Genomic DNA, 72,089 nt, shown 5'->3' with positions numbered 1-72,089 from the left:
CTCGGAGTCTTGTATCGTTCGTCTTTCAAACGTGATTAAAACTGAGAAATAAAAATGCTATATCATCACTAACATTTCACTAACATCTCAATTCAATCTTTGGTTATCAAAACTGATCCTAAAACGTCAACCGGCGGCGTAGTGATTGAAAATCGAGAACCGACTCGGTATTGAATTCATTATGAACTTCTTATCAACTTTCAATCCCTCCATATCATTCATACTTCACATATCAGCAGCTATAATCACATGTTAACAAATCAAAAACATGCTGAAATACTTATAAGTTCACTTCTTAATCCATATTCGACCCGGTTTCGAAATTTAAACGGTATAACACGTCAAGAACATGATCTTATACCAAAGTATTGATCTCTGCAATATATTGATCTTCAAAACATGCCTAAAGGATTAAATACTTACATCAAATCGAAGTACTCGTTACAAGGATTCCAGAACATTTTTCGAAATCGAAATCGGACGATCGGATCAAAAGTTACGGCGATTTGAACAAATCAAATTCAAAGGAAAAAAAGAAGGAACGAGCTCCTCTGTTCTCACTTCAACTTTTCTGAAGAATTCTGGTTATACACGTGCCTATGCTGATAAATCTGATTAAATCGGATAGATATTGAATAAATTGCAATTTAGTCCCTCAAGTCTTCAGTAATTGAAATTCAGTCCTCGGCCTTCGTTTTAATTCAATTTCAATCCAAAATAATTTAAGAATATTAGAATTAAAATCGAAACTCTAAATATTCTCAAATTAAATATACTTGGATTAAAATAAATAAATTCGGATTAATTAAATAATCCTGGCCTTTTGCACTTTAACCTTTGCAACTTCGATATTTGCAAACCAGTCTCTGATCGGGTTGTATCTTCAAAATTAATCTTCGTTAATTCCCGAAACATGAAATTTAATCTTAAATCCCTTAAATATTCAAATCGAATATTTATTCTTTTAATTTAAGAATTCTCGGAATTAATTCTCAAAACCCGTAAATTCTCAAATTAAATATTTTCGGCTTGGAAATTAAATCTATAATTTCCATAACTTCTCAAATCAATATTAGCCCATAATATGGAATTTAATTCTTAAATTCCATAATTAATAATTTAATATTTTCGGGCCTTACACATTGGCTACCATCCGGGTAAGGCTAATGTAGTGGTCGATGCTTTGAGTCGGAAGACAACAGTAGTATCTTGTTTATCAGTGCAGTTGCCACTTCAAAGGGAGATTCAGAGGTTTGAGTTAGAAGTCTACTCGGGCGAGCATGCACCGAGTTTAGCGGCATTGACAGTGCAGCCGACTCTTCGAGATTGGATCAGAGATGGACAACCTGTTGATGAGCAGTTACAGCGTATCAGGCAGAGGGACGTGGCCAAGGGCAGTCTTTTTTATAATGTAGTAGATGATATTGTTCAGTACCGAGGTCGGATGTGGGTACCGAACATCGATCAGTTGAAGACGGATATCTTGACAGAGGCTCACGCATCTCCGTACTCCATTCATCCCGGAAGTACGAATATGTACAGAGACTTGCAGTCATTGTATTGGTGGCTTGGAATGAAGAGAGACATTGGACGATTCGTGTCAGAGTGTTTGACTTCTCAGCAAGTCAAAGCAGAACATCAGCGTCCAGCAGGTTTGAGCCTGGATTATGAGCCTCTACAGTTGACGCCAGAGCTAGCATTCGAGGAGATGCCAATTCGGATTTTGGCTAGGGAGGAGCGGAGGCTTAGGACGAGGGTCATACCGATGGTCAAGGTCCAGTGGTTGAATCACTCTGAAGAGGAAGCTACTTGGGAGACCGAGGCCGACATGAGGACTCGCTACCCAGAGATGGTTGGGTAAGTACGTTAATTTCAAGGACAAAATTCATTTTAGGGGGGGGGGGGGGGGGGGAGAATTTTAGCACCCGGTATTTTTCATACGTAAATTCGCATGCATAATTAGGAAAATAATTAATTTAAAATTTAGAAATTTGGGTTAAATGATTTTACGTGGTATTATGTGACTTATATGCATGGTTTAAAGTTTATTTTAGCATTTAACCCGCAATTATGGAATTTTTAGATTTTTGAGAAAATGATTTATTTTATAACGTAGACGGGGCCGTGGACGAACGAGATGTTGGATTTTCATCCAAAATATTTTTATGAGATTTTATTGAATTTTAAAAATCCTTTAAATATTTATTTCGGGATTAAGGATTTAATATCAGACTAATCTTGGTCTTTATGAGTTATAAATTGTATTTTTATGGTATACTAATTTATTTAATTAATAAGTAATATGCTAATTAAGTAATTACCTAAAACTCTCTACCCTAACCCACGCCTCACCCATTCAGCCACCTTCATCATCCTTTCTTCATCCTTTCCATCAGTAGCCAACCACCATAGCATCTCCCCTGGAAGTTTTTGAGTTTTTTTGGAGATCCGTTCGTCCCGAAGTTCCGTACACGTGATATAGGCTTTATTTCTCGTTTAACTTCAACAAAGGCATGTCGAACTCTCTCTTTCAAAACCATATAAGCTATGTACACGTTTTTTATGTCAGATTCATCATATTTTTCACTGATATTTTCGTATTCATAAGAGATCTTGATGTTATGATTGAGCAGCTCATGTTTTTCATGTTTGAATGACATATTCTCACATTTTTCTTGGAATGGGACAAGAATGGATGCTGGTTCAAGGGTCATGGGGTGTAGTAGGGTCCTTAGACTCATGTTGGCTAGGTGCTTAAGGCTGCAAAGGGGCTGGGTTCGAGCTGGTTCTGATCTGGAACATGGGGTGCGCAAGTTAGGGTTTGAGGGAAGGAGGCTCGGTTCTTGCATGCAGGGCCAGGATCCAGCGGGGGCTTGGCATGGTTAGGACCACCCAGACGTGGGCTATGTTTGGGCGGTGATGCTCCGGCCAGGGGCGGGCAGCAGCTCTTGAAGGGCTGCTGCTCGCGGCCAAGAGGGAAAGGGAATGAGGGGATCGGGTTTGGGCTGTAGGGCGGGCTGGGCCAGGGCTGGAGGGTCCGGGTCGGGTTCGTAGGGTCATGGGTCATGTTAGTTGGTTCCGGGTCTGGGTTATGTTAGTCGGGCTTGGGTATTTTTATTTTTAAATGATTATTAGATTAAGTGGTATATTTGGGATAATTTAATTGTTTAATTAGTATTTGGGCTTTTAAATATTTTAATTAGGCCATAAAAATATTTATTTAAGTAAGTCCAATAATTTTCATGGGCTTGGGAGCCAATGAGAATTATTGGGTCAGTCTGTGAAGTTTTGGGCCTGTCAGTGATAAATATAGGGCTTAGTTAAGTTATTGGACTTAAATATTTTATTTGGGCCCAATTATGTTTAAGTAATTTATTTGGGTCAAATTATGATGTTTGGGCTTAAATTAAGCTATTGGTCCAGTCTTAGAATTTATGGACTTAACTCTATGGGATCAGTAGTCTGGACAAATTACATGAAAAAAAATCAATAAGTCCGGAATATATATTTAAATTATTTTATGCATGACATTTATTTTATGTACAAGTATTAATATTATGAAAATTATTTAAATATATATTTCGGACAAAATTTTAGTGCATGCATACATGAAATAATTTTATGATGAATGATATTTTTAATGTTGAGCATGAAAAATATTTTATGGAAATTGAAGTGATGTTGCAGCATAGAGGTGGTTTACCACCGAGCACAGAGGTAGTTTACTACCGTCATAGAGGTGGTTTACCATCGAGCACGGGGTAGTTTTACTACCAGAATAGTGGTGGATTTATCCACCTCCACGTACGATGATTTTTAGACTGATCAGTCGTTCATGATTACGAGCCACACTCATGGATATAACCTACACTGTTATTTATGATTATGACATCCACAAATTATGTTATGTATTATATGATATAGCACATGGATATTATTTTCTGATGAAAGTTATGACATAGAAAACTTTATTACGATGCATTATTTTAAGATCATGCATGCATGTTCATGAGAAATATATGTATTAGTATGATTATGTGCTTATGTGTGATTTTTAAACCTTGTTATTATGAGATAAAACATGTTAGGTCTCTAGGATCACTACGCTTATATGGTACTGGTGAGTATGATGATTTTGGTGACACGAGTGCTCCGACCGGCGGTGAGGGCCTATGAGCTTCCTTGCAGACGGCGCCCGTGACCAGTGCTATTTCAGTAATGTTATGCGATGTTATCCGTTTTTGAACAAGTTTTTCCGCATATTATTTATTTTTATGGTTGGTTGAAAATATTATTTTTATAATGCTCGCTTGGTAAAATATTTGATGATTTTTAGCACAACTCGATGATTTTGAGATTTATTTTAGTGTTTATTTATTTCAAGATATTATTGATACATAATTAAATTATTTAACAAGTTTTTATTTAAATAGTTATTTCAACTATTTATAAATATATGTATGGGCGTATATGTATTATTTTATTAGTTTATTTAAAAAAAATTCTAGTATTTAGTAGTTCGAGTCGTTTCAAGACTTCTTGAAAGACTGCGCACGAGGACCCAAAGAACTCGTGGGTCTACATGAGAGGAAAGAACGGTTACGCCGAATTTTGTCCTCTGCCTGACGACATCGAATAACAAGTCTCTCATAGGTCATGTCAACACCCATAGCTACTCGGTCATGGATTTCTGGATTAAGTCCCTAGAGAAACAGATTGTATTTCACATCAGTGCTGTCAGAGATCTGAGGACAATAGGGCAACAGTTCGAAGAAATTCTGATGGTCCTCGTCGATCAACATCGTGCCCTGTTTCAAACCCAGCAATTTCACTAGCTTTCGCCTGTCGGAGTGCGGGAGGAAAGTACAGCTTATGGAAAGCTGTGCGAAAGTCTGCCCAAGTAACAACTCCTCGCGCTACGATGATAGGTGCGGACGTAGATCTCCACCATTTCCTAGCACATCCTTCTACTAGAAATTTGAGAGTCTCCATCTTCTGTTCTTCAGTACAACGGAACTCTTGTAAACAACTCTCCATATGTTCTAGCCAGTTCTCTGCATCCTCTAGATTCTTGCCTCCAGCTAGTGGCTTAGGAGCCATCTGCATAAATCGATGCATACTGAAACACTTGTGATCATCACGGTGATACCTCTCACAATGCTGATGATATCCCCTATGATATCTCTGAGCATCATCATCACCCCATCGTGAAAGAGTGGGTGCCCGGTGACCCAACTTGTGACTAAGGGCTTTTATGACTCTATGTATAAACAATCTTTTGTTTAATATAATTTACACTTTTATAATGGCATTTACTTTATCTTTTATCATATTATTATGTTGTGACATACTATAAGATGTTTAGATGAAGACCTTGAATATACTATAGTGTATGTAAGATGTGGTGGCACATGGGGATGGCTATCATGAAACACATCTTATAGTCACTGTATATTCTAAACAGTTCCTAGTCGATTGAGCCGTCCGTTAATAAGGATAAGGATCGCTCAAGATTGAGACTAGCATTTGCGATGCCGAGTACCACGTTTCATTGGTATGGAACATAGAGATTTTCAAAGCATGCAAATGGATATTCATACGATGAATGATCGAACTACCCTATTCGGACGTTCCAAGTGGTTATCACTTATCGAGTGGATAAAGTCCGCGGTTTTGGTTGTACACCATTAGTCCTTACTACTTGAAACATCATTGAGACTCTATATACTAGTACTGTACTTTGACTCATTTACCGACTCTATTGGGGTCATCAGGTGTCGGGATTGGGTACAGTTACGACACATATAGGAGTCGATGCTTTGTTGTCAAGGATTCACCACATACTTGCTAGTGTGGATATCTTATGAAATCTGAGGAGATATTAGTGTGACGAATCTCTGGCCAGAGTACATGATGTGTTTTAAGAAATGGTTTCTTAGTAGCACATGCAATGTCATTATTTGATCTTCAGGATGCATTGCATAGTTATCGAATCTCGAACGACTCTCGATTTACCAATAGTTGTTGATTCGATCGGGATATATGGATGAAGGGACCGTATTGTACGCTAACCAAAATCTATTGGTTCTTGCAGGCACTATCAGTGATACCTAGGGAATCATGGGGCGATGTTGCTAGGCGCTCTTACCATGATTCGATGGGCAAGTCGGAAATTGTTGTTCCGAGTCACAAGGAGTTGTGAGCCCACGGCTAGCTGTATCCCTAAACCATTGAGGGTCACACAAGTAATGGATTTTTAATCCTCGTTGAGATAATTAAATTTAAAGAGTTAAATTTAGTGAATAAAGAAGTGGGACTTCTTATTTAAAAGTAGAGGGAGTAAGATTTCCTAAAATGACATAGTGATGGACATTTTTGGAAACCACTGAATTCGGATTCAGAAAATTTATCTTGACTTTAAAAGATGCAGAAATGGTTTCTGTGCACATTTGTGAAATTGGTTTATCAATCTGAGTCACGATGAATTTTATATTAATTTTTGAACATGCGGGCTTTGCTTGTCAGGCTTGAACTTATGACTAATGGGCTCTAAGCTGTTAGCAGCCCACATTATAAATAAGTTATTGCAGTACAGAAATTAAATAACATAGGTCATAATTTCGAAAACCTAGAGAGCCTCCTCTCTTGAGAATTCGGCCGCCCCCCTCCCCTACAGAGTTCGAAAATCCAGTCTGTGAATTTTTGAATTTGCAGACTGATTTAACAGATCATATCTGTTCTATCTCATCGTAGAAACTTCTGATAGACTTTCTAGTGCAGTCTATCAGAGGGATTAAACTTCTGTTCGTGGACCTGATTGAAGAATTGTTCGTCCATCAGTTCCTGGGATATACAACAAGAGCAGAGTTATCTGTTGGTGTCCATAATCTCGTTTCGAGATTCAAGGTAAAAATTTAATTGTTATTTAATTTTTACACGCACAATTTAATCGTAAAGTTTTGATACCCATGATATGGAATCGTTCCATATAAAATTTTAAAACTTCCGCTGCACCGGGTATCAATTCTGATTGATCTGAACACCGTTTTCCAACAGTGGTATCAGAGCCAGGTTGCTCAGATCAAGCGATTAAATTAATCGATTGTACAAAAAATTTTAAGCCTTGGTTTTTTAAAACAAAAGGATTTTAAAAATTTAAAATTAATGGGCAAACCCGGGGCAGCGAACGTCGCTGCCCAGGGCAGCGAACGTCGCTGCCCGCGTTCGTCCCGGGCGGCCCGGGAAAATTAATTTTTATTTTTAATTAAAATTTTAATATGTTAAAATTCTATTTTTGGTCCGATCGAAAATTGTTTTTGATTGGTCCACGAGGCGTCGGATCGAATTGTTCGAGTCCGAAAATTTTAAAATTGATTTTTGGATAAATTTGAATTTTTGGAAAATTTATAAATTTTATCCGTTAAATCAGATTTTATGAAATTAATTATTTTTGGTACAATTGATGATAACATATGATCTTATGGAAATATTGAGTAAAATATGATTTTATGTATAAAATTGGATTTTATATGTAAAATATGATTTTATTTGATAAAAAGGTAAAATATGATTTTGTATGTAAAATAAGATTTTATATATGGAATATGATTTTATCCTTTTTAATTTAATTGCCATTGCATGTTATCCAATAAATTAATTTTGAATTAAATATTATTGGATAAGGATGATCGATTACCATGACCAATTTTGTAGGTGTATGTTAGGGAATTTACATTTGTTTTTATTGTTGTTGGATTTATTAATGGGCCTGGTTTATGGCCCAATATGAATTGTCATATGTAATAAAAGTGGGCCTGGTTTATGGCCCGTTCCCATCCCTTAAAATGTATCCCCTACTTGTCATAGTTATTTATTGTAAATACATTATACTTAGTGGGAGATGAAGATTTGAAGACGAAGGTGGGCCCAGCAGACAATAAAGACTGGAGAAATGTAAATTGGAAGCACAATATAATAGGATTGCATTGCATACTTGCATATCACCTAGGATTGGACTTAGACTCATGATTGGCAACCACGGGTCGATTAGTAATGGAATCGATCATCCTAAAATATAATATATGATATTATCGTTGTATGCATGTTTAGACTAAATTGTATGAATCCCGCAAGCATACAAATTTTAAATGATGAGACAAATTTTCAAAATTAAAATCCCTCATTTTAAATATGATTTAAAATTGATATCAAGATAAATAAAGGAAATTTAAATATTGTTTAAATGTTCCTACCTTCCATCAACGATCAATGTATGAGATGCTACCCGCGGATATGGTCCGGCTCATATTATTGGGGAGGCCCGTTCGTCGGAAAGCTGTACATTGGATCGACACATGTTGTAATTTGGGTGGAACTCCCATGGGATTTGCTCATATTATTGGGGATCCACATGGCGACCGTCCATCACAACTTAATATTGATGGGTCATCTTGACGTGTCACAATAAACGGCGTCATATTATTGGGCCCTTATTGGACATGAGGTAAAAACGTGGAGGTTGCTTTGGAAGCAATTGGGCTCTACCTTTTGAAAATTATGGTTGGCTGATATTATTCGGGACCATAGTTTGTCAATTGGACTCCATGTTCCCACTAAGAAAAACAGTTTCCCGTTTTCACTAGAGGGTAGTGAAATCGTTAAAATAGTGGGAGTGAGATTCATAAAATAAATTTCGCCTATTTTATGTCTTAGTAAATTAATTAAACAATCACTGATTATTGTCTGTTTCTTTTCAGTATTTCATTAAGATGAATTCGCGCAATCCACTATTCTCTATTCTCGAACAAAATAAACTGACTGGCGCAAACTATACGGAATGGTTCCGTAAGTTGAAGATTGTCTTGACCTCGGAGAAGATGTTCTACGTGTTAGAAAAATCTCCTCCGAAGGAAGCACCAGCTGATATAAGTCCGGAAGAGTTGGCCAAACTTGATAAATGGTGGGACCATGATATCAAGGCCAAATGTTATATGCAAGCTTCGATGTCTGATGAACTCCAGAGGCGATTTGAGGATACCGTGAATGCTGCTGACATTCACGTACAACTCAAGGAACTTTTTGGGGCTCAATCGAGAGCTGAAAGGTTCGCTGCTGTAAAAGAGTTAATGACGTGTCGCATGCGTGAAGGGACTTTGCTCCGTGATCATGGGGTACGCGTGATTTGGCTCATTCAGAAGTTGGTAACGCTTGATTTGGTATTGGAGCATGAACTCAATGTGGACTTATTACTTCTCTCTCTTCCTTCATCGTTTGACGGTTTTGTGGTGAATTTCAATATGAACAAGATAGAGGCCTCCCTTGAAGAGATGGTCAATATGCTTGTAACTTATGAAGCCACTTTAAAGAAGGATAAACCGGTTCTCTTGGTGGGCTCCTCTTCTTCTGCTAAGAAGGGACCAAGTACAAAGGGTAAGAAACGTTCTGCCCCATCCAAGAAAACCGAACCCGAGAAGAAGAACAAAACAAAGGCTTCAAACATGGAAATGTCCAAGGATGTTTGCCATCACTGCAAGAAAACCGGTCATTGGAAACGTAACTGCAAGAAATATCTAGAGCAGTTGCGAACTGCGAAGGGTGATGACAAGAAGTCGCAAGCTTAGAATGGGTGAGACCAAGCTAAGGCTCGGAAATGGTTCTAGAGTTGAAGCCAAAGCTGTGGGAGATGTTTATTTAATTTTGCAGAACGATTTTAAGTTACTTTTGAGAGATGTTTTATTTGTTCCAGACATGATTAAAAACATTATTTCTGTTTCTATGCTTGATAGAGATGGTTTTTCTTGCAATTTTGTGAATGTGATTTGCAATATTTACAAGAATGAATGTTTGATTGGAAATGGACAACTTGAAAACGATCTATATAACTTAAAATTAAAAGACGTTCCAATAAATTATGTTGATAAACCGGTAACAACGAACAAAAGGAAAATCGATAGTCAAAACCCGGCAAACCTTTGGCATGCTAGGCTAGGTCATATTTCATCAAGGAGGATGAACAAGCTAGTGGGAGAGGGCATGTTTGATATGTCTGATATTAACTCTCTATCTACTTGTGAGTCCTGCCTGAAAGGAAAAATGACTAAATCTCCTTTCAAAGGAAAACCTGAGCGTAGTCAAAATCTATTGGATTTGATCCATATGGATGTTTGCGGACCATTTAGTATTGGTACAAAATTTGGTCACACCTACTTCATTACCTTTACTGATGATTATTCAAGATATGGGTATTTATATTTAATGTAATATAAGTCTGAAGCATTTGAAAATTTCAAAGAATTCAAGGCTGAAGTAGAAAACAAGCTAGGTAAAAGTATTAAAGCACTTCGATCGGATCGAGGTGGAGAATACTTGAGTACCGAGTTTTTGAGCTATCTAAAAGAGAATGGGATTCTCTCTCAGTGGACTCCTCCTATGACACCTCAGCTGAATGGTGTATCGGAGCGTCGTAATCGAACTTTGTTGGACATGGTTTGATCCATGATGAGCTTCACTGAGCTTCCACCTTCATTTTGGGGCTACGCGCTTGAAACGGCGGTGTTGTTGTTGAACAACGTCCACACCAAAGCAGTGGATAAAACACCATACGAGTTATGGAATGGAAAAACTCCTAAGTATTCGTACTTGAGGATTTGGGGATGTCCAGCTTACGTCAAACAGACAGTGGGAGATAAGTTGGATAGTCGATTCACCTTATGTTATTTTGTAGGGTATCCGAAGAATTCAATCGGATATTGTTTCTATCATCCTACTGAAACAAAAGTGTTTGTTTCAAGGAATGCCACCTTCTTGGAGAAGGAGTTCTTATTGGATAAGAAAGGCAAGATGATGGAACTCGAAGAAATTCGAGAAGAACCCAATATACAAAATAATGATCCTACACCTCAGGAACCATTGATTGACACGCCTATTACTAGAAGATCCGAGAGGACTTCTAGGCCTCCTATTAGATATGGTTTTCTTCTTGAAGGGGATCAAAGTGAACCCGACATTGGATGTGATCCAAGAAACTTCAAGGAAGCAATTTTTTATGCAGATTCGAATTTATGGCTTGAAGCTATGCAGTCGGAAATAGATTCGATGCATACAAACCAAGTTTGGACTTTAGTAGATCCTCCCGATGGAATTGTTCCAATAGGGTGTAAATGGATCTATAAGAGAAAACTTGGGCCTGATGGAAAGGTACTGACCTACAAGGCACGATTGGTGGCAAAAGGTTATACTCAAAGACAAGGAGTTGACTATGATGAAACTTTTTCACCAGTCGCAATGTTCAAGTCCATAAGAATTCTTATTGCCATAGCAGCATGGTATGACTATGAGATATGGCAAATAGATGTGAAGACTGCATTTCTTAATGGAAACATTAAGGAAGAGATCTATATGACACAGCCAGAGGGATACACATCCATGGAAAGCGAGCATAAGGTATGCAAGCTTCAGAGATCAATCTATGGTCTCAAACAAGCATCAAGAAGTTGGAACCAAAAATTTGATAAAACAATAAAGGATTTTGGTTTCATCAAGAACCCGGAGGAACCGTGCGTGTACAAGAAAGTAGTTAAGGATGCTGTGACGTTCTTAGTACTTTATGTTGATGACATCTTACTCATTGGGAATGATGTAGGGATGTTGCAGTCAACAAAGATATGGTTATCAGGTAGATTCTCGATGAAGGATTTAGGTGAGGCATCCTATATTCTAGGAATTCAGATCTATAGAGATAGATCTAAAAGAATGATAGGACTCACTCAATCAACCTACATAGACACTATATTGAAAAGGTTTTCAATGGATGAGTCCAAGAGAGGACATCTACCTATGTGTCATGGAGTCTCTCTATCCAAGTCTATGTGTCCCAAGACTGACGAAGAGATAGATAAAATGACACACATACCATATGCGTCAGCCATAGGGAGTATCATGTATGGGATGATATCCACCAGACCGGATGTGGCATTTGCTCTGAGTTTCACGAGCAGATATCAAGCCAATCCCGGTCAAATGCATTGGAAAGCCGTGAAGGATATTCTTAAGTACTTGAGAAGAACTAAGAATGTATTCATGGTTTATGGAGGAAGAGAACTGAAATTGGAAGGCTATACCGACTCTAGCTTCCAAAGTGACGTGGATGACTCGAAGTCAACCTCTGGATTTGTGTTCATGCTCAATGGCGGTGCTGTCTCTTGGAAGAGTTCCAAGAAGGACACCACAGCGGATTCCACCACTGAGGCAGAATACATTGCGGCATCAGCTGCTGCTAAAGAGGCCGTTTGGATGAGGAATTTCGTCCAAGAGTTGGGCGTTATTCCTGAAACTGTTGGTCCAGTCCCGGTGTACTGTGACAACACGGGTGCCGTTGCTCAGGCAAAGGAACCAAGGTCTCATCAAAGATCCAAAGACGTACTGAGGAAATACCACATCATCCGGGAGATCGTGGAAAGAGGAGACATCACTGTTGAGAGAGTGGCCTCTGCAGACAATATCGCTGATCCACTTACTAAGCCCTTGCCAGGACCATTATTTGACAAACATCGCGAAGCAATGGGACTACGTAGTATGACTAGTTGGCTTTAGGGCAAGTGGGAGATTGAAAGAGTGGGTGCCCGGTGAGCCAACTTGTGGCTAAGGGCTTTTATGACTCTATGTATAAACAATCTTTTGTTTAATATAATTTACACTTTTATAATGGCATTTACTTTATCTTTTATCATATTATTATGTTGTGACATACTATAAGATGTTTAGATGAAGACCTTGAATATACTATAGTGTATATAAGATGTGGTGGCACATGGGGATGGCTATCATGAAACACATCTTATAGTCACTGTATATTCTAAACAGTTCCTAGTCGATTGAGCCGTCCGTTAATAAGGATAAGGATCGCTCAAGATTGAGACTAGCATTTGCAATGCCGAGTACCACGTTTCATTGGTATGGAACATAGAGATGTTCAAAGCATGCAAATGGATATTCATACGATGAATGATCGAACTACCCTATTCGGACTTTCCAAGTGGTTATCACTTATCGAGTGGATAAAGTCCGTGGTTTTGGTTGTACACCATTAGTCCTTACTACTTGAAACATCATTGAGACTCTATATACTAGTACTGTACTTTGACTCATTTACCGACTCTATTGGGGTCATCAGATGTCGGGATTGGGTACAGTTACGACACATATAGGAGTCGATGCTTTGTTGTCAAGGATTCACCACATACTTGCTGGTGTGGATATCCTATGCAATCTGAGGAGATATTAGTGTGACAAATCTCTGGCCAGAGTACATGATGTGTTTTAAGAAATGGTTTCTTAGTAGCACATGCGATGTCATTATTTGATCTTCAAGATGCATTGCATAGTTATCGAATCTCGAACGACTCTCGATTTACCAATAGTTGTTGATTCGATCGGGATATATGGATGAAGGGACCGTACTGTACGCTAACCAAAATCTATTGGTTCTTGCAGGCACTATCAGTGATACCTAGGGAATCATGGGGCGATGTTGCTAGGCGCTCTTACCATGATTCGATGGGCAAGTCGGAAATTGTTGTTCCGAGTCACAAGGAGTTGTGAGCTCACGGCTAGCTGTATCCCTGAACCATTGAGGGTCACACAAGTAATGGATTTTTAATCTCCATTGAGATAATTAAATTTAAAGAGTTAAATTTAGTGAATAAAGAAGTGGGACTTCTTATTTAAAAGTAGAGGGAGTAAGATTTCCTAAAATGACATAGTGATGGACATTTTTGAAAACCACTGAATTCGGATTCAAAAAATTTATCTTGACTTTAAAAGATGCAGAAATGGTTTCTGTGCACATTGGTGAAATTGGTTTATCAATCTGAGTCACGATGAATTTTATATTAATTTCTGAACATGCGGGCTTTGCTTGTCAGGCTTGAACTTATGACTAATGGGCCATAAGCTGTTAGCAGCCCACATTATAAATAAGTTATTGCAGTACAGAAATTAAATAACATAGGTCATAATTTCGAAAACCTAGAGAGCCTCCTCTCTTGAGAATTCGGCAGCCCCCCTCCCCTACAGAGTTCGAAAATCCAGTCTGTGAATTTTTGAATTTGCAGACTGATTTAACAGATCATATCTATTCTATCTCATCGTAGAAACTTCTGATAGAATTTCTAGTGCAGTCTATCAGAGGGATTAAAATTCTGTTCGTGAACCTGATTGAAGAATTGTTCGTCCATCAGTTCCTGGGATATATAACAAGAGCAGAGTTATCTGTTGTTGTCCATAATCTCGTTTCGAGATTCAAGGTAAAAATTTAATTGTTATTTAATTTTTACACGCACAATTTAATCGTAAAGTTTTGATACCCATGATATGGAATCGTTCCATATAAAATTTTAAAACTTCCGCTGCACCGGGTATCAATTCTGATTGATCTGAACACCGTTTTCCAACACATCGTCCAAAACTACCATGACTACTCTGATCATCCTTGTCTGCCATCTACAAGACAAGCTACGATTAACTTGATCAAAATCTATATCCCAAGATTACTATGCATGCTCTGATACCATAAATGTAGTGACCCGCACCGTGATCACCTACTAATCAAGAGCTTATGCATGCATTTAAGTTAATAAACAGAAATCAAAAATTAACAGCGGAAAACCATAAAACAGGTTACAATCCCAAGAAAAGAAATCTGTAAATACACTATTATACAACCATATCGAATCAAATGTATTAACCAAAATACATTAATACTGAAAGCTTAGACAGATATCTCATGCCAGCAACCTGTAGCCTAAGCCCTCCTGGAACCACCCGCATCATCTAAACGCAAACTTGTCCCATGAAATAGGGTGTCCAAAAACAATAGTACGAGGACGAGAGCATAAAACGCTCAGTACGAGATTATGAGTATACAATATTATATGTCCATGTATGCAAGTATACGGGTACCAAGACTCGAGGTCAAGAATATCTAATCAAGAACAGACTTGGGCCCTGGGTAAGTAGCACGTTGTGTTGTCACTTCAGGAGGTGATCTACATACCCAACTGATGGTGACATGACATAAGTCTACGTGTCCAACCAATATTGGTGACCTGACACAAATTTATATGTCCAACCATCTACTGACAGGATAGGGTAAACACCCTACTACAGGATAATCACAAGGATAAAAGCTCAAGATGATCATGCATGCAACAACGGCTAGTGGAGAATCTTCAGAGAAGTCTCCTCGGTCAAAGCTAGATGGATGCGAGCATCCCATGCGATCCAACCAATCCTCTGCTACTTCAAGCATTTGGTACTCGATCCTAATCTGGGATCTACACAAGTTGATTCTCTGGCAGTAACTCTAGCAATGAAGATCTTGAGAATTTCTATGTACCTCGTTAATCCAGCGTCCATCGCTGCTCTTTTCATCAATTCTAGTCACCTCTCGACAAGGATAACCCAAAAGTCTCGATACTATGTCCCAAAAAATCTTATTGCATGCTTTGATACCATAAATGTTGTGAACCCTGTCTTGAATCACCTACAAACTAACAGCCTTAAGCATGCAAGTAGCTTAATTAAAATATACTTAATTATTAGAGTAAAACTTGCGGAAACATATCCCATAATATACATAAACCGGCAGAATACAACCGGTACTAAAACCCAAATTGTAGTACTTATACAACCATATCAAAATGTCGGCAATAAAATTGAAATGTATTATTATACAGCTATATCAAATCCTAATGTATAATATACCCTCTGATAAACCCTGCTCTCTAGTCCTTTCTCGAACTTCCCGCTCTGTCCAACCTGCGATCTGTCCCGCCAAATGGAGTGTCCAAGATAATACCAAGGACATAGCGATTAACGCCCAGCACGTAAACATGAGTAAACATATAAATATGATGCATGCAATCGTGATGACTGGATAACAAGTAATCTAACAAGTCCTGCTCAGTACAAACGCCAATGAGTACTATAACCGCTAGGATCAAACCTCTGGGTACAACCACACTCGTCTAGATCACTGAAGTAGTCAGAAATTCATGTCCCCGCTATCGCGGTACTCCTAGTTCTAGACATATACAGATTTAGGACTGAGCGACCCCACGAACATGGCTATTTCAAAAGAATAGGCTCAATGTGTATGTGCACATGACAACATGAATATTAAAGTAGTAAAAACATATCTCATGCCACATATCATGTCACGTAAAATGCAACATATAAACATGCATTCTTGCTGGCTATCTGTAGCGATCCAACTCGGATCCACTATCTAATCAAAGTTAGAGCATAATTAAGCATGCAATTAAAATAAATTAAATAATTCGCTGTGGAAGATTTAAATAAATGCTGGTCGGGAGAATACAACCGACTAAACAAATTCGATATACAACCCAATCGAATAAATAATCCTAAGGGCAAATAAAACCTACAGCTAATCCTACTGTCTTCTCTGGTCACCGACTCCTCCAAGTCTATGGGTGTACTACCTGCACCTGCATCTGTCCCGTCGAATGGGGTGTCCAGACATACAAAAACACTGGACGTGAGCGACTACGCTCAATACGGAAGAAATTATATATAAACAAATATGAGCATTCAAATGACATTAAAATCTTGGTTAAAATAGTCTGCTCAGGGGCACCATGAATACACAGTACCGTGCTAAGAGAGAGACTCCGCGGGGAACTCGTATATTCCCCTATCAACTATAGCATCTACTCCACCGTCGTGGTCGCTCCTAGTGATAGCAAAACCTGGGGCTGAGCCTCCCCAAACCTGACCCGAATCCAAAACAGGATACAAGTCTCATATAGAAACTGTCAATACCTGACTCGAGTCCAAAACGAGATACATGCTCCCTATGGAAACTGTCAATGACCCACCTCTCACGAGATGCAGTCCAGTATAAAATATGCATGTGGTAAAGCAGTAAAACATGGTAAACATCTAGCACATACAAATGCAACATATAAGCCTATATATCATGTCAGCTATCTCGGTCAGTACTTACGTACCTTACTAAAGGCAATCCTAGCAGTCTCACTCTAGGTTTCAAGCCTATCATTAGCTCTACAATGCAAATACCCATGCATCATTATTTAAGCTCTAAAAGCCTTAACCAAGCTATTGCATACTCCTAAATATTTTTAGGAAGCCAAAGTTATACCTTCATCCGTCGTCAGTCCACTGATGGCGATAGCCCCAAAACTTAGGCACAGCTCCGCTACTAGCCCCGTAACGCCTAGCCACTTCCGGCACGCCAATAGGACGACTAAAAAGCCCCTAAAAAGCTAAAAGACTGCAAGAAGAAGAAGAGTATAGGAAATGGTTCACTGAGAAATGATCTCGACTGCCCCTTATATAGACAACAATCGGACCGTCCGATCACACATTCTGAGCCTCCGATCCTGATCGGAGCGTTTGAACCCTTTGTCCGAACTCCCTGAAAGAGTGGGTGCCCAGTGAGCCAACTTGTGGCTAAGGGCTTTGATGACTCTTTGTATAAACAATCTTTTGTTTAATATAATTTACACTTTTATTAATGGCAATGACTTTATCTTTCTTTATATTGTTATATTGTGATATACTATTGTTGTTTTGATAAAGACCTTGAATATACTATAGTGTATGTAAGATGTGGTAGAACATGGAGATGTCTATCATGAAACACATCTTATAGTCACTGTATATTCTAAACTGTTCCTAGTCGATTGAGCCGTCCGATAATAAGGATAAGGATCGCTCGAGTTTGAGACTAGCATTTGCGATGCGGAGTACCACGTTTCATTGGTAAGGAACATAGAGATGTTCAAAGCATGCAAATGGATATTCATATGATGAATGATCGAACTACCCTATCCGGACTTTCCAAGTGGTTATCACTTATCGAGTGGATATAGTCCGCGGTTTTGGTTGTACACCATTAGTCCTTACTACTTGTGACATCATTGAGACTCTATATGCTAGTACTGTGCTTTGACTCGTTTACCGACTCTATTGGGGTCATCAGGTGTCGGGATTGGGTACAGTTACAACACATGTAGGAGTCGATGCTTTGTTGTCAAGGATTCACCACATACTTGCGAGTGTGGATATCCTATGCGATCTGAGGAGATATTAGTGTGACGAATCTCTGGCCAGAGTACATGATGTGATTTAAGAAATGGTTTCTTAGTAGCACATGCGATGTCACTATTTGATCTTCAAGATGCATTGCATAGTTATCGAATCTCGAGCGACTCTCGATATACCAATGGTTGTTGATTCGATCGGGATATATGGATGAAGGGACCGTACTGTACGCTAACCAAAATCTACTGGTTCTTGTAGGCACTATCAGTGATACCTAGGGAATCATGGGGCGATGTTGCTAGGCGCTCATACCATGATTCGATGGGCAAGTCGGAAATTGTTGTTCCGAGTCACAAGGAGTTGTGAGCCCACGGCTAGCTGTATCCCTGAACCATTGAGGGTCACACAGTGTAATGGATTTTTAATTCCCGTTGAGATAGTTAAATTTAAAGAGTTAAATTTAATGAACGAAGAAGTTGGACTTCTTATTTAAGAGTAGAGGAGTAAGATTTCCTAAAATGACATAGGGATGGCCATTTTTGGAAATCACTGAATTCGGATTCAGAAAAATTTATCTTGACTTTAAAAGGTGCAGAAATGGTTTCTGTGCACATTGGTGAAATCGGTTTATCAATCGGAGTCACGATGAATTTTATATTAATTTCTGAACATGCGGGTTTTGCTTGTCGGGCCTGAACTTATGACTAATGGGCCCTAAGCTGTTAGTGGCCTACATTATAAATAAGTTATTGCAGTACAGAAATAACACACAACAGGTCACAATTTTCGAAAACCCTAAGTATTTTTCTAAAAAGTGGCCGCCCCCTACCCTCTGTCTGACAGAAAAATCCAGCCTGTGATTTTGAATTACAGTCTGGTTTAACGGATCAAATTCGTTAATCTCTTCGTAGAAAACTTCTGATAGATTTTCTAGTGCAATCTATCAGAGGGATTAAATCTCTGTTCGTGGACCTGATTGAAGAACAGTTCGTCCATCAGTTCTAGGGATATACAACAAGAGCAGAGAAATCTGTTGGTGTCCAGAATCTCGATTCGAGATTAAAGGTAAAAATTTATAATTGTTATTTAAATTTTTACACACACAATTTAATCGTAAAGATTTGATACCCAATATGGAATCGTTCCATATAATAAATATTTTTAAACTTCCGCTGCACCGGGTATCAATCTTGTTTGATCTGAAAGCCGCGTTCTCCAACACTCCCTCAGACAACCACATGTCTAGCTTTTAGAGGACGCCTGCCGACACTAGTTCGGAGCCTTCGATCCACCTTCGGAGCATCTGAAATCCTCTCAGTGACGTCATCAATGATGAATTATTTCCGAACAACTGGCCATGCAAAATCGGAGCCTCCGATCTGAGTTCGGAGCCTCCGATCTCATTAAAGCATCCGTTCTTTAGGTATTGGCTCCGTTCTAGGTTCGAACCTTCCGAATCTGGTTCGGAGCATCCGATCCCTCCGAACCCTCGGAACCTTTCCGGCCATTTTCGAGTGTTCTGGATCCATTTTTTAACTCCTTAGATCCTTTTGGAAATCCCTTAATCATGTTTTACTTAATCTAAACATGATCACTTGATTAATTATCCATTAATAAATAATTCCAGATACGGGTTACTACACTATCTCAGTCAATATTTACGTACCTTCTACGTGATAGTTCGACAGGACCTAGATTCCAAGCCTACAATCTAATATTTATTGTATCACTAATCATGATCTACAAGCCTTAACTAAGCTAACAAATACTCCTATGTCTTAATAGGATTCTCGGACCATACTTTCATCCGTCGTTAGCCCGTAGATGCCGAAAACCTAGTTTCTACTCTCAACTAGATGCTATTCTCCAAGAACCTCACTTATACCATCGGACCCTCAATTATATATTGACTCAAGAAGGAACACTTGAATTCGTTCTTCAAAATTTCATCTGAAGACCCCTTTTTATAGGCCAGGAATCAGATGATCTGTTCTGGGAATCGGATGATCCAAAATGTGCATGCATTCCACGTATAAGAGCATTTTGACTCCTGGTTCCCAGCTGAGTTCGGATAATCCGAACTGGTTCATATGGTCCCTGGTTCTGTCCTTTCGAACTCTTTTGGGTGTTTCTGAATTGTCCGAGACCCCCGGACCCTCCCTATAATTTTTCGAACATTTCGAAGCTGATTTTTCACTTATTTTCACCAAATGATGACTCTTTAATCATGTTTTGCAACTTTTGAAATTATATTCCATATTCTAACATATAAAGTGGAACTCGGGTTACTACATTTAAATGTAGCGATCCGTCCGGTAATTCTGAAGTTCAGAATTCATATTTTAATCTCATTTAATCTCTTGATCATGTACTTAGTAACCCTTTAATCATGATTAACATTTAATTTACTTAAAACAGGGTACAGGTTACTATACTCACCAACCTGGCTCGCATGCCATATGTAGGAAAAATTAAATGATATGAACTATATTTATTCTTTCTTCACCAATGACTTGCAACCTAATGCTCATCTATGGAGCCAATTACCAATGTGAGAAAACAAAAAAAAAATGGTCCACTAACTAAGTCCTTAAAACAAACAAAGTTCAGAAACTAACTTTGACTTGGTAAAACTAAAAACTAGCTACTACTTTATTTGGACTTTAAAAATATAATGAATAAATCAACATGACTCAACATATGACTGACTCGTGAGGGAGACTTCTACAAATAATACGTAAGAGAAACATAGCATGATTTGTTATTATTTTATTGAGTCATCGATAAACTTATACATATAATTTTAATAAATAAATAAATAAATTGGGCCCTTTAATGGCTCGGTCATACTCATTCATGACTTGCTCATCTGGATCAGTTTATTTAAATCCAAAATTTACCTTAAAATTTAGAGTTTGCACTAAAAAAAATCTTCTGCATCAGCTACCCAATAAATTCCCTAAATTTAAAATTTATGAACAGTGAATCTATGAGGACTCGGGCACTAATCTCTCAAATCATAACGAATTAATTCCAAGATCAAATAATATCATTTAATCCAATAACATGAATTAATAATAAGCAATCAAGGCATAAAAAAATTTTTTTTTTTTTTTAAAACAACAAGGCCTTGCTCGTTCGGTTACAATTAGCCGATCGAGCGAGCACAAGTTCAGCAAGTTTCTGCCTGCCAATCTACACTTCCTCGCTCGATCGGTTGAAGTTCACCGATCGAGCGAGAATGCTCTATACAGAAAAAAAAATCAGAATCTGATGTTGCTGTCCAGGCTAACCATGCTATAAGATCATCTAACAACTTATGCCAATGCTACACCATCATATCCAAGAGAATATTAACAAGTTCATGCTAACTCCTCCAAGATATATTAAGCTAATGACATAAATAACACTAGCATATTCATAACTAAGAGCACATGATACTACAACAAGATAAGTCTCATTTCTTCATATAAACCAATTCAAGTTTACATGTAGCATCTAGAAAAGTAACTCAACTAGATTTCAAGATAGCAACAACATATACATCTAGATTCAAGACTAGTCTCAAGCTTTAATAAAAACATAAAAATATGAAAAGATAATAAAGTTTCAACGAATGTTTCAACGTTTCAACATTGGAATCCAAATCTAACATATTTGACAAAACAAAAACTTCTTCTAACACCCGAGTCTCCACTCTAATCTCTCAATATCTTGTTTACATGACAAGTCCGACTCGTATATTCTTCAACCTGATGCAATGCACACATACAAGCAAAACAACAGCCGGATAACTCCGGTGAGAATAAATCTCAGTATGAAAGACATCTATATAAATCAAATAGAAATAACTCAATCAAGTAATTTACTATTACAATCAACAATTTCCTTATACCTTACCTGCCGGATGTCTTTCAAAGAAACTCATTCAATATCATAAAGACTCGAATACGGTTGAAGGTTAAAGGATTCAAGTCTTACAGAATCGATAATTTAAAAATTCATATCGTTGGGATCCCGGAAATATAATCAGGCCATAAAAAAATCAAGCCTCCCACCTACGCTCCCGCTCGGGGTGGTAAAATCTGATATTCCCTGGACTGTGAACACTATATTGAGAACCGTGGCAAAAGAAATCAAGTCAGATCCCTAGCCTCTCGCATATAAGTTCACCACATCCAATATTTTCTTTTTGATTCTGTTTTCAAAGTTTCGAAAGAATTGTGGCTCAAAGGGTTTACTCTCAACTCTATAATCAATCTACCACAACTCAACACTTCAAAATAATCTAAACCAACAATCTCAAATAAATTATCCATCATATATCTCAACAAGAAATCATGTTGAAAGCAAACAACTCATATATCAATTAACTCAATCAACTAAGTCAAGTAATTCATAGAATCATATAAGATTAAGTAAAACACCTAATCATGCATGTATGTGATTTAATAAACTCGAAAACCACCACGTCTTCGAGTTATACTACCTGTCAAATTAATGTCGAATCATACCTTTAATCTGAACTCAAACCTCTGAAACTCTCGCACTACTTGATCAAACATAAGCTGTCCAGAATTCTGCTCAATCCTTCTTGTGATTTCAACTCTAGTTGTGTCCAACTTGTAGCTCAAGCTCAAATCAATTCCGGACTCGTCGACTCGACTTCGATACCTTCAACTTCAAGTTCTGAAATTAAGGTTTATACAACTCCTCATTAGCTTCTCAAATTCATTTCAACTCATCAAGGTTTCATCAACTTCAAATCTTGTCCCATTAACCAAAAATTCAACCGATGGCGAAGTAATTAGAAACCAATGATTCTAATACTTTAAACATCAATCAAACATTGATATCTAACTCATAATACTATCATCCCATCACTACTATTTCGAAATTAACACTTGCATTTTCCAAAAATTCGACAAACGAGAATCGACGGCGTAACGATTCGAATTCGGTAATTCCAAAAACATTAACATCAATATTTCTACCATATACAACTCATAATATATTCAATCCATCAGCCCAATTTCGAAAATACCATCTCCAATATTTCAGAATTCTCTAAAATCTTGCAAAAATTGTAAACATGTCCAAAAGACGATCTTTTTACGGACCGACTTAAATATACTATCGTCGTATATACTAGAACACGTTTATACAATTAAATCATAATTCTAAAATCATATTAAAATTCAAACACGATAGAATTTAGCCAAACTTACGTCAAAGTGTAGCACTCGAAGCCGTGATCGCAAATATATGATTAATTTGAAATTCTACCAACCGGATCAATTTCTACAATTTTTGAAATGAAAAGAAACGGCCATGGAAGCTCATTTCTTGATCTCTCGGCTTTGCTGCTGAGTTTGGAAAGTGAAGAAAGTGATTACACGTTTCAACACATGCAAATATATCTAAAGTTGACAAGTCAACTCTTTAATTGCACCTTGGTCCCTAAGCTTCTTTTGAAATTGAAATTTAATCTTAAATCAATCCTCCACCTTGGAGCTGAAATTCTGATACCCTTCCACCATTATACACGTATATATATCTATATACATGTCACCTTTCCAATAAAATAAGGTATTTGCATTTTAGTCCCTGAAAATTTGATATTTACAATTCAATCCCTGCTCGAGTTTCTTCTTCCAATTAAATCCTTTAATTCTCGGAACATGGAATTTAAATCTTAAATCCCACAAATATTCAATTAGAATATTTATTCTTTTAATTTAAGAATCCCGAATTTTAATTCTCAAAACCCGTAAATTCTCAAATTAAATATTTTCGGCTCGAAAATTAAATCTCTAATTTCCATAAATTCCAAATTGAATATTTTCCAAATACGAAATTTAAATCTCTAATTTCATAATTAATATTCATATTTTCAGGGCCTTACAGAATCCGTAAATTTGGAGAATGAGATCCATTCTCTAAATAATAAAATATTAGTTCTCTCTCCTCTATCTCATTTCTCATCCTTTCCCCTTTTTTTGCTGCTTCTTCTTCCCTCTCAAACTTCAACACTCGTTTCTTCTTCTATTCTCAATTATTTTATCTGTTTTGACAACAAATCTATTGAATATTTATGGGTTCCGACTCTTGCCCATTCTTGTAGCTTGGGCATCATCGATATATTGTGTCTTCTCTTTGTTTTATTAAGGTATATAAAAATCCATTGTTTCTTATTTTTCAATACATCATCAGATTGATCTTTGTTATAAATATTTGGTATAGTTTTTTCTTCGCTCTTTTCCTTTATGGGAATTTTTATCTTTATTTGTTTTGAGTTTCTCTAGTATGAGTTAAATATTCTTGCTCCTTTTAATTATTATTTTATGTTTTTGAAATAGAAGTTCGACTACTATGACTAGTTTAGGTTATATGACTTCATCTAATGATAATTATTATTGGGGCTTTACAGAATTTTGTTGAAATGAGAGATTTATGATAAAAATATTATTTTTGAGAGAGAGGGTCGAAGATAATGGTTTGAAATTCTTGGATATTGGAGTTAAAATAAAGAAAATGGTGTTTTTTTAGACATGTTTGAGTTTAGAGTACACTGGAGAAATAAAATCATTAAAATGATATTTTTTATTGTGATTATTGATTTTAAATAAATTTTTATTTATTGATTATATGAAAAAAAAATTAAATTGTTTAACACAATGAATCCTCAAAGTGGTGATATATTCTTCACTCAAATTTTACAAAATAGAGATCCAAAATTTCTATTAATATCGTGACAGTTACTCCGACTCCTCAAACTACCACTGAAGTTATTAGTGAAAAAAACTCAACGAGGTGTGAATTTCACTCGTGACGAAGACAAAATATTAGTTAGTGGGTGGCTTAGTACGAGCTTAGATGCAATTGTTGGAAACGATAAAAATTCCACTACATGTTGGAGTAGGGTACATAAATACTACCATGAATGCAAGAACCTAATTTTCAAAAACAAACTGTTCAGTACTCATTAACAAATCGTTGGAGTTCTATTAACGTTCAGTGAATAAGTTTTGTACTTGCTTGGCTCAAATTGAAAGTTTGCATCAAAGTGGTCATAATGAGAATGATAAGGTATGCATTTGTTGCAGTTAATAAGTAAATTTTATTTTTATTTGCAAACACTTGTTAGATTTTGTATGTTTTTTTATTCATGTAAAATGTTTATTCTTTACTGATTAGACTAGCCAAAACTAGCAACGAAGAGAATGAAAGCCATGAATTCATATTTAAGCATTGTTGGGAAATATTAAGATATCAACCGAAATGGATATTGCAGAAAGAAGAAGTTAAGGGAAAAAAAAGAAAAATAATTTGTGCTTCTCCTTCTACCCCAGAAACTATAAATTTGGGAGATGAAGACTCATCCCCAATGTCCCCTCATTGGGAGAGACCACAAGGAAGAAAGGCACAAAAAATAAAGAAAAGAAAAAATAACACTGGGAAGAAAAATCTACACAAATAGAAGCAGTGATTGAGAGAATAACCAATGACAAGACGCAACTCCATGATGAGAAGATGGCCAAAATAGATATACTGGCATATTGAAAAAGAGAAGATTAAGCTGAAATCAGAAATTGAAAAAGAAAAGGTGAAGCAGAAAGATCGTTTGATCACGATGGCGGAGGAAGAAAAAAATGAAAAGATTATGTTGATGGATATTATTGGATTGGATGAAATGCAACAAGAGTACATCATGAAACGTCGATTACAAATTTTTAAAATATGAATAATTGATATTTCAGATTTTTTAATTTTGATTATGTCTTGTCAATATATGCTACCTTAATTTTTTTTTGGAGTATATGAAATGTTATTATGGAATTTAATTTCAATTTTGGAATAATGTATCTTCACTTTAATTAATTTCATATGCAAGAATAATTGAAATTTCGTTTAAAAAATAATAATTAAAAAGTCGTGTTAATAAGAGTAGTCCGATGCACGTATAATAAAACTCGACTCAAATATAAAAACTCAACTGAAACTCAACCCAAATATAAAACTCAACTCAAACTCGATCCATATATAATAAAAACTCAACTCAAACTCGACTCAAAATATTTAAAAAGAAGTGCTACTAAGGGTAGTATGATGTACATATAGTAAATTTCACTTAAACTCCACATAGAAATTAACTCAATTAATAAAACTTGACCCAAATATAAAAACACAACTCAAACTCAACCCATATATAAAAAATTAACTCAAACTCTACTCATATATAAAAACTCAACTCAAACTCGACCCGAATATAAAAATCTACTCAAACTCATCACAAATCATCCGAATTTGTGTCACTTTCAAGAATAGTCAGGTCACACAAAATTTTATCAAAACAAACTTCATTTCAATGCAACAAAATATAACATAAACAAATATTTTTTTGTCGACATTGTTTCACTCTTCACCTCGTAGCATCCATTGAAGTTCGACAAGGTCAAATTGGAGTTGTGAATGAGTGTCTTTGTTTTTGATGATGCAATGACATTGAAGGAAATCCACAAATTGAGTAGTGGGAAGACGGAAAATTTGTTCTAGGTTTGTATCATCTACTTGATCATAATCAAAGTCATGTGCCCTAAGGTAGAAATCTCTCTTATCCTCAACAATAATGTTATGCAATATTATGCAGGCCATCATAATATCTTTCAGCACAGATTGACAAAAATATATTCTTGAGATGATGCAAACAATTGCCTTTTACGACCTTGTGGTGCTAGAATTGTTTTGACAAATGTAGACCACAGAGGATAGATTCCATATGCAAGATAGTATCCCATAATATAATCATGGCCATTGATTGAGTAGTTAACTTTAGGAGCACGACCTTCAGCTAGTTCTATAAATATGTATATTAGATATTTCCAACACATTGATATCATTATGCGACCCGGGTAAACTAAAAAATTCATGTCATATCCAAAGATCATAGGATGCCACTGCTTCCAAAATTATTGTTGGCTCATGTTTGTAGGGCCAGTATACATACCTGTCCATGCAGTCGGAAAATTCTTTCATTTCCAGTCTGATATGAATTCTTGTTGTATGAAAAGCAAACACGATTATAACGAATCGCACCCTCAATTCAATAACAAAAAGAAATCAAAGAAATTTTCTCGATCTTGAAACAAGTAATAATTTTGGATTTCCACCTCTAGCTTACAACGAAACTAGCAACATATAATCACAATATAAGCAATTGATCTCAACGGAACCATCAGAAAACTTGTTTCTGACAATCCACGAAGAAGAAGAATCGACAAATGCCACAAAGTTATTAAACTTTTATAAGCAATTGATCTCAACGGAACCTTCAGAAAACTTGTTTCTGACAATCCACGAAGAAGAAAAATCGACAAATGCCACAAAGTTATTAAACTTTTATAAGTTTGATTTGAAAATAAAGCAAAGCTTTCACAAAATTATTGAGAAAATTTTTAATTGAATAGAATCAATAATTTAAATTATATTGTTGTATTCAACAATGAATGTATATGTCCTATTTATATAACAACTCAAAAGAATAAAAGATAATGCCAAAAATAATCACTAGAAAGTTTTCTAGTAGACTTAAAACACTCAAAATAGGCAAAAATATCAAAAATACTCAAAATCCATCAAAACACACACAAACACGCCAAACTGTATGTTTTGGACGTCGAACATCACGGGGGCGCTCAAGGAACGGCGCGGGGGCACCGCGACTTATGAAGGTCGGGCGCGAGGGCTCCATGTTCTTGGCACGGGGGCGCCAGTCTGCATCGGCGATGGGCGCGGGGGCACTTTTTGGATGTGAAAATATTCATTTTTTTAATCTTTTTGCACTTCAATAACATTAAGGCATCCTCCAAAGTGATCTCCAAGCACTCCAACTCTTTCTTGATAATTTATCATCAAAAATTGAAGTGCATCCTTGAACTTCTTGCTACGCCCTCTCGTAATTGGTCCTCTTGGCATTTCCAACAGATCCTTAGCTCCATTAGCAACATGATCAACACGCGAGCCGTCTATGATCGCATCAGCCTCCCCTTCTTGAAAAGGATCTGTCCTCAAATCTTGATCATCACCTACATCAAACAAATACAAGTCAGAAACATTAAAAGTCGTACTCACATTGTACTCACCTGGCAAGTCCAATTTGTATGCATTTCCATTGATTCTTTCAAGGAATTTAAATATAATGGTCCATCACCCCTAGGTAGAAGCTTTGAACGCTGCTTTTCGGGAAATCGCTCATTTCCCAAGTGCAACCACACCCAATCACCTGGCTTAAAGACAACTTTCTTCTTACACTTATTTGCTTGCTTTGCAAATTCTTCTTCTTAATGTTCGCTCGCATATTCTCATGGAAACTCTTTACAAACTCCGCATTTTTTCATACCATCCATATTAACCCTTTCACTCATAGGCCAAGACATCAAATTCAATGTAGTAGAATGAACACTACGATTATAGACAAACTCAACAAAAGGCAAACATTTTTCACAACTCTTCGAATTCTTTTTGATTATAGTACGCAACAAAGTTCCTAACGTCCTATTAACAACTATAGTTTTACCATCCGTTTGAGGATGAAATGTAGTTAAAAACAGTAATTTAGTACCAAGTTTGCACCATATTCCAAAGTAGCTCAAGAAACGAGTATCTCTATCAAAAACAATACTCCTAGACATGCCATTGAATCTCAAAATTTCATCAAAGAATAAATCAGCAACATGCGAAGCATCATCAAATTTATGACACGCAATAAAATCAGCCATCTTTGAAAATCTATCAACCACAACAAAAATAGAATCTCTCCTCTTCTTAGACCTTGGTAGTCCTAGAACAAAATCCATAGAAATATATACCCACGGTTCACTAGGAATAGGAAGTGGCGTATATAATCCATGTGGTTGTTGTCTAGACTTAGCTTTCCTACACGTCACACACTTCTCACTTATTTTCTCAACATCATGCTTCATGTGAGGCTAATAAAAAATGTTCATGTAAAGTTTGATAAGTTTTAGCCACACCAAAATACCCCATTAAACCTCCCCCATGTGATTCCCTAACAAGTAATTCACGAATAGAAGATTTAAAAATGCACAACGTATCTTTCTTAAACAAATATCCATCATGCAAGTAAAATTTCTCCATTGGACCACACATACATGACTCAAAAATTCCACAAAAATCACTATCCATAGCATACAACTCATTAACATGCTCAAACCCCAAGAACATAGAATCCAAGGTAGCTAAGATTACATACCTTTGTGAAGTGAATCCGCTACCACGTTTTCCTTACCTTGATTGTACTTGACAGCATAGGAAAAAGTCTGCACAAATGCTACCCACTTAGCATGACTCTTATTCAACTTTTGCTGCCCCTTAAGGCGCTTCAAAGATTCATGATTCGTATGAATCACAAACTATTTAGGCCTCAAGTAATGCTACCATGTCTCAAGCACTCTCACCAATGCATAGAACTCCTTATCATAAGTAGGATAGTTCAATGCTGCTCCACTCAACTTCTCACTAAAATACGCAATCGGTCGTCCACCTTGCATCAAATACCTCCAATCCCTACACCTGATGCATCACATTCAATTTCAAAAGTGTTAGTAAAATTAGGTAAAACAAGTAAAGGAGCATTATTAACTTTTGCTTAATAATATTAAAAGACTTCTATTTCTCCTCGCCCAAATGAAATGGAATGTTCTTCTTGATCACCGCAGTCAAAGGTCCGCCAACGTGCTGAAATCTTTCACAAATCTCCTATAGAAACTTGCAAGACCATGAAAACTTTGAACTTGACCAATAGAAGTAGGTGTTGACCAATCTTGAATAGTACTGACCTTTTCCTCATCAACTTTCACCCCTTGAGCACTCACAACAAAACTAAGAAACAAAAGTTATTTTCTACAAAAGACAAACTTTTTCAAGTTATCATATAAATGTTCAGCTCTCAAAGTGATTAGTACAATTCTCAAATGTTCCACATGCTCAATTAAATTCGTATACACCAAAATATCATCTAAATAGACAACAACCAACTTTCCAATATGTGACGCCTAAAATCCAATCTACTAAATCGCATGAATTAATTTAATATATATTAGGATTATTATTTTTAAGTTTAATTGATTTAAATTATTTATGTGAATTATGTGTTAATAAATATTTTTATTATTTATTCAAATGATTTTATTTTTCTAGCTATTTAATTAATTTTTTTTTTATTTTTTAGGTTTATATGTACAAATGATTTTATTGTGCAATTAAAATTGCTTTAAATATTTTAAAGGTTTAAGCTTGCATATTTAAATGATTTTAATTGTTAGTTTATTCATTAAAATTATTTTATTTGTTTAGCTTATTTATTTAAATACTTTTGATTGCCCAATTTATTTATTTTAAATAACTTAAATTTAGTGGTTAGTCATTTTAAATTATTTTAATGCTTAGTTTATTTATTTAAAAGATTTTATCTGTCCAAATCATTTTAAGGTTTTTATTTCTACTCGTGTATTTATTTAAATTACTTTTAAACGTTCGTCTGGTTTGTTTAAATTATTTTAATCGCTCTGTTTATTATTTAAAAATCTTAAATTATCGTTGCGACATCAAAATAATTAAAGTGTTGATTTTAATTTCTAAGATAGTGCCTAAATACATTTTTAATAATTTTGATTTTAATTGCTTAAATTTCCTTTAAAGTTTAAGTGCTCAAATATTTTAAGTTCTTTATTATTGAAAATTGTGAGACAGTGACTTCCGGTTCCGGCGTTCGGCGATGGCGGATTTTTGGCGGTAAATTCCAAGATTTGCTATTTTAAAAGTTTAGGAGGGAGGTAGGAGGAAAATTAGATTAGAGTTCAAAAGTTAGGAATTTCCGGGTATCAGAAATCTTTTTTTTAGTATTGCAATATTGGGCTTATTCTTTAACTTTTTCAAAAGTTAAAATTTTCATAAACCCGGATTAGTAAAATCCAATTTAATATTCTTGATTAGGGGTTTTTAAACTTAGGAATTTATTAGTGTAAGTTAGTAGGTAAAAGTTGTACATTTAAAAGCAACACACACACCTACTTTTAAATACTTACACATATGCTTACACACACATGTACACACAACACACAACTTCTAAAACACACACTTAAATCATTTTAATTGGAACCCTAGCAACCAAACTCTCTCACAAGTCGACCCCTCTCTTTCCCTCCTCCAAATCCATCGGCCGATCTCCTTCTCTTCTCTCCAGCCGCCGCCGGAGCACAGCCTAAGGAGGTTTAGCTTTGTGTTAGTGCAAGAGTTTCAGCCCTCATCCCTCTCTCTTTCGATTTTTTTGTGGGTAAAGTTAACAAAGGCAAGTATAAACATTTCCTTGGGCATTCTAGCAAGCTATTTATGTTCTTGTGCTAAACTTTTATTTAAATTTCGAAATGCCTATGTTTTTGACATGTATGGTTTCGGTTTTAAGCATTTTTCAGTGGGGATTATGTTTAAATTTCGGATTTTTAGCTATGCATGAAGTTTAAAGTGTTGTATTGGTAAATTGTGACTTGAGACATGAAAGGTTTGATGCATATAGCAAATTCTCGAATTTTCCAGAAGTGTGTATGCCCAAATTTCGAGTTTCATATGATGTTTGGGCTTGCAATAACTCTCCACTCAAAAATCGTTTCTTGTCTTGCTTCTGTTATACTACTATTTCATGAGCTGCATCAATTAATTAAGATCATATATTGGAACGAATAGTGGATATTTTCAATAGCTAAAAAACTTAAATAATCGGAGCTAAACCAAGATGGAAACAGAACACCACTTGTTCCACGGTGTTTTAGTGGCAGCAGCTCGCCTAAGAACCTAAAATCACAGCTGAAATGAGCAGAAAGTTATGGGCGTCTCTAAAATACTAACTTAAGCTTTGAAACCAAGCTAGAATACTAAGAATCGAATAGAAATCGGCGCTGAACTCACCGGAGAAGATGCACGGAGCAGCAAGTCAGGAACATCGCTCAGTTTGGGAAGAAACGAGCATAAAAAATGGTGATTCATGGTTCAAATCTAGGCTACTGATCTAAGGAACAAAACTCCACAAACCATTCGACTTTTCGGCGCCGAATGGTGGAGATATGGACATTCAAAGATGGAGGGTTCGAGGGAGGCGAGAATGAGTTTTTGGAAAAGGATTTCTCCTTTCATTTTCTTCACAAGCGTGTTGCTTAGTAAATTTTTTTTTAAAAAAAAAGCAATAAAGAACTAAAAGACAACAATTTCAAAAACAATATTGTCAAATTGTAAATTGGTGGCTGCGAATAGATGGTTAAAAGTGGGAGGCTAGTGTTGGGTTTGGGGGAATCGTGATTGGAATAGAAATAAGAGAAGATAAGGGGAAAAAATTAGGGTTGGGAATGAATTTTTGGGAGGGAAAAAGGAAAAAATTGGAGGCTGTGAAAAGTTTGGAGAGTGTAAATTAAAGTCAGCGTGAGAATTTTTGGAATGGAGGGAGAGAATTGAGTGGTGGAAAAAGCTTGAGAATTTTTTTAGTGACATTCTTTAAAATGTCATAATAACATATCTAATTAGATTTTTATTTTATTAATATATTTATTTTTAATCAATGTCATGATATGTATATATACAATGACATTTTTGGACAAATGCCATTAAAGAAGTGTCGTGAAAGCCATTTTTTCTTGTAGTAATCATTCACTAACAAGATATGGTAAACACCCTACTACAGGATTTCACAAAGAAACAAGCTCAAGATGATCATGCATGCAGCATAATAACATGTCATAATATATGCAGATAAAATCATGTCATATAAATCATGCAACACATAATACATGCATACTCAGTCAGGATATCTCGAACAGTACTTTCGTACCTTAATCTACTAGGCAGTCCTAGAAGCATCCATCTAGGATTTCTAGCCTATCAACAGCACTACAATTCATAATAACCATGCATCATCTAACATGCTCCAAAAGCCTTAATTAAACTATAACATACTCCTTATTTTCTACAAGGAGCTAGAGCTATACCTTCATCCGTCGTCAGCCCGCTGATGTCGATTGCCCCAGGGCTTGGGCACAGCCTTTCTACAACCTCTGGACACCTCGCCAAAGTTCCGCTGCTTGGCCACTATTACGGACATTGTCCGCTAACTATAAAATTACTACTACTTACTACAACTCTTTATAAAAGACTCACGAAGCTCTTAAAATCGAGCCACTATGAGAGAGGAGAGGTTTTGGAATTGGTGTGAAAATGAGCTCCTCGGAACCCCTATTTATAGAGCACGATCGGAAGCTCTGATCTGCGTATGCATGCCACGTTTCGGACGGCTACGATCGAAAGCTCTGATCTGCACTTCGGAGGCTCCGATCTCCATGCATGCAGCTACATGTGTCAAACGACCTTGACACATGTTTTTGGTTGAGTTCGGAAGCTCCGAAATGGATCGGAAGTTCCGAACTGGTTCGGAAGCTCCGATCTGTTTGCTTCTTCCGAACTATTTTTGGATGTTTCCGAACTGGTTTGGGACCCCCTGGACCCTGCAAACCGTTTTCGGACGTTATGGATCTGATTTTCTACTTATTTTCACCAAATAATGAATCGTTAAATATGTTTTGACACTTTTAAAATTATATATCATTTTCTAACATATTTAAAATCACTTAATCTTGTAAAATATAACCGAGCTACTATAGTATGTGTATTCAAGATCTCTCAATTCTCACGCTGAAGTCTCTCTCAATAAAGCTCTCTTAAATTAAACGTGAGATCTTATACAAGCCCCCTTCCCACGTTCACGCCTTCACGTGTATATAAGCCTTAAGTCCTCATTGATCTTGTTTCCTTGTTTCAAATATTGAATCTACAAAGATAAGAAACAAATAATTAATTGAAGATATAGAGATATATTATGATAAGTATATAATATCTCACATCAATGATCACCTGCACCCTAGGGTGTAGAATTTTTCGTGAGTGATTTTTTTTACACTTCGCACACGAAAAATCCTGCACCCTAGGATGCAGGTGATCAAAATTATAATATCTCATATCAAATAATTAAATAAATAAATCAGTTGAGTACATGATATTTCTTTATTTAAGATATTTCAATCAATTTAAAAAATTAAAGTCCAATAAAGGCTTTTACTTAAAATAAATATTTTTAAAACTTTAAGGAATTTTAAGGAAATAAATATTATCTTCAGACACCTCATGAGTTTATAACCTAACAGTGAGGATACGTGTTTAATCAGAGGGGTGTGTGGTGTTACCAGGAATTCACGAATAGGGGTGCAAATGAACCGAACGTGTTCCTGAGCTTTACGAGCCCGCTCGATAAATATTTGATTCGTATTTGAGCTTATCGAACTCGAGCCGAATTCAAACATGTTCGAACTTTTTTTCGAGCCGAGCTCGAGCCGAAATTACTCTGTTCGATAGTTCGCGAATAGTTCGCGAGCCTTAATATTTAATTAATATAATATAATTATATAATAATATATATACATTTCGAGCTTTTGTACCATAATATCCGAATAGTTCACGAATAGGTTCGAATATTTCGAACCGAACTCGAACTCGAACTTCATTTCGAGCCGAACTCGAGCCAAAATATTTGAAATTATCGAACTTCGAATCGAGCTCGAGCTCGAATATACTCTTATCGAGCCGAATTCGAACATTAAAATTTTACCATTATTCGGCTCGATTCGGTTTGTTTGCACCCCGATTCACGAACATCTAATCCGACATGGTAAGCATTACCTCCTCTTGTGTTTTTTTTAAGAGTACATACTTTGACATATAGTTGACTTTAGCGTTGGATGAGATATGTCGGAGTACACCTCCGAACCCCTTTTCTTTGATTTCAGGAGGAGTGGTTTGCATCAACACCAGATTCAAGTGACTAATTGACTGATTTTATTTAGTGACTTTTGGAAAATTCTTGCCCACATTTTTTCTAGAGCTTCACATATATGTATACGGGATTGACACCGCTTCAAGCCTCGGGAAAGATGTAGCATCGTTGTTAAGTCACCGCAAAAAATACAATATCTGTAGAACAGGAGTGGGCAAGGAAGAGAATGTGCGTTTACAAGAGGTCAACAATATTTATAGAGAAGTTGAATACCCACAAAAAAATATTTTGACTACGTCAAAAATAGGGGTTCTATATTTTTCCCAAAATAATAGAATTTTTTGTAAAATCATGTATATAAGTTTATGCTCATTCTGATCTCGATCGATGTATGAGCACAAGAACATTAACCTCATGAAATTTGCCGTATTTGGGTATTGTCTTAGAGCCCGTTTAGAAATAGTAGAGAATCTTGGAAAAGCACTTTTTTTTAAAAAAAAAAGCACTTTTATGATTATTTTAGTGTTTGAACGAGCTTCTAAGTGCTTTAATAAGCACTTAATTAAGCTATAATTGGAGCTTTTTTAGAAGCCCAAAAATGTGGCTTTTTTAAGTGCTTTTGTAATTTTTATTTTAGCTATTAAGCTAAACATCCAAATATTTTAGCCGGCGCAAACATTTTTTCTTCTACTAATCTGCCGATCAAAAGTGCCAAGGAAAAACAAGGTAAATTATACTTCAATTTTTTTTATATTCTTTCATTCGATTTGCTTTTTTTCGTTTTGATGTTTCTTGGATTTGTGAGTTTTTCGAATGACTATTGTATTGATTCCATGGTATCTGTTGCCCAATTTTGATTAATTCTGGGCCAATTCTTTCGATGTGTTGAATTTTTTAGCTCATATTGGTGTAAATATAAATGCATGAGAAATTTATGTTTTGTTTAGTTTTTCTCTAATTTTCAATGGATGTCGGCTCTTTACTCCGCGGATATCAATGGCAATGCTGCTTAGGCTTGGATACTGATGTGAAAGAATGTGCCTTTCACAATTGAGTAGATAATTAACAATTTTGTCAAAACAAAGTTTTTGCTTTGGGTTTGCTGTTCCATTTATGGTTGGGTTATTCTTAAACCCAAATAATTTTAATCCCTTAACTTGGAGTATTATTTGATCTTATTTTTATTAATTATTATTTTTCAAATATAGAATGCACTCAAAGTTAGCTCCTAAAAGAGAAGTATCAGATCCAACTCAAGTATCTAGATATATGATTGAGACTATTGATCTTGGAGTTGCCGGTGATGGGAATAGAGTTGCTGGTGATGAGAATAATAAGGCAGATTTGACTGATCAGAATACCGAAATATTTTTAAAAATTTGTGTTGAGGAAATTGAAGCTGACAATAAGCCTACCGAACATTTAAACAAAGAAGGTTATGCAAATTTAATTTCAAAATTTTGTGAGAGAACAGGAGTTTCTTTAAATCAAAAACAATTTAAAAATAAATGGGATGCAATGAGAAAATATTTTGCAGTGTGGGCATAACTTATTGGAAATAATGAGACAGGTCTTGGTTGGGATTATGATAAGATGACCATGCAAGCTGATAATAGTTGGTGGGAGGACAAAATTAAGGTACGAAATTTTTATAATTTATTTTATATAATTCATCAAAATTTTATTTATTTATTTATTTATTTATTTATTTATTTATTTATTTATTTATTTATTTATTTATTTATGTGTCACATTTCAGGAAAATCCAGAGTATGCAAAGTTTAGATTGAGGGGACCCAAGAATTTAGATTTACTGGAATGTGTATTTAAAGGCTCTATATCAACTGGATATGCTGCAATAGCACCATCAGCGGATCAACCAGTCCATACTAATTTGAATGATGACACAAATGATTGGGATTTTGAGTTAGATGGAGAGTTCCAAAATGATCCTTATACTAATGCTGAAACCCAAGAAGTTATGGGAAACTCAACAATAGATGCAGGTACGTCTAAGCAGCAACGAAAAAGAAAGAGAAATGAGAGTGTAGAAAAAAGGGGACCTATTGGCACTAGGCTAGCTAATCAACTTGATCGTGTGCTTCTAGAATTTGAGAATCAAAGGCCTATCTATGAAACAACAAAAGATGATCCATTTAGCATTGAAAATTGTCTGGAGGTTCTACGTAATTTGCCTGGTATGGTAGTTGGTTGTGAGCAATTCTTCATAGTAACAAGAGTTTTGGGTAAAAAGCATAATAGAGAAACATTCATCGGACTGAAGGATCCAGAATTGCAGTTTGGTTGGGCAACAACTTTCAACAAAGATGATTTGAAGCGTTATTGACATGAGTTCTGTTTTTAGGAAATTTATTTGGATTTTCACTTGTTTGGTTTTTTTTTTTTGAGAAGACTTGTTTGATTCTTTGTTGACGGATTACCTTTATTTCGTAATATTTTAATTTTTTTTGATGCAATAATATAATACATTTTTGCCTATTGTTTTGCGTATTATATTTATTTTTATTTATAAATTTTCACAGGATGGCTGATAGTTCAAATTCAAACGTATCAGATGACTCTGATGCATCAAGTGATTCAGACATTTTCGTTGATTCTATGAGAAATACGCATATATCAAAAAAGAAATTGCTTTTGTTGTCATTGTGTGGTGTTGCGAATTATGCTTTGAAATATATTGTTAAAGAAGAATGTAGGACATCATGGTTATCGGGATCTCAATGGGTGGCGGAGATATTGAATGGCAATGAGACACGATGCTTTGAAATATTTAGAATGGGGAAACATGTGTTTTATAAACTATGTGACGATTTACACAAAAAATATAGCTTACAGCCAACAAGAGGAGTTGATATTTATGAACAAGTAGGATTATTTTTGTATATGATGGGTCAACCTGCGTCAGTTAGAAATGTTCAAGAGCGTTTTCAGCACTCGGGGAAAACTGTTTTAAGACAATTTCATATTGTTTTGAAGTCTATATGAAAGCTGTCGAGAGATATCATCAAACCTATCGATGCTAAATTTACAGATGTTCCTAGATATATTAAGAATGATAAAAGATACTGGCCTTATTTTAAAGATTGTATAGGGGCTATTGATGGCACACACATATATGTTCGTGTTCCGCCTGGTAAGCAAATTGATTTCATCAGAAGAAAAGGATTTACTTCAACAAATGTAATGGCAGTATGCAACTTCGACATGTGTTTTACTTTTGTATGGGTTGATTGGGAAGGTTCTGCTCATGATGCTAAAATTTTTAAAGAGGCTTTGCGATGAGAAAAATTGCATTTTCCACTCCCACCTGAAGGTTCGATTCTACTCTTCTTTTTTTAAGCGTTTAAATTTATATTCATACCTTAACTCCAATTTTTTTAGGTAAGTATTATCTAGTTGATGTCGGCTATCCTACTTTCGAAGGCTTTATGGGACCGTATAGAGATACTAGATATCATTTACCTCAATTTCGATTGGCTCCACAGTTCAGATCAAGAAATGAAGTATTTAATTATTACCATTCAAGTCTAAGGACGGTTATTGAAAGAACGTTTGGAGTGTGCAAAGCACGATGGAAGGTATTATAAAATATGCCCACATTTTCTTTGGGTACCCAATTCAAAATTATAGTGGCATGTTTTGCTTTGCACAATTTCATAAGGCGATACGATGCAACTGGAGATATCCTTGAACAACTCGAAAACATTGATGATTTACAAGAAATTGAGCAAGATGGTGAAAATGATTATGTTGATGATGGAGGTACAAGATGGCAGGAGCCCACACAAAAAAACATTAGACATATGAAAGAAGTTAGAGATGACATAAGAAATTCTTTGCCTATACAAGGTCGTTGAAAATGATGTTTTTATATAAATAATTTATAATCAATGAAATATTGACATATATCATTGTTATGTTTTTCAAGATTTTCAATCTTTATTAATAATTGTTATGATTCGTGGCCTTATTTTGTCATTCTTAATTTTCTTATATTTTTAGATTGTTCTACAAATAGTGTTCATCCAAACACATTCATTAATTAAATAAGCGCTTTTCATTTGTTTATCCAAACACAAAAATACTACAGTTTTTTTTATTAAAAAAAACACTTTTAAAAGGCAACTTAAAAAAGCACTTTTTAAAATAAAAAACTACCGTTTCCAAACGGGTTGTTAATTCCCTAATTTTGGGGCTTTAGGCAATCCAAATGGGCTTTTTACTTTGAACGATTCATTTTACTAGGTTTCAATATAATGGGTCCAGGTGCAGATCCGATCCATTTCCATTTTCTCTGAGGAGAAGGGGGTGGAGATCAGGGTTCGTTGATCTTTGAACTCGAATCTCCATGGACGATCTCACGCCTTACTACGCGCCACCAATCCACCACCCATATTACCAGCCCGCCCCGCCGCCACCTCCGGGGACGTCTCACCAACCTCCATCTGCCGTTTCTCATCCAATTCATGTCCAACCTCAATTTGTCACCTACGCTCCGCCACTCTATCCGCAGTCCTCTAACGATCAGCTGCGAACGCTCTTCGTCGCAGGTCTTCCAGAAGATGTAAAACCCAGAGAAATTTACAATCTTTTTCGTGAATTCCCTGGATATCAGTCCTCTAACCTTCGCGCGCCTACCTCATCTAATAGTCAGGTATGCATGACCTGTATATGAATTTATGTTTCTTAGAAGTAGTTCAGTATTCGATTTTTTATGCTGAATTTGATTTTTCTATTTTTTCAAAAAAAAATAATTTTTTTATTCTAGCTACTGTGTCCAATTTTTTAAATGGCGCCTAGGATTTTGCTTTAGTGGCTAGCTAGTTGGAGAAAATTTTTAGAATTCACTACCTACGCAGCTACGCTTGCTAAATGAGTAAAGAAAAGGGAATTAGGAGCTGAATGAGCGTAGATTATTAAATTATGGTCATGGAAATTTGGGAAGAGCCAGTTTGTTATTCATATAATCACGTTTGCGACATTTTTGTGTGATGATCACGCGTATATGCCAGGATTTTGTTTTAGTGGCTCGCTAGTTGGAGAAATTTTTTGGAATTCACTACCTAAGCTTGCTAAATGAATAAAGAAAAGGGAATTAGGAGCTGAATGAGCCTAAATTATTTAATTATGGTCGTGGAAATGTGTGAAGAGCCAGTTTGTTATTCATATAATCACGTTTGCGACATTTTTGTGTAAATGATCACGCTTATTAACTGTGTTCGGTGCCTGAGATCCGTAGCTTAGTGCTTGAATTAGAGTCTTTCACCAATGTTATCTTTTTGGACTTCCTTTTTCGGATCTTGTTTTATCTTGCTCAAAATCTTATTTAGGCATGCCATAATGCCATAGAAACGGTGCATGGCTAATTTGATTTCGTGTGGTGTCGGGTGTCTGTTGGGTTCCCAGCTGTATTAGAGTTTTATTTTTACTTATCTGTTATTACTATTTTTCTAGGAATTATTTTCGTTCAAACTGATTTATTTCTCGTTAGTTTGAGTTAGCTGGAATTGTTTCATCATTTTGATTTTTTGAACCTCTGTTATATTACAGCAGTTTCTTCTCTTTTTTTGAAAATGCCTAAAGAACTATATACCTGATTTGTGTGTTTCCAGCCATTTGCTTTTGCAACATTTGCGGATCAGCAATCAGCAGTCATGGCTTTGCATGCACTGAGTGTAAGACTTCTCATAGATTTTAAATCATAGTAGTTGCAGATTCTGTCAGTTTTAAACTTCTGTTATCACGGAATGATCCCTTAACTTGTTTTGTCAAGATTCATGGTGTAAATTTATATACAAAGATCATTTATATGGGGCCAATGCCCATGTCTATTGTTTTAGATCTTTGGAAAAAGTTTATGCTCAATTGACTCAACGTGAGCTACATTTTGTAATTGAAGAGTAAAAAGATCTTTGTTGAGTCAAATGGGCAGTGCTAAGTTGAAATGTAATCTGTTTGGCCATGATTTTTAGTTTGAATATGACGAGCCTAGCTTGGTGCATTAGCTGCCATCTGCCATTGAACTTTTCTTTACCTGCAAGAACTTCATATTGTGTTAAGATCATTTTCTTGGCTCTTGCAGTCTTACTTCTATTTCCAACACCATGATTCATTTGTTAAGTGAAATGAGGCGTGTGAAGGAAAGATGATGGGTCAATTCTCATTTAAGAGCAATGTTGTAAATGGCGGGAGGAGGTGGCGGGGCGGCCAGTTACCGCCTACAGCTTAGGCCGCCTTGGCGGTTGAATTTTTTAGCAATTTTTAATAGGCAATTATGTATAATCATGCAATGTAATTACAAATAGTCAAATTTTTTTGTGTAATATAAGTAATTAAATAATATTTATGCCTAAACAAGTTTCATACAATATATACATTCTAGGCAAAGTGAAAATAAATATATAAATGCAAACTAACAAGATAATTAAGGTGTTGGCTGATGGCGGCAGCGGCGGAGGGCGGATGAAGGCGGTTTGAGGCAGGTGGGGGCTGATGGTGGAGGACATTTGAAACCAAAAGTTAATACAAAAGAGAGAGAGAGGTGTTTTTATTATATCTAAGATATTTAAAATTGATTGACTTTGACTGATTTTTAAAATTATTTAACTTTGATAATTAACTGGGATTTTAAAATCATTTACCGCCTCGACTGCCTTTTTGCCTGCCTACGCCGCCTCGACCAGCTGCTTGCCTGCTTGCCCGCCTCCACCGCCGGATGTCTTCGGACCGCCTACAGAGACCCCCTTAGACAAATGCGGGGCGGTCAAGGGGCGGCCGCCATTTAGAACACTGTTTAAGAGGTTAAGAGCAACTTCAGACTTCATTTGGTGTCTAGGCGACCGCCTCGACCGCCATTTAGAACAATGTTTAAGAGGCTAAGAGCCACTTCAGCCTTCATTCAACTTGAAGAGAGAACCATTTCATTTAAATGTATTGTTTGCAGATAGCTGAGTAGTAATATATTTAATGTTTAGTAAAGGACCATGATTTAAAGGATTTTTCCTTAAATCGTTTTTTCAGGGGTTGGATTTTGATCTTGAAAAAGGTTCTACTCTGTATATTGATCTCGCGAAATCTAATTCTAGGTCAAAGCGCTACAGATCAGGTAGATTTCGACTCGAGTACAGTATCCTTTGGTGCCTTTTTCCCCTGAGTCCCCATTGATTGTTGTCTAGTAGCTGATATTGTGAAACCTGACAAATCAGATGATGAGGGACAAAGCTCAGAAAAGAGACTGAAAGGATCTACTTTCGAGAGGAGCTATGATCCTGGTAAGAATGTGTTTTTGGTTAATTGTGCTGTGCATATTAACAGTCTCCAGTTGGAGGTTTAGAATGTTAACAGTCTCCAGTTGGAGGTTTAGGATGTTGAATTGCTGGAGCGTAAGCATGATTTCATCTATTTTTTAAAATTGTAAGTTTTAAAAAAAGAAAATATTACTGGTTGAATGGTCCTTATCTGATCTCTTTTAAGGCGTAGCTAGTTAGTCACATGGAGGACACTGTTCTAAGATCTCACTCTACACGTTTGCACGCTTGGGCACTAGCAGGTGTTGACAGCATTCACATGCCTGGAATCGGTAATTCTGCTTACAACACGATTGGTTATCCTTCCACACAAAGGTCATCTGCACTACTCATGCACAATTTTACTTGGAATTGATTACTTCAATTTGCGAGTTGTACCCTCCTTAATGATTACTTCTGGCTGAAAGGTCTAGGGCAAAGCAGAAGTACTTGCAATGTGCCCTATTTCCTTGAGTTAAGAGTTCTTTGCTAGTCTAGCATGCTAATAACAGAGCGGCACTGCTAACTTTTATTCTTTGTCATGTTCCAGTTTTGGAAACGTTGATGGCGGATTGGTGAATACGGCTGCAAAATCAGTGAGTGTTACTTCCAGAGTTTTTGTTTCAAGTTCCTTGAAAACGAAGTCCTTTCTCCTATGTAATAATTATGTGCCAGATATTATAAAGTACAGAATTTGAACAAATACCAAAAATTTCCATTGCTCCAGAAAATATTCTGGAGAAGCTTTTGATGGGGGGGCTCCTATCCTAAATTCGAACAATTTTAAAGTTCCTCACTGAAGGATTGGATTGTATCTGCTCACAAAGTTTATGTAAAAATCTACTCAAGGTTTTGAAATTGCCTGTATTTTAAAAATGACTTAGTAGTTTGGGTTGCCTGACGGCATGAGCAACTTGAGATGGGACCACACGTGAACACATTGTAAGGCTAGAAAGTTCGATCTTGTTCACTAATTTTGCAAGGATCTAAATGAATGGAACTTAGTCCCGCTGCTTTGGGTTGCTGTTTTTATCTCATTAACAACTCATTTACCACTAACTGCAACAGTGAACACAGAAGAGTTGATTTTTTCCTTGTCTTGATTGTTCTGCCACTGCATTTTTTTAAAAAATATTTGCTCTTCTGTGGTTATAATGTTATTTGATGCCGATGCACAAGTCCGATTCAACTTTCAGGGTTGCTTGTGCAACTGAATTTTAGTTTTTCCAAAATATCTGCAGAACAATACTCCGTGTCCAACCCTCTTTGTGGCTAATTTGGGTCCAACCTGCTCAGAGGAAGAGCTGATGCATGTGTTTTCGAGGTTTGTAGCTCTTTTAAAGACAATTGTCAATTGATGATAATAGCATTTGTAAAACTTGATCTTTATTTGGTCGGATGATATAGATGTCGTGGATTTTTAAAATTGAAGATGCAGAGCACATATGGAGCTCCAGTGTCATTTGTAGACTTTCAGGTACACTACAATAAGATGAAAACTCTGGTAAATCATAATGCCGAAAGTCATCGACTCTGCGTTATTTTCGTTTGTACCTATTTCGAGGAAAGAAACTGAATGAATGCTCATAAACTCAGGATACTGCCTGCTCGACAGAGGCTTTAAGTCGTTTACAAGGCACTGTTCTTTACTCCTCAACATCTGGTGAAGGGATGCGGCTGGAGTATCCTTTAATATTGTTCCACATCTATTCATCCACCACCTGTTAAGTGGTGTTTGGGATTGCTTCTGGGATGCGTTTTTGAGTTTTCCTTTCACAAAATTTCAAAATCCCAAACATTACCTTATTTCTTTATTTATTATCATTTTTTTAAATCTGAAATAGCTTCACTGGTTCCTTATTTGTAGTTAGTGTGTCAGTGAGCGATTTCTCTTAACAGAAAATCTAGATTTGCAAAGTCACGAATGGGAATGCGAAGTAAAAAATCAAGGTGAAGTGGAACAATACCGAGGCGAAGAGGTCGGCGGTTTTCAACGGTCTAGAGAAGCATAGTGTATGAAGCCGTGTACTTCAAATAAAATATTATGTTGTCTGTACTCCAGTCTTATGTATTAAACTTGTACACCAATCTTATGTTATACTGATTTGTGCAATGGTGTGGAGGGACGGATCTAAGAAACGGGGGGGTCAGTGATTGGTTAGTGAAATTATGCTGTGGCATGTGATTCCTCAAATAATTTCAGAAAAGGCTTCAGTTTACATATTTGTGTGTACGCATACGTCAAAAAATTCAGGGTGGAGTTCCAAATTCTTCTCTATGGGCGGTCGTGAGGTACTTATTAAATCTGTATTGCAGACTATTCCTTCTTATGTGATGTCATGTTTAAAGATCCCAGTTTCTATTTGTCAATGCATTGAAAGGCTTGTGCAAATTTTTTTGTGGAATGATGCCAATGGTAAGCGAGGTATGGATTGGATGAATTGGCTGCTTTGTGCAAACCAAAATAACAAGGTGGGATTGGTTTTCGGAACCAAAGTGCATTTAATAAAGCCTTATAGGCGAAACAAGTGTGGAGAATCATCTAGTTCCTCACCTCATTGATGGCTCGAGTGGTTAAGGCAAGATACTTGTTGTGATCTGACCTGAATCACCTACTAGTTAGAAATTAGACATGCAATAAACTTAAATCATCATCAAAGAAATTAATAGTGGAAACTTAAATCCAAATAACAATCCAAATCGGCAGATTACAATCGGTAACTTAAACCAAAACACAACTTATTTTAACTTATACAACCATATTGAAATAAACCGTATTTGAACCCAAAAACAAAGTAACCAAAATAGGAAACCTCCATAACAGTCATTGATTGCGCTCCTAACCCTGGCTCGAGCCTCCTGCCTCGTCCAACTTGAGACCTGACTCGTTGAATGGGGTATTTAAGATAACACCAAGGACTTGAGCGACTAATATCCAATACTTAAATTATGAGTATACAAAGCGATATAATGCATGTACGTGATGTGACTGGATAATTGGTCAACTATGACAATCCTGCTCAAACTAGGCTCCAAGAGTAGTAGTATCTCACACACTCATCTAGATCACTGTAGCTTCGGTCTCCATCACGGTAGATTCCGGTGTCTGATAATATAACAAGAGTGTAGACTAAACGGCCCTACTAGAAAGACTATCTCGATCAGATACGTGCTAAACATGAAATATGAACATGCAACATATGTATAAAAATAGTAAAACATGTATCATGGAACATAAAATGTAACATATAAGCATTCATACGCACTAGATATCTCAGTCAGTACTTACGTACCTCTACTAGATAGGTCGAGTACAATCAGGGTCTATGGTCCAAGCCTGTAGTCAAGTGATTACGAGATCACTGACACTGATCTGAAAGCCTTAACTAAACTAATAGATACTCCCAAAATCTATTAGTGATATCAGAATATACATCGTCCGTCGTCAGCCAGCTGATGTTGAAGGCCCCAACTCTAAGGCATAGCTTCGTTATGATCGTATAAGTGCCTCGTTATTTCCCGACGCTCGAGTATATGCTAAAAATGCTCAACTTATAGACTGGAAACATGAGGAAACAAATAAAATTCTGCATGAAAAAGGAATCTCGGATGTTCTATTCATATGCGGAGTTGAAGCTCAGATCCCTAATTCGGAAGCTTGGATCTCTGCATGCAGTGACGTGTCATCAACGTCTTGACAGCTCAGTCGAAAATTGCGTTCGGATTCTTCGAACTCACGATCGGTGCTTCCGATCTCCCACATGTCTGTGCACTCTTGACACATCACTAATCTGCATGGCCTAACTTTGATCGGACTCTCCCTGTTCTTTCGAACTACCCTTCGGATGGTTCGATCTCTTTGGTGATTTCGAAGCCTATTTCTTTGGTTTCGAACTCAATTAAACACTCGGTTTGTTTAATTAATGATCCCATAATCATTTTTAACATTTATTGACTTTATAATGATACTCGGGGTCACTACATTCTCCCTTACTTAAGATATTTCATCCTCGAAATCAGGACTAGGGTATGAAAATCAAAATATTGAGATACATTACTTTTATTACCATTTAAATTTACAAGTACACTTCTGTAATAAAAAGGAAATACAACTCAAACAACTCAAGATGCTCGGCATGCATACGTCTCTCTAGTTCCCAAGTCGCCTCCTCGGTACCACGCCGCTGCCACTTTACCATGATCAGAGGTATGCGCTTGTTCTAGAGTACTTTATCTTTCCAGCCGATAATCCGGACCTGTCTCTCCATGTAAAACAGATATGGATCTAGATGGACCTCATTCGGATGTACAACATGCTACTCATCAACTACATACTGTCTCAAAATGGATACGTGGAACACATCGTGGGAGAGATATTGTGAGGACCTCGGTTCTAATCATCTAATCAAGGATAAAACAATCAATAAGTAAACAAGAATCAAGATTTAAAAGTAAATAATAAATAATAAAAAAATTTCTTTTTTTTATTCATTGAACAGTGCCTCGCTCGAGCGGTGGAAATATCCCACTCGAGCGAGCAAAACCCTGTCCCGAATCATGGAGAGCTCTCGCTCGAGCGACAAGAAATGTCCGCTCGAGCGAGCAGCTCTCTGGCTTAAAAAAAAAGAGCCTCTCGCTCGAGCGTTACAACTCCTCCGCTCGAGCGAGACAAGTTCTGGACCAAAAATCCAGAACTGCTCTAAATCACCCTCCTACTCCAAATGCTCGATTCTCAATGCACAACATGCATTAAAACATCAAATCTAAAATCATACAATACATGAAGTTCTAAGGTTGTACAAATCGACGATAAGTAGAACATGCATCTATTCTATGTTCTTCAATACAAAAATACAGCTCGAAGGAGTTCTAATACAAAGTTCGACTCTAAACCAAGCCCTCACTTCTATCATCCAAATCCCAGTCTAGTCATGCTGCCTCTGACTCGAACCTGTCCCACCTGTTGCCAAGCACACATACAAAGACAAGACAATAGCAGGATAAATCCAGTGAAAATACAATTCCCAGTAAAAGAGACATAACATGCTATATCAAATAGGCATCTCAAAATGAAATACATCAACTTCTAGATATTCAAAAATAAGAGTAAATGAATGCATGACTTCAAAAGTCTAGATTATCAATCTGAATAATCAAAAGGTGAATCGGTTCCTCGATTCTTTGGTTGGGATCCCGATGATGAAATATCAAAACAATCACACCGAATTCTCCTTTCGAGGTGGACGATGTATACTTCAATCCTCCAGACTATGGCTCTAGGACACTCGAATCAATCCGGATTCGAGTTAATCGTCCTATTCCATCAAATGTCGTATTATACCTTTTTCTCGATTCGGAGTAGCTTCCAATCTCGATCAAGCTACAATAACAAGATTTCCAGTCAAAAGTCATACAACTCAATTCCAAGAATGAGATCAACTCGATGCCAAACCTCGATCAATTCTTCGACGATTCGAATTCTGTCAATTCTGAACTCCACGATCCTCAGTCAAATCTGTACGGACATACATACGAGTTCAATATCAAACAAAAAATTCAAAACCATTCAAAAACATAATTCCAATTCCTAAAATCCGAAAATCTCAAACCGACGTCATAACGGCTATAAATTCAATTATCCGAAATCACAAACAACAATATACCAATCTAAACAACTCAATTCAACAACAACTCATCCAATTCAACTCAATTCCAACAAATCTCAAAATCTCAATTTTCAAATTAATGCCTAAAAATTCAAAATAAATCCGAACGACGTTCTTTTTTCGATCCGACTTCGAATAAACGATCTATGCTAGCTCAACAACGATATATCCAAAAATCATCTGATTCTAACGGCATCCAAAAATCGAAGTAAAGTTGATCGAAGAAAAACTTACGGTAGAATGAAGCTTTCGCAGCCGTGATCGCTAATCTATCTTCAGATTGAACTTTTAACGGATGGATCGGGCTCGGAAAGAAATCACAAAGCTTAAAGGGCGCTTTCTCGTCTTCAATGGAGGAGGGATCGATTTGGAGGAGAAGAGGAGAAAAAAATAATGGAAGGGAAAGGGCTTAGTCAACCTTTAAATCACTTGACCAAGTCAAAATCCAAAAATTGCATTTTAGTCCCTGAAAATTCCCAATTTGAATTTCAGTCCCTTATCGAATACCAATTAAATCATCGAATTTGCTAATCTCCGATCATCAATCTTAATCTCCTAAAATTTCGGTTAGGCTAATTTTGGGGCATTACAATTCTCCCTCTCTAAGAACTAATTTCGTCCTCGAAATCGAATACGGTTCAATCTCAAAGATAAAAGATAATAACAAAACTGCAATAAATATTCACATCTCAGAATAAGCCCAGAAAATAATTTCGGCTCCAATCGAACTCTGTCTCGAAAATCTCTTCTTCAAAACCAAAACGGCTCCACTGCACTGTTACACTGAATCGGTCTGTTTCAGAGCTGATTCAATCCCGATCTAAACTCTGAAACGGTCGTCTCAAGAAAGTCAGCATCTCATAAAATTTGGTCTCATCATCAAAGAAATATGGAAATTTCAGCAACAAAAGATGTGGAACACGTCGAGAAAACCAGGAAAAGACGAAACCAACGCACGTCTAAAGGCAAGAATGCTTAACTTCTACAAAATCCCCTAAGAATCAGTCGATCTCGGAGATGATCTCTCTCTCTTCTCGAATCAGAAAAAACCTCTGAAGTTGAAATCTTCACAAATATTCGATCTTTACGATCACAATACAGAAGTTTGCATCTAAAATTCAAATACTTTGACTGACTAAACTCAGTCGTCTTCATTCTCGACAGACAATCTTTGTCTATTAATAAACCTCGAAACAAATCTGGTCCCAAATCAGGTGACTCGGAAAAATCATCTCAATTCAAACGAGATTTTCATTTCTGTTCGTACAACTCATCGTAAGGTGCCATCAAGATAATCATCCGATAGCTATTGTTGTACAAGAACTTCAAAGGAGTTAGCGACACTATTCAGCCAGTGCAAGAATCAAACACCATTCTCAAGATCTTCTCCTCCCTGGGTCAGCGAGTTTCATATCTTCCTCTCACTCGAACCATGGAACTTCAGTATCGGTACCATGATTTACCAAGTCTAGTACTAATTGAGCTTAAGAGATGGCATGAACCGCTCACCCTTACCTAGCCCAATCGAGCTATTCAAATATTGGGCCGGCACAACACTACAGCTTGGCAAAGCCTCTAAATCCATAACATCTGATCTGACTGTTCGTCGTTCTGAGGATCACAACTGTACTCAGATGTAATTGAATAACAAAGTATCTTCTAAGACTATGACAAAAGGAGGAGTAAATCAAGGATCTCCGTCTGAAAATGACCAAAATTTGGCAAACCGAACAATTTGACAAGGTTCTGATAGAATATATTTCATCTGATTATGTCTGAGAATCATTCTGTATGGAAAACAGTAGCATATTTCATCAATCGATCAATCATACTTGGATAGAAACGCAAACTAAGACTGATCATAGTAATCTCGTGATGAATCTATCGAAACATGATCTCTATCCCAACTGAACCAGAATAAACTGTACAACATATCATCGGGTCGATCAATCTCTGCTATCAACTGTAGACATTTTAGAACATCGGAAAAACATACCTCGAACATCGTTCTTCATCCGCTTCTATCCCATCTGATTCCTCAAATCATCAAACATCTTTCGGTTATCTGGAAGAACACAGAAAAGACTACATTGTTCCAATCTCAAGATACGCTGTCTCCATAACAAACATATGGCACAACAATATGCTCAATCTCCAATAGAGCATCAACACCAACCTGAATCTCAGACTTGTTCAGTTCCGACTTTTCTTCATCGAACTCTAAAAAGTCGAATCAAATCTCTGAACGATCTTGATCTTCTCAATCATTTCTGATTCGGCTCGAATGCAAAATCCTAATAGACCTCCTATCTGCTTCGAATTCTAAATCAAAAGTACATCATTCATCAATCAAGGGGAATGCCGATAGTAGATAAAATAAGAACAGATCTTTCGGCTCAGAGCAACAGCGACTGCATTCAATTATTCCAGATAGAAAGGATTCCCAATCAGAAATTCCTCAATAACTAATCATCTTCTCTTTCTCATAGTCAGTTCAGACTGCAAATCAATTACTCCAACTTCCAAGACCAGGAAGATTATGGAAATCTCCTCATAAGAAAATAGATACCATATCTTCTAATCAATAAGATCGATGCGAGCTCAAAATCCAGAATCAGACATTGAGTCTCGAGCGTCTTCAGCTGTATCGATGCTCATGCTATAAGTGATTCTTCTGAACAAGAATATACCTCAAATCTCAATAAGAAGAATTCAATGTACTGCAAGATCATCAGTACAGAAAGGAATAAAGGATACTGAAGCGCTGATCAATCTCTTCTTCAAATTAATAAGAATTGGTCTCATAAGATTAAGTCCAGACAGAAGAACATATTCTGCTGAGAAATCGGCTTCACAAACGATAAGAATTCCTCGACAAATCAGGGATAGAACTCATAAATATTCAAATCTCAGGTAAGGATGTCGATCTAGATCAATTCATATCGGCTCCAGTCTTAAGGTGATCAATAGAAATTCCACCTTTGTATAATATGATCGAGGAAATACAACTCGATCTATTTAGAATTCAGACGTTGATAAAATAGCAAGTAACTGCTCGGCACGCAAATCTTCAACAACTCTCAAAGAATCTAAAAGATCAGTACGACTCTTTAAAAGGATAAGAAATTCATCGAAACGAATAATCACGAATCCGTCTAAATATCTCTGAATGATTTGGTTCCTAAAATTCATAAACACTGCAGGGGCATTTGCCAAATCAAACGGAAAGAAAAAATTCAAGCACCATACCTCGTTCTGATTCCGGTCTTAGAAAGATGATATTCTGATCTCAATTCTAAGCTGAAATCAATCTGACGAATCGGAATCCAAACTGGAAGCTCACCCTGCTATATCATCATCTGTAATTCTATAACCACTAGTGTATCAACCAGATCGGGTTAATAATTCAGGACATCAACTGAAAACATCTCGAATTCCTCCGCACATTTTTGTAATAAACGATCATTCAACAGAACAATTATCAACAGAATCTACGAATCAAGAATTCTTACCGGAGTATTTCCAATCGTCTATCGACTCGAATATGAATCTGACAACTTTCTGAAAAAAAATCCTCAGTTGCCCTGTACTAGGTTAAACAGCTCAATGGATAATAAAATCAAAATCTTATAACCTAAGTACCATACTCTCCCGTTCAATCTTATTCCCATTAAATCAATGAATTGCGACTATAATAACCCAAAATCTCAACAATTATGGAAATCGTCAATATCTATCATTCAAAAGGCGGAAAAACCAAAAATTCGAATAATTACCTATCCTATCATCTCCGGGTGTAGCCCGAGTCTGCTGATCCTCGATAAGAGCAAAGACTAAAGTCTGTTGCATCGGAGGTTTATTTATACTCGGATAACCTCCTAGTCGATTTTGCTTCGGCGGCTGAAAGGAATGAACCACAGAAGCTTGCCGCACCTGCTGAACCATCAGTTTAAAAGAACTCCCCTAACCGAGATTCAACGGTATCACGTTGAGGACATCTCCTCGCGTAGTGTCCTGCCTGATGGCAGATATTGCAACTACCATAAATTCCCAGACAATTCTCAGTGAGGTGTCGACCTCCACAATTATTGCAAAACATTCCAGAAAATTCAGAACTCTGTACTGAACCAAACTGTTTCGATCCGCTGAAGCTACAAAAACAGCTCCCCGACTTCTTGAATTTCTTTCTCCTCGGCTGAAAAGGATCTCTTGATTCTCTAACTCTTTCTTTCGAAATCCACCAACTTAAACAAACTCCTAAAGTTGGTACATTGCTAACCAAATTCAACGGTCATCGGTGTATCCCCGAAAATCAAAACAGCTGCTCGCTTTCTTCTAATCAGCTTACACATTCAACGACATTCTCAGTACTCTTCGGAGTCGGTGGTTAAAAGACTGAATCCTCATCAGTAAAGATTCCATCGGTGTCGGGGTGACATCCATCTAATCAGTCTTAGCACTACTCTATCCAATCAGGGTTCGATGCTGGCAGGTTCCTGTTCAAAAATTCTTCCAGGACCCAAAATCTGATACTCGAGAGAATTAGAACATAAATACCTCAATATTCAAACATTCGGTGTCCAAAAACCTCTTCTCTGATTAATCAAGCAATTCGATGGAATCCGAATTTAAACAGGAATAATACAGTTCGTATCTCATGTTAGTCATGGTTCGCAACTTATATCAATTAACCATGCTTTATAATCAAAATCACATACTCATGTAATTCAAATAATTTCTGAGTAATAAATCATGCTCGCATGAATTTTAGATTATCATTTAAATAATTCAATCACATGCGAGAGTTCAATCCATGCGGACTCGATCTACCCCGCTCACTTCTAAATTCAGTCCAAGATCTTATCGCTCTGATACCACTTAATGTGAGGACCTAGGTTTTAATCATCTAATCAAGGATAAAAAATCCATAAGTAAACAAGAATCCAAATTTAAAAGTAAATAATAAATAATAAAAAAATTTCTTTTTTTTATTCTGTGAACAGTGCCTCTCTCGAGCGGTGGAAATCTCCCGCTCGAGAGAGCAAAACCCTGTCCCAAATCTTGGAGAGCTCTCGCTCGAGCGGCAAGAAACGCCCGCTCGAGGGAGCAAAACTCTGACTTAAAAGAAAGGAGCCTCTCGCTCGAGCGGTACAACTCCTCCGCTCAAGCGAGACCAGTTCTGGACCAAAAATCCAAAACTGCTCTAAATCATCCTCCTACTCCAAATGCTCGATTCTCAATGCACAACATGCATTAAAACATCAATCTAAAATCATACAATACATAAAGTTCTAAGGTTGTACAAGTCGTCGATAAGTAAAACATGCATCTATTCTATGTTTTTCAATACAAAAATACAACTCGAAGGAGTTCGAATACAAAGTTCGACTCTAAACCAAGCCTTCACTTCTATCGTCCAAATCCTAGTCTAGTCATGCTGCCTCTGACTCAAAACTGTCCCACATGTTGCCAAGCACACATACAAAGACAAGACAACAACCGGATAAATCAGTTGAGAATACAATTTCCAGTAAAAGAGACATAACATGCTATATCAAATAGGCATCTCAAAATAAAATACATCAACTTTCAGATATTCAAAAATAAGAGTAAATGAATGCATGACTTCAAAAGTATAGATTATCAATCCGGATAATCAAAAGGTGAATCGGTTCCTCGAGTCTTTGGTTCGGATCCCGATGATGAAATATCACAAAAATCACATTGAATTCCCCTTTCGAGGTGGACGATGTATACTTCAAACCTCCAGACTCTAGAGCATTCAATAGAGAGTTGATCGGCCACTGTAGTAAATCGCCTACCAGTTCCACTCGACTATAATCCCCAAATCATTTAATTCAAATGAAACGAAACGTTCGGCTCAATATGAATGCATATGAAAATTAAAACATTCAGTCATATAATTCAATTAATTCACGTAGACATGCAAGTATGTGATTTCTCTAGGACACTCGAATCAATTCGGATTCAAGTTAATCGTCCTATTCCATCCAATGTCGTCTTATACCTTTTTCTCGATTCGAAGTAGCTTCCAATCTCGATCAAGCTACAATAACAAGATTTTTAGTCAAAAGTCATACACCTCAATTCCATGAATGAGATCAACTAGATGCCAAACCTCGATCAATTCTTCGACGATTCGAATTCTGTCAATTCTGAACTCCACGATCCTCAGTCAAATCTATACGGACATACATACGAGTTCAATATCAAACAAACAATTCAAAACCATTCAAAAATTTAATTCCAATTCCTAAAATCCAAAAATCTCAAACTAGCGGCATAACGGCTATAAATTCAACTATCGGAAATCACAGACAGCAATATACCAATCTAAACAACTCTATTCAACAACAACTCATCCAACTCAACTCAATTCCAACAAATCTCAAAATCATAAATTTTTAATTAATGCCTAAAAATTCAAAACAAATCCGAACGACGTCTTTTTTCGATCCGACTTCGAATAAACGATCTATGATAGCTCAAGAACGACATTTCCAAAAATCATCCAATTCTAACGGCATCCAAAAATTGAAGTAAAGTTGATCGAAGAAAAACTTACGGTAGAACGAAGCTTTCGCAGCCGTTATCGCTAATCTGTCTTCAAATTGAATTTCTAACGGACGGATCGAGCTCGGAAAGAAATCACAAAGCTTAAAGGGCGCTTTCTCGTCTTCAATGGAGGAGGGATCGATTTGGAGGAGAAGAGGAGGAAAAAATAATGGAAGGGAAAGGACTTATTCAGCCTTTAAATCATTTGACCAAGTCAAAATCCAAAAATTGCATTTTAGTCCTTGAAAATTTCCAATTTGAAATTCAGTCCCTTATCGAATACCAATTAAATCCTCTAATTTCCTAATCTCCGATCATCAATCTTAATCTCCTAAAATATCGGTTAGGCTAATTTTGGGGCGTTACATATATGGTGATAAAGCCAAACGGTAAGAGACATCTCCGATCTTTTACAAACGACCCGACAAATCTCGATGCTAACTGGCCCTTCAGACCGAATTGCATCACCTTCCGAAAAGGTGAGAACTTCAGAAAAACATGCTCTCCCTACTCAAACTGTAGGGGACTGCACTAATTGTTTGCGTAAGTGGTCGGTCTATCATTTGTAGCTCTTACCCTTTTCCTGATTAGATCTATCTTATCGGCAATCTGCTGAACTAACTCTGGCCCTCTACCTTTCTCTCGCCAAACTCATCCCAAAACAGAGGTGTATGACACTGGCAACCATACAAAGACTCGAAGAGTTCCTTGCCGATACTACAATGGTCGTTGTTATTATATGCAAACTCAACCAAAAGTAAAATGATCCTTCCAGGACGAACCAAAATCCATCACTGATGCCCTTAGCATATCCTCAAGATTACGAATCGTCCTCTCCAACTGATCGTTAGTCTCCGGATGATAAGTTGTATTGAAACTATATGTGTAGTACCTAAGGCTTGCTAGAAACTACTTCAAAACCATGAGATGCACATAGGATCTTTGAAACGTCTCTAACTTTTAACTTTTAAATAAATAAAGAAAATACGAAAAATTTTAAAAATTTTGGCATGACCTATTTGTTTGAATAATAAAACCACCTGTCTCAAACATCAGTTTAAATAAAACTCAACCCGAGGTGAACAACAAACACAAGCATGCAACACAGTATCTAATTCGACGCCAGACGAAGGGACAAAAGTATTTAATGTTTACATGCCAACATAATTCGCAGGGAATATCACATCCTGCCACTGAAAGGGGAAACAACAACGACACAGTATAATTATTACATAGACATAAATACGGAAAAAAAAGAAAAGAGCTGCAACGGTCAGGGTGTTCCTCCGAACACCTATGGGCCCTGGAAATCCTGCCCCGCAGCCTCATCCAAATGCTCACCTGCACCAAGCATAGTAGTGAGCCTAAAAGCCCAGCAAGATTTAAATAATACAGCAAGGGTTCAAAAAAATGCATAATACTAAAAATAGTACTCAATAGACTAATGAATCTCGCGCGAAAGGAATAAAGTCAAGACATGCCCGAAGTAAGAACAATAGCAACATCCGATGGAAAACACATTCATGAAACATTTATCCTTTACTTTACTATTGAATTTGGATCCTTGACTGTGACTATGATTTCGATCGATCGATGACTATAGTATACAATGTCGACAAGGAAGCCAAGATTTCTCCGGACCCCACATTGCCCTTTAATTGGTAGGGAAATCGAGATTGCTCCCGACCTCGTATTACACGTCCATTTGGTAGGGAAATCGAGATTGCTCCCGACCTCGTACTACACGTCCATTTGGTAGGGAAATCGAGATTGCTCCCAACCTCGTACTACACGTCCATTTGGTAGGAAAACCGAGATGTCTCTCGAACTCGTACTACACGTAATTTGGCAAGTGAATCAGGGAATCCCCCGACCCAACATTGCACGTACAAGTCACAACCAACTCACTTCATTCTTTAACTTTTTCTTTCATTCAACAATTTCTCATTTCAACATTTAATCCTTTACAAACATTTCTTTTGATACTAGACTTCGGGACTAGAATATTAAATAAATTTTGAAGTCACACACGCGAATAAATTGCGTTGAATAATGTAAACAAAATAAACTCAAAAGATAGCATAACATAAATTTTATGGATGATTGGAGTGTAGGGGAGCACCCTAGGCTTAAAGCTTTACTCCCATTTTCTTAAGTTTACGCTCATAAGGCCCAACTCGAGCGGTTAACCCATAAAATCCAAAACTCATCCTATTTAAATCCAAAAGGTTTCTCGTTCGAACCGGCACTTCAAACACACCTTAAAATACTCTAAGAACCAGTATTTACATTTTTATAATGGTCCAAACCAACTCAAAAACTTAGACATCCGGACAGCCCGTAAACAAGGAAAAAATCTGCTCATGTCACTCTAACTTAAAATGTACATAACCCAATCGATTTTTACCCGAAATAGGCCCAATTTACTCCGACACGATCCTTACATCCTATAATTTAAGAAAATCAGAAGTAGCCCCTGTCCAGGCCTCTAAAACCGAACCCACCAGATTCTTGACCTCCCTTGACAAGAATTCCATTCCATTGTCAGTCCTTATGGCCTTGATCCTCCTCCCTGATTGAGTTTCAATCAATGTCTTCCATTCCTTGAACTTTTGGAAAGTCTGATCCTTGCTGGCAAGTGGAAAGACCCATAGTTTTCTGGAATAATCATCCACTATGTTCAAGAGATACACTGCACCAGCATGTGAATGAGTCTTTGTTGGTCCCCATAAGTCCATGTGTATGTAGTTGGTAGCGCTTAGTCGTGTCACGCCCAAATTAACCCAACTCAGATTAAATAATTAAACATGTATTAGCGAGAGTAGGGATCGTTCCCACGAGAAAAGTGAAATTTATCTGTGTTATTAAAATTACTGAAATTAAATAAAAAAATGGGATTTGGATTTTAAAAAATAACTACTAACAATTTAAAACAAAATAAAATACTTAAAAACAAGTCTTGGTATCAGTCGACTCCACCCTTGAAATTATTCATTTGATCATCGATTCTCTAAAAATAATTAATTCTCATTGAATATTCACCATTGGAAATTTAATTCCTGTTTCACCTTAATTTTAGTTAACTAGACACAAGCGTTCTAAATTAACCCTTACCAATGAATTAACCCAATACAAGCGATCAGATTTAAACCCACGGCAGCATTCAAACTAGTAAAACTGATAAATCTAGACAACCCATACACAAGCGGATGAATTTAGCCTAGTCAATTGTTATCCCTACAATTCCTAATCTCACAAACGGACGATTATTAATTGTAGTTGCTTCACAAATCAGAGGTTTCAAACAATTACGGATTTGAATTCTAATTTAGCAGTAGATTGTATAAAAATCACAGGCCTATAATCTCACACACAAGCATGGCAATCAATTCAGAAAAACTCTTGATACACAATTTGAATTAAAAAATACAAACTGAATCTCACAAATTAAATAAAAACAAGGGTTTCGTCTTCCTTCAACCAAGAACAAAAACTAAAAGATTAAAATCTAAGAACAAGGAAGAAAGAACCAAGCCGCCAGAAGATTTCTCTCTGTCTTCGGCCGTCCAAGTCTGCGTCGTTCCCTCTGATCTCTTCTATTGTGTCTTTTAAATCACTCTCTTTTATATGTCCTCGAAGCCCGTCAAAGAAAGTCCGACAAATCGAGTGTTTTAAAGTTACAAAAATCGGCCAATTTCTTGCACAGAGCAGCACGGGCGCGCCTACAAATCGGGAGGGCGCGCCTTAGATTCGTATTTTCACTTTTTTTCACGTCCAGGGACGGCGCGGGCGCGCCTATAAATCGGGAGAGCGCGCCTTAGCTTCACATGTGTTATTCTGCAGCGAGCGACAATTTTCAAAAAATTATATCTCACAATCTAACCGTCGGATTGAGCTGAAATTTTGACAGCTGCTTTAAAACATCTTGAACTTCATTCTGAACGGTGGAGATCGGATTTGGACTTTTATAAAATTAAATATAATTTTCAGATCATTGCTGCTCCGTAATTCATTCTCACGCAAAAGCTTTTCCATCTTTTCCTCGACAAAAAGATACGTCCTATACAATAAACACGGGAGCGCGTAATGTAGACATGATGCATGAAATACAAACTAAAACTTAATTAAAACAAATGAATGCATGCAAAAACGACAATGAAATGATATGAAAATATGCAACACAAACATGAATATCAAATACCCCCATACTTACTCCTTGCTCGCCCTCGAGCAAGTTATGAAAAAAAATATGCAAATAAAACAAAACAATCATAAGTAAGTATGGATCATGACATCATAGCCTCAATGAAGTTTCTCCCACAAAAACAAGCTTACGAATACTCTCGATTTTCAATGATACACCTTCAGTTAAGCGCAAACGTGTGTGTGTGTCATGTTATTCCAGCTAGTGCAACTTCAAAAGAAAAAGTTTTAAGACTGTTCGCCGACCTAAGAGATATCAGTGTACGTTTCACCCTCAAGAATCCCTCCTCTCAACAACCCTTTAACACAACACAACTCTCTTGAGATAAAATTATGTACCTCCGGATTTTGCACCCGGTATTGCAATAGCCCCAATAATTACCCACTGACTTAGCTATAACTGGCTAGGATACGAAAAATCATTCTATTTTTTCTTTCTAATCCCCTCGTCTATAGCTCGGATGGAGCATCAACCCCATTTAATCCGCATACTTAGCCTTGATCTTGCTCTTTTAGGATTTCAATCCTGTCAAGGCCCGGATGGAGTTGTAAATTTTTTTTTTTTTTTTAGGTATGCCCAAGATCATAGGTGTCACATAAAAAAATCATTAAGGTTCAAGAAACTATCAAGTTTCACATACACCTATTGCCGTGCAATGGTCCAACAGACACCAACTCGTCTAATACATCATTATAGTTCACTAGTCAAACATGTGTGCAAAAGATTATTCACAACTCAACCTCAAGTTTCTCATATCCAATCAAGAGCAAATTTTCACAAAAAAAAACATTTTCTCACAATCTCTTCATAGGCTATCAATTCCATCCTACTTATGTAACACGACAAATACTAACAAATTAACAAATGATACGGAATGAACTATATGCAAATATGCAACAAAACAAATGTAGAACAAAATGACAAACAACGAATGAAACTCCCCCCCACACTTAACCAAAGCATTGCCCTCAATGCTCTAGCACTAACAACACAAATGCAAACACAAGATGAAAATGAAAGCGAAAAGAAAAAAAACAAAACAAAACAATACTCCCCTGGTTTAAGTGTAGACGTTTTCCTCTTCGATATCTGGCTGAATAACGGAAGATTCCTATTGAAACTTTGGACTGCAGATGGGGAAGCTAGGTTCTGACAAACAAAGAAAATAAAACAAAAAACAAAACAAACAAAAACGAAATAAAGGAAAAAGACACTGGGTTGCCTCCCAGCCAGCGCTTGATTTTCAGTCGTCGGCTTGACTCTCAGAAGCACTGCTCAAAGTGCGGCTGACGCCCAAAGTAAGTGTCATATGACACCACAAATGGGTCTTGGTTCCATATGCCCTCAAGCTTGGCTAGATGTAAACAAATTAAGCTCGTCACCTCAACAACACTCTGAAGCTGGAAAACATGGGAAGAGAATATCTCTGTAGGCACTTGTAAACCAAAATATTTCAAAACTGGTACTCCATCATATGCTGTTTCTTCCAGTACATCTTTCGGCTGAGGTTCAATAATAAGAGAAGACTCAAGCCCCTCTAAATCTTTAGCAGGAATTGATTCGCACTCCCAGTCCTGGTTCTCTGAATCATCATCATCGAGCCAAATTGGGTTGGTCACTGCTTGAGTATCTAGCTTCACCTCTTGTTCTCGATATTCATGGACGAGTGATCTCTTGATATTCTCCATGTGCTCCGCAAGTTCGCATCTAGACTTTTTCAGATCTTCTATAGTTTTCACAGTCGATGCCACAAGCTTTCTCATGATATCCTCTAGCGGATGTAAGATCAACTGCGAACAACTTCCCTCCTCCTTTTGAAGCTCGAATAGTTGGTCTGTAAAATCTGGGTATTGAGATTGTGAATACCAGTAATAGTCAAACTCTGCCATATCATCTAACAGGTGTCTCATGGTATCATCATCTCGGCAAAATATTGAAACACGGGCTGTGAAAGCTCCATCAATTACCCATCTTCTTGTCACTGCATCCAAACCAACAAGAAAATATGTTAGGAGAGAATAGTTAGAAAAATCACGATACCGGAAGATGGTTGCCAAATCCTTGAATCTCCCCCATGCTGCGTAGAATGGCTCTCCATGTTGTTGGATAAAACTTGGGAATACTTGTTGATTTGACATCTCAAAGTATTACACTGCAAGAATCCTCCTTCGCCTAAACAAAATTCTTTCTATCTCTGAGTCGTATGGAAATTCTTCTTCTTCCGAAGATTCACCTGCACGCACGAACAAACTAGAGTAGCACTAGGAGGAATAATAATAAATAATAAAAAAAACACAAATAAATTAAACGCCTTTCCCCGGCAACAGCGCCAAAATTTGGTAGCGCTTAGTCGTGTCACGCCCAAATTAACCCAACTCAGATTAAACAATTAAACATGTAGTAGCGAGAGTAGGGATCGTTCCCACGAGGAAAGTGAAATTTATCTGTGTTATTAAAATTACTGAAATTAAATAAAAAAAAGGGATTTGGATTTTAAAAAATAACTACTAACAATTTAAAACAAAATAAAATACTTAAAAACAAGTCTTGGTATCAGTCGACTCCACCCTTGAAATTATTCATTTGATCATCGATTCTCTAAAAATAATTAATTCTCATTGAATATTCACCATTGGAAATTTAATTCCTGTTTCACCTTAATTTTAGTTAACTAGACACAAGCGTTCTAAATTAACCCTTACCAATGAATTAACCCAATACAAGCGATCAGATTTAAACCCACGGCAGCATTCAAACTAGTAAAACTGATAAATCTAGACAACCCATACACAAGCGGATGAATTTAGCCTAGTCAATTGTTATCCCTAAAATTCCTAATCTCACAAGCGGACTATTATTAATTGTAGTTGCTTCACAAATCAGAGGTTTCAAACAATTACGGATTTGAATTCTAATTTAGCAGTAGATTATATAGAAATCACAGGCCTATAATCTCACACACAAGCATGGCAATCAATTCAGAATAACTCTTGATACACAATTTAAATTAAACAAATACAAACTGAATCTCACAAATTAAATAAAATCAAGGGTTTCGTCTTCCTTCAACCAAGAACAAAAACTAAAAGATTAAAATCTAAGAACAAGGAAGAAAGAACCAAGCCGCCAGAAGATTTCTCTTTGTCTTCGGCCTTCCAAGTCTGCGTCGTTCCCTCTGATCTCTTCTATTGTGTCTTTTAAATCTCTTTTATATGTCCTCGAAGCCCGTCAAAGAAAGTCCGACAAATCGAGTGTTTTAAAGTTACAAAAATCGGCCAATTTCTCGCACAGAGCAGCGCGGGCGCGCCTAAAAATTTGGAGGGCGTGCCTTAGCTTTGTATTTTCACTTATTTTCACGTCCAGGGACGGCGCGGGCGCGCCTATAAATCGGGAGGGCGCGGCTTAGCTTCGCATGTGTTATTCTGCAGCGAGCGACAATTTTCAAAAAATTATATCTCACAATATAACCGTCGGATTGAGTTGAAATTTGGACAGATGATTTAAAACATCTTGAACTTAATTCTGAACGGTGAAGATCGGATTTGGACTTTTATAAAATTAAATATAATTTTCAGATCATTGCTACTCCGTAATTCATTCTCACGCAAAAGCTTTTCCATCTTTTCCTCGACAAAAAGATACGTCCTATACAATAAACACGGGAGCGCGTAATGTAGACATGATGCATGAAATAAAAACTAAAACTTAATTAAAACAAATGAATGCATGCAAAAACGACAATGAAATGATATGAAAATATGCAACACAAACATGAATATCAGTAGTCCAATTTTGATCTAGTTGTATGTTGTCCAGCGTTGAATTTTACCTTGTGAGTTTTGCCAAGAGTACAATACTCACAAAATTCCAAGTCATCCTCAAGATGATCCCCCAACGCTCCTTGCTTCTTGAGTTCCTGAATACCTTTGTGACTCACATGACCCAGTCTCTTGTGCCATAAGGAAGTTGTATTCCTTCTCCCGGTCACAAGATTACAGACTGGATTTGTTACAACTTTTCCCAGCAGATGATATAATCCATGTCTCAGTTCTCCCTTGTACATGACCATGGCTCCCTTGATAATCCTCAAGCTTTTGTTGTGTTCGGTAAAAGTGTATCCAGCCTTATCAAATTCACCAAGTGAGATAAGATTCCTCTTAAGCTCAGGAATGTATCTCACATCCTGCAACGTTCTTACCATGCCATCATGTAATTTGAGACTCACAGTGCCTATTCCCTCCACTGCACATGCTTTATCATCTCAGAGAAGTACTTTTGGCCCGGATAAACTTTTAAAGTTTTGAAGCCATACCTTGTGGTGTGTCATATGAAACGTGCATCCGGAGTCTAAGATCCACTCCTCCATGAGATTTCCAGAGAAAGTCATCAAAGCATCAGAAAAAGCCATGAGAGCTTCGGCTGTGTCATATCCCTCAATAACATTAGCTTCATCCTTTTGCTCATCATCCTTCGACTTCTTCTTCCTCCTCTCTGGACAATCACGTTTGAAATGTCCTTCTTTATGACACACAAAGCATTTTAGCTTTGTCTTTGACAGTGACCTTGGTCTACTTCTTTTTTTATTGATCTCCTTCTTTTGTTGCCTTCCTCTCACATTTAATCCTTCACCATTCCTGTCTCTGTCTTTTGCATCTGATTTCTTTTTTAAATCCTTAGATCTCAGTGCACTTTGGAAATCTTCCAGAGACAGACTCTCCCTTCCATATAGCAACGTGTACAAAAAATTTAAGTATGATCCTGGTAAAGAACTGATCAATAAGAGTGCCTGATCCTCGTCATCCACCGCCACTCCAATGTTTTCCAAGTCTTGGATTATTTTCTCAAATGCATCTAGTTGAGATTCGAGATCACCATCCTCCCTCATCTTGAAAGTATACAAGGATTGCTTCAAGAATAACCTGCTCACTAGAGTTTTTGTCATGTACAAAGACTCTAGTTTACTCCACACTCCAGCAGCTGTATCTTCCTTCGCCACCTTCCTCAAAACCGAATCAGAAAAGTTTAAGATCAGTATGCTGTGGGCCTTGTGAAGCAAATCAGCCTTTTCTTGGGCCGATAAACTTGCTGGTAATTCTTTCTGCTCCTTCAAGGCAAGATCGAGGCCTTGTTGAACCAGAAACGCTCGCATTTTAATCCTCCATAATCCAAAATCGTTGTTTCCATTGAATTTCTCCAGATCAAACTTTGTGGACGTCATCGTTGCACCCTCAACCCTCAACCTGGCTCTGATACCAATTTGTTGAGATTTTGGCAGCAGAAATTGTTAAGGGAATGTTGTATTCCGTTGGAAAAGTGTAAATATGAGAAAGCTTATAAAAGAGACACGAAGAAAATTTCCCAGAACCAAATTCTTCATTCAAATACAAGAGTTATACAAGTGATGGAATCCACTCAACTCTCTCTGAATATTCTGTGAATGCCCACTGATGTACAAACTACAAAACACAAGTTTTACATATCAACAAAAGATAAACTACCTAGAAGTTAAATAACTTCCTAGTCTAATTACCCACTAACCCATCACTTGAGAAACTAATTAACACTCCAGCTGACTAGTTCAAAATTAAATATCTGGAATGATCTACAAGTTCAAAGTAATTATTTTCCTTTCATAGTAGCTTGCAGTACACATTCTGAATAAGAATTATTTGATCATTGTGGTCCAATATTGTTTTTGTTCACCCTAAACTATTGTGCTTCCATTAAATTCTATTTGGTTTGAAACAAGTGCCACCTACTTTGAAATAAAATATTGTATATCGCAAGTATACTTTTTAACATTAGGTCCATTGTTTGTATAAATGGCTTCTAAAAATTGCATTAAGCTCTTGTGAACTTTTAAGATTAAATGAAGAACAATGAAGTCAGCTGAGGGTAATTACTGTGCCTACAATGTTTATATTTTAGCTAAATTAGTTACTATGTAACTTGAGTAACATATTCCTAACTGCTTGCTGTAGCTCAGTTCTTTCTGTTGTTTCAATATTATTCTTTATTTTACTGATTGTGTTATGCAAAATGACACTGCTATTAAGGCCGCCGAATTCTGGCAAAACCACATTGCTGCTAGCTTTGGCTAGAAAAATTGATCTGGAGTTATAAGTAAAGAAAATGATGACTGAATTTGGGAGGATAAATAATTAGTTTTCATCACTTTGTTCATAATATTCTGTTGAATTCACAGGCATCGGGAAAAGTAACATGCAACGGTTGTAAAATGGCAGAGTTTTTTCCACAAAGAACATCTGCTTACATAAGTCAATATGATTTGCATATAGGTGAATTGAAAGTTAGAGAAAAACTGGTTTTTTCAGCAAGTTATCAAGAACTTGGAGCTCGTTACGGTATGTTAAACTACCATATGTACTCCAAAACTGGATGATATATCTCTAAAGAATAGGATTTCATAATTATTTTGTTTGGAACTTGCAGAAATTCTAGTAGAATTGTCAAGAAGAGAGAGTGAAGCAAACACTAAACCAGATCTTCATATTGATATTTTCATGAAGGTTATCATACCTTAGTGGAAAATTAGAAAGTTTATATTTCATTTCTGTGACAACACAACTTATATGGATTGTTTAATTGTTTATACGGGCTTCATCTATTGAACGGAATAATGGAAATCTGATTTAAAATGTCAGGTATAAACTTCTTATCGTTGGAGCAGAACCCAAGAAAGTTACCTCTCCCACAATCACAAATATTCAGGTCTAGCTGTAGGCCTGTAACTTTTATATTATATTGAGTGTCTGCATCTGAATTCCAATGTGATTAAATTTGATGTATGTTGCATTCTGTTGTTTCAATTCCTCAATGTTTTGCCAATGATCTGTTGATTGACGTAGCACCGCACCTCCAAAATGAGGACGGTTCATGGGTTGAGCCATCAATCCTCCTACCCCCATGTCAATATAAGTCCTAAATGTGGGAGAGTTATCGCAGCATTAGTTCCACTGATATTCAAACTGTGTAAATAAAATTATTTCAATCGTTTGGATTTTGTGATATGTCATGGAAGACTACCAGGCTTTAGAGCTGACGGCGATTCCAATCAACTTCCAAATTGTAGTGACCCATATCCAGAATTAAGGATTAATGAATAATTAATCGTGTAATCATGTTTAGATTAAGTAAAACATGATTAAGGAAATTCCAAATGGGTTAACGAAGTCCAGAAATGGATTCAGGACACTCGAAAATGGTCGGGAAGGTTCCGAGGGTTCGGATGGTTCGGAGGCTCCGAACCGGGTTAGAAGGCTCCGAACTGGATCGGAGGATCCAAACTTGTATCGGAGGCTCCGAAGATAATGCGTCATGGGTGACATCATTGATGGGACTTTGGAGGATCCGAAGTCAGGATCGGAGGCTCCGAACAGAAACGAGGCTCTAAAGTCAGGAACGGGGGATCCGAACCAGTTCGGAGGATCCGAAGTCGAGTTCGGATGGCCCGAACTTCGCCTATAAATAGAGGTCCGAAATTTCATTTTCAACTCGCACCTCTCCTTTTCCTCTCTCAATTCCTAGGCCTTCTAACTAAGATCTAGGGAGTTCTAGGCATCCTATTGGGAATCCGGAAGTGGCATAGCGATCCCGACGTCGAGGCGAAGATGTGCCTAAGTTTTGAGGCAATTGTCATCAGCGGGCTGACGACGGACGCAGGTATAGCTATGGTCTCCGTAAATTATTTAGGAGTATGCAATAGCTTAGTTAAGGCTTTTAGAGCTTAAATAATGATGCATGGATATTTGCATTGTAGAGTTGATGATAGGCTGGGAACCTAGATTGGGACTGCTAGAACTGCCTGTAGTAAGGTACATAAGTACTGACTGAGATAGCCAGCAGGTTTGCATGCTTATATGTTGCATTTGTGTGTCATATTATTATGCAGCATGTGCATATCATATTGTGCCTGTCCATCTTGTGAGATGAGCCATGTAGGGCCGCTTAGCCCTGTCTGGACGGGTGATGTCTAGTGCCCAGTGACTGATGGGTCATGGGTAGTTAGCATCTGGGGACATAGTTCACGTCCTGTAGGAATGAGCAGTGTACGCAGGGTTTGCTCCCCGGGTTGTACCACTCATGTCCTAGGCGCCATTACTGAGCAGTTATATACAGTTATCCCAGATATGGATACCCTATCATTTGCATGCATCATATTTGTATGTTTTACCCAGTGCTTTTGTATTGAGCTTAGAGCTCACGTCCAGTCTTTTCTGTGTATTTGGACACCCTATTCGACGGGGCAGGTGTAGGTGCAGGGTGGAGCAACAGGAGCTTGGATTGTCCAGCGACCAGTGAGGACAGCGATATTAGCTGTAGGTTTTGCCTTTAGGGTTTATTTATTCTATTGGGTTGTATAATCGAATTTATTTAACCGGTTGTATTCTGTCGGTCTGCTTTTATTTAAGTCTTCCGCAGTGATTTATTTTAATGCATGCTTAATTATGCTCTTAACTCTAATTAGGTAGTGGATCCGGGTAGGGTCTCTACATTTATTGGTATCAGAGCGCATGCATTCAAGAGACTTGGGATACAGTAAAGAGACTTTGGGTTATCCTTATAGGATTGATTAGACCTTGGAAGAAGTGATGATGCGACAATTAGTTTGCCCAGAGACTATCATCATCAACAGGAATTTTAAAGATTTGGCTTATGGGATTCCAGCAAGTGCGAACAAGAGCGATGGATCGTGTCCGAGTTTTCAAGATTTCTACTCAGGTGGATCCTAGTTTTGGATCGAGTACCGGATGCTAGAGGCAGTGGCAGAGGATTGGTGGGGACTTACTTGATGCTTGCATCTGTACAGTCATTACCATGATGACACTACTCTGAAGATTCTCCACTAGTAGTTGGAGAGATTGTCATTAAACTCATGCAGAACATAGTTTTGCCGGTATGCTTGTACCGATGCGTTCGGTAGGCACACGGGAAACTTCATGTTCAAAAGCATGATTTGGTTACAAGAAGAACGCTGATGGTAGATCGTGAGCAGAAGGGGTCGACTGACATGCACTGACGCAGAGCATAACTGGTTAGCTATCACGAGCCATTTCTCCAGAGTTCTTGGTAGGAGGACATGTAGAGAGACTTGGTCGGAAGTATGCTTGTATCGATGCGTGTGTCTATTAAAAGCTTCATGCTCAAGAAACGAAGACTAGTACGATGATTTAAATATTGTATTGATGTAGTTGTAAACAGTATTTTAGTTGTAATGAATCATCATACGTTGGTTGTATCATTTCAAGTTCGATTGTACATTTCATTGTATTTTGAATGCTGTATGTATTACATGAGATTGTAATAAAGAGAATTGTACATAACTTAAAGCAATGATACATGTTTTATTTATCCAGCTATTTGTGGATGATTGCATGATTGTGCGGAAGTTTGGATTGCGTTTAGTTGATTAGCGTTCAACTATTGCAGCTCATGGGATTTGAGTGGGCCGACTGTGACAGTGTGACTTGCGGTTAGTCTAGGCATTTTCCTAGGATTGACCTAGTTAGTCAGTGTACTATGTTAGTGCCAGCGATGAGTGGACTCATCTAGAGGCATTAGGGATATTGTTCGGTTTAGAACATTTGGGCTTTGTTCTAGGTTGTTTCCTTAGGACAGGCTGTCTGACCTTTGTTAGTTTGAGGCTTGTGATGATGGGTTTTCATCGGGGTACCAGGTCCAGTATATGCCGAGAGTTGTGGACTATGACCAGGACTAGACGTGATGGAGCGCGACCCTATGCCAGTATTACTCTGGGAGTCCTTGTACTTCAGAGGGTACCTGGGAGCCTTTGTGCTTCAGGAGATGGTGGTGGGAAGGCTACTCAGTCTAGGGATTTGGTGATAGTCACGACGAGGTATGACCTTGAATTAGATATCAGGTTTGATATCGATGGTTTGATATCATCTGGTGTGCCAGAGATATAGTTTGAGTGTTCTGCTATGGGAACCAGTCATGGAGGGATTTTCTTGACAAGTGTATACTCTGAGCAGATAGGTTTTAACCTTTGGGTTACTGCTAGACATGTGGATCTAGTAGGTGGATGGATTTCTACCAGCGATGACTAGGGGTTGTCATCAGAGTTGTGGTTAGAATTTCCTTGTAATAGGAATTATCCAAGATACTGGATGGAATGTTGTTTTAAGACTTAGAATCAAATACGAGGACTACTCCTTGATGATTGACTTCATATGTGATAGATTATGTCAGACGCTAAGGATTGTACAAGAGCTATCTGAGATGTGAGGGAAGCATGGCCTATACTCGTGAAGCCTTGGTGGTTGTCCAGGTGGGTTAACATGGTAAGCTACCTTAGTCTTAATTTGTTGCACAATCTTAGCGAGGGATATAATCAAGATTGTGTCCGAAGATTGTGGAAATCTTTGGGATTCTTTAGTTATTATTCTTGGACTTGACGAGCCGTGGTGTTCATTCTGAATGAACGGGGTAAGGATAGTGAGTCCAGTGGTTGCACTAAGTACTGTCTGATATTTTCAGAGATTGAGCGTAGGATTTTCCATGGGATGGAATGGGCTTAGTTTATCTTAATTTTTGCCTTGGGTGAACAAGACAACGATTAGTAGTACCAAGGTGGCACGAGATCTATGCAAGTGACTACTAGTGGTTATTGGCTAACTCTGTCAGAGTTAGGATGATTAAGTTTAGAATACGAAGCAGCGGTTAGTAGTGCTAAAAAGGCGCAGGACTTGTGCCAAGTAAACTACTTATGTACTGTGATCTGACACCATTTGGAAAGGGTTCTTTGTGGCAGCTGAGTCATGGTTATTGACCGAGCCATGTAAGTTGGATGATTAGTGGTGGTTTGATCTGATAAGTGCGAGCTTAAGTAGATCGACAAATTCGATTGGTTGAGCCAATCAGGGTTGATCAGGATGTAGCAATTAAGAAATAATTGGGATAGTATTTTGTCGAGTAAATGCTTATGGGATGAGTACTAAATACCATCTCAGAGAAATCGGAGATTTGAGTTATTTAGTCTCAATGATCGCCAGAGATGAATCTTCTGGGATTGCTGTAATCGGGAACGATTGCAAGTGGACTTGTATGATCAAGTTAGGTGCTAACTTGACATTGGAGACAAGCAAGGGAATTGGTAGTTTCCGGTATAGTGCATTCTTGTTAAGAAGGAAACTGATATTGATCCAATCAATTGCTTAGTGATAGCAATAGGTTAGGAAAGGATCATGTTGTTGTTTCATGTGAGAGTTTTCCATTGAACAACAATAGTGAAGATTGTTGACCGGATATTTCGGTTAAGTGAGGGCATCTATGTGTACTGTTGTGGTTGGATCCGACGAGTAGCGGGAAATGCTAATGGACATTAGCAAGGAAACATCAGTTGTCTGATCTGTGTGACATTAGCTAGGATCTGATCCTCGAGATCTAGCAGGATGTGTCACTAGTCTTCTAGCGTGTGATGAACGATGTCTCTGAAATGACAGAGATAGTAGAATTTCAACTTAGTAGCCAACAAGATTGTTGTGGGAATTGAAGATTTCTCAAGATAGCGATGACGCAACTTTGTTCTTTCCAGTCGACAAGCCACATCAGTGCGGACCATTCATCAAGGATAATGTGCTTTAGCAATGGACAATATTCGGATGTGCGTTGGGTGGCAAGTTACTTCGAGCAAAAGTATTTCCCAGGATTGACTAGGGAATCGACGAATTAGACCGTTCAGTGCTGAGACTGATGCGTTCGGTAAGAGAGCGATTTGACTATTGAGAATCCGTTGGGATTTAGTTCCAGGATCAGTATATTCAACCTTGGGAGGTTGGTATGAGCTGATGGTATTATCAGAGACTCTAAGTTGAGTTATACCAGGTGCAATGACTGTCGAGTTTCGAGACGGAATAGGAAGCGTTTCCATATGTCTGTGCACTGTGGAATGTTCCAGTCGAGCATATTGGTGAAAGCTTGCCTTAGTCTTGATGTGTGTACAGTGGTTGCGAGTATGTATGACTATCAGGAGGATGTCCAACGATTGGGATTCATGGGTGAATAACCTATGGATGAGGTGATGTAGATCATTAGAGGTGTAATAACTTCTATTGCAATGTATGCGTGACTTCGCAGGCCAATGTCTAGGAGATGACGTAGCATCATGAATTGCAAGTGATAATAGTTTTCATCAAAGCATAGTGTTGAGTTATACAGAGAAACGTGAACTGTGATTTGCACTGGACATGGTATTGAATTCCCCGTATTGCTTGGGAAGCTCTTTGCTTTGGTAAGGCATGGGAAGGATGACCAGTCTGGAAATCGTGTTAAGCAGTTATGTTGTAGTATGACCTTGTGTCAACTAGATTCTCTTGGGGAGAAATTTGAGTTTTGTTGTGTCGGCACAGTGTTGGGAAAAGTGTTTCCTAACTAGAGGTGTTGAGCACCGAGAACTTTTGGAACCATTAGATGGTTAGTTTTGATTAGTGATTCGACGAATGCAGTAAAACCAGTCTGGTTATGACTTGGTCTTCGTCAGTATAAGATTTCCTTTGAGACGATAATCTTGATCAAGCGGGTATTTTATCCTTCGTGGTCAGGAAGATCGTGGTCCGAGTGAAAGATGTATCAGTGTTACGATACGCTAGCGCTAGGGAAGTTCGACTGTCGACCAGTAGCACAGTAATCTTCAGTGAAAGAATATTAATGCGGTTAAGCATTAATGGAGCTTATAGGGAATTCGACAAGAGTCTGAGTGTGTCGAAAGCTATTTCGACCAGACACTCGAGCAAGGGTTTCTTGTACGTTCTTGAGGTTTTACCCTAGATTTCGAGGACGAAATCTTCTAAGGGGGGAGAATGTAGTGACCCGTATCCATAATTAACGATTAATGAATAATTAATCATGTAATCATGTTTAGATTAAGTAAAACATGATTAAGGAAATTCCAAATGGGTTAACGGAGTTCAGAAATGGATTCAGAACACTCGAAAATGGTCGGGAAGGTTCCGAGGGTTCGGATGGTTCGGAGGGTCCGAACCGGGTTAGGAGGCTCCGAACTGGATCGGAGGATCCGAACTCGGATTGTAGGCTCCGAAGATAATGCGTCATGGGTGACATCATTGATGGGACTTCGGAGGATCCGAAGTCAGGATCGGAGGCTCCGAACAGGAACGGAGGCTCCGAAGTCAGGAACGGGGGATCCGAACCAGTTCGGGGGATCCGAAGTCGAGTTCGGACGGCCCGAACTTCGCCTATAAATAGAGGTCCGAAATTTCATTTTCAACTCGCACCTCTCCTTTTCCTCTTTCAATTCCTAGGCCTTCTAACTCAGATCTAGGGAGTTCTAGGCATCCTATTGGGAATCCGAAAGTGGCATA

The 72,089-nt window shown here is 37.3% G+C and overlaps 2 protein-coding genes and 1 long non-coding RNA gene across 4 annotated transcripts; 2 read left to right on the top strand and 1 right to left on the bottom strand.

Moving 5' to 3' along the window:
• Window positions 1-21,623: 21,623 nt before the first annotated feature.
• On the bottom strand, window positions 21,624-23,443 carry LOC140893478 (uncharacterized). The gene is made up of 3 exons (XR_012153155.1): window positions 23,316-23,443; window positions 22,602-22,776; window positions 21,624-21,839 (listed from the first exon to the last, which is right to left on the bottom strand). It is a non-coding gene; the product is annotated as an uncharacterized lncRNA (long non-coding RNA).
• A 7,026-nt stretch (window positions 23,444-30,469) lies between these two features.
• On the top strand, window positions 30,470-37,564 carry LOC140887134 (uncharacterized). Its single transcript, XM_073294193.1, has 3 exons — window positions 30,470-31,456; window positions 36,184-36,613; window positions 36,735-37,564. The coding sequence occupies exons 2-3, from the start codon at window positions 36,569-36,571 to the stop codon at window positions 37,320-37,322; spliced, it is 633 nt and encodes a 210-aa protein (XP_073150294.1). The 5' UTR covers window positions 30,470-31,456; window positions 36,184-36,568; the 3' UTR covers window positions 37,323-37,564.
• Window positions 37,565-39,247: 1,683 nt separating this feature from the next.
• Window positions 39,248-44,627, top strand: LOC140890699 (uncharacterized). 2 transcript variants are annotated; one of them, XM_073298686.1, is made up of 10 exons: window positions 39,248-39,650; window positions 40,609-40,671; window positions 42,017-42,101; window positions 42,202-42,267; window positions 42,543-42,618; window positions 42,833-42,878; window positions 43,524-43,606; window positions 43,690-43,759; window positions 43,879-43,964; window positions 44,191-44,627. In XM_073298686.1, exons 1-10 carry the CDS (start codon window positions 39,345-39,347, stop codon window positions 44,234-44,236), a joined length of 927 nt encoding a protein of 308 aa, XP_073154787.1. In that variant the 5' UTR covers window positions 39,248-39,344; the 3' UTR covers window positions 44,237-44,627. The 2 variants fall into 2 exon arrangements, with proteins under 2 accessions (XP_073154787.1, XP_073154788.1); XM_073298687.1 differs by having other exon boundaries at window positions 39,249-39,650; window positions 42,546-42,618; window positions 44,191-44,626.
• Window positions 44,628-72,089: the final 27,462 nt, after the last annotated feature.

This window comes from Henckelia pumila, chromosome 3 (assembly GCF_033568475.1).
Source record: "Henckelia pumila isolate YLH828 chromosome 3, ASM3356847v2, whole genome shotgun sequence".
Taxonomy (NCBI): domain Eukaryota; kingdom Viridiplantae; phylum Streptophyta; class Magnoliopsida; order Lamiales; family Gesneriaceae; genus Henckelia; species Henckelia pumila.
This window is presented reverse-complemented; position numbering and strand designations above follow the sequence as displayed.

What these genes read in the sequence shown, in the direction of transcription:
- LOC140887134 (XM_073294193.1), top strand. Translation starts at nt 36,569, where the DNA reads ATGACCATGCAAGCTGATAATAGTTGGTGGGAGGACAAAATTAAG. An exon ending in GGTGGGAGGACAAAATTAAG is followed by an intron (nt 36,614 to 36,734) that starts GTACGAAATTTT and finishes GTCACATTTCAG; the next exon opens with GAAAATCCAGAGTATGCAAA.
- LOC140890699 (XM_073298686.1), top strand. Translation starts at nt 39,345, where the DNA reads ATGGACGATCTCACGCCTTACTACGCGCCACCAATCCACCACCCATAT. An exon ending in CTACCTCATCTAATAGTCAG is followed by an intron (nt 39,651 to 40,608) that starts GTATGCATGACC and finishes GTGTGTTTCCAG; the next exon opens with CCATTTGCTTTTGCAACATT. An exon ending in TGTCATTTGTAGACTTTCAG is followed by an intron (nt 43,760 to 43,878) that starts GTACACTACAAT and finishes TCATAAACTCAG; the next exon opens with GATACTGCCTGCTCGACAGA.